Below are 52,733 nucleotides of genomic sequence, written 5' to 3'. Positions count from 1 at the left end.
CTCGTGGCGGTCGAGTTTGACACGGTTCAGGATATTGAGTTCCGCGACATCAACGAGAACCATGTCGGCGTCGATATCAACAGCTTGAACTCGAATGCCTCGGTTCCTGCAGGTTTCTACACGCATGGTTCAACGAAGCAAAATATTACCCTCATGATTGGAAAAGCAATCCAAGCTTGGGTCTTTTATGATTTGGATGAAAATATGCTCAATGTAACGACCGCACCAAATTCAACAAGACCGATATTCCCGATCTTGTCGTTTCATGTAGATCTTTCACCGTATTTTCATGAGTTTATGTACGTTGGTTTCTCCGCGTCGACCGGGTTACTTACTAGCTCTCATTATATCTTAGGTTGGAGCTTTAAAATCAACGGAGAAGCTCAGGGTCTTGATCTATCTTCTTTACCTCACTTCCTGGACCGCCAAATAAGCACACAGCTTTAATAGTCGGTGTCTCGGTTTCATCGGCCGTTCTAGTCATATTAGCGGTATCGGCTGCCATTTATTATTTCATTATCAAAAGTAAGAACGAAGATGTAATCGAAGATTGGGATCTGGAGATTGGACCAAAACGATACTCTTACCAAGAACACAAGCAAGCAACCAATGGGTTCAGTGCAAAAAACTTACTCGGCTACGGTGGTTCCGGCGGTGTTTACGAAGGGAAACTTCGAGATTCAAGGACTCAAGTGGCTGTCAAGCGAGTTTCTCAAGAATCTAAGGCTCTAAGCAGGGTTTACGGTAATTCCTATTAGAAATCGCTAGCATCGGACGACTCCATCATCGGAACTTGATTCAAGGACTCAAGTGGCTGTCAAGTAGTGAGATATCTTGATGGGGAAGCCGAGATACTTTGAGATTAGAGTTTGAAATCTATTAGATATTTTCTTTATTTGCGATCTAACATCTAATGTAGTGTTTTTTGGGGACCAAATCTAATGTGGTTTTTAGTGTGCGCATTAGAAATTTTGTAGTCGTGGAATCGAGTTTACAATAGACAATTCATAATTCTGACTGTTGGAAATCTTTCACGGAAACTGTTCTCAACCTGACGTTGGGGCATCCTACTACCTTACCTCCCTCTCACCCCATTACAATTTTTTTTAAATAAGGGTTTTTATACCACATATTACATAATATTTGAATAATTCAAACTTCCTTGTGGCTTTTGGACCATTCAATACTTCACGATGAGATTCTGAATAAATAAGATTATGGGAACCACATTTCATGGTTCCTTTCTTCAGACTTTTCTATGACAGTGGCATTGGAATGACATTTAATATATTTAAAATATGTTGTCTCAATATTTTCATTAATTTTCTAAAATTTTTAAATGTATCTGATTAAAAAGAAATAATGTTAAATATATTTTTAAATAAATAAATAATTAATTAAAATAATATGTAAATGAGGAAATAAATAATTTATCTAAATATAAATAAAGGAAAGGGGAAATGTAATAAGCCAATGAGTAACAACAACATGGGCAACAGCCTGGCCGCGGGGGGATTTGAATTTCCTACGACTTCCAGTGCTGCTTCTCTAACGCCGTTAACTTAATAACCCATTAAGTGAAGAGTAAACTATACGTTTAATACCTAAGTAATTAGTTTTGTTTTTTATTATATAAATTTTCATTTATTTCAAAATAACACTTAAAGTTTATTTTTTATTTTATTTTAGTACCATGTAACTTAGCGGAAGTGTTGCTGGTGGTATTTTTTATGGATAAATTATATCATTCATCACTTAATTACATTCTTTCTCCTATTTTGATAATTAAAGTTTAAAAAATTTCATTTTAACTATTTAACTTTCAAATTACTCATATTTTAATAACTATAATTTATTTTATTAATAATTTTTATGACATTTTTTATTATTATTTTATTAAAATATAATTAAAATAAAAAAAAAATAAATTTGAAAGTTAGAGTAATTAAATTAGGAGTAATTTGAAAGTTAAGTAATTAAATTAAATAAAATTAAACTTCAATGACCAAATTAAGAGTGAAAAAATATTTGAATGACGAATGATGAAATTTATTCATAAAAAGTGTCATGTTATAACAATTAGATATGATTTTTCCCAGATATATACCAAAATGAAACAAAAATAAACATTAGATATAATTTTGAAATACGTGAAACTTTAGGTACTAAAACGTGTACTTTATCCTTAAGTAAACAAAGTAAACTATATTCTGTTAATTAATCCATTTCCAGAAGTATTAAAAGCGCATAATCAATGCTTAATTAAACACCACCGCGCCTCCCTCCCATTCCCATTTTATCATTTCTCTCAAATTTCCACCCTTTTCTTTTCCTTTCTAAGCTCTCTCAAATCCTAGGGTTCAAAAATTTTCCGATTTATCCAAGTTTTGATTTATTCAGGTATTTCAGTCTTTTACCTTTCGATGGAATCGATAAGATTATCCTATTGGTGCTACAGATGCAACCGGTTCATCCAGATCCGGGTCCGATCCCCTCAATATTCGATCCATTGCCCCGATTGCGGAAGCGGATTCATCGAAGAATTCGAAATGCCCTCCCGTTCCCCAATTCACCACCGTTTCCTCGCCACCGCTATGTACTCGGAGACGCCCAGCCCAGCTCTCAGCCCCAGCCATACTGCTGCTCCTCGTTTCCGCCTAGCTCGAAGGAACGCTGTCGATCGATCCCCTTTCAATCCCGTCGTCGTTCTTCGTGGGCCTACCTCCGAATACGACAGCGTAGTTCCTGCAAGCGGAAATGCCAATTTTGAGCTTTATTATGATGATGGATCAGGGTCGGGTCTTCGCCCCTTACCTGCTAGCATGTCTGAGTTTTTAATGGGTTCGGGTTTTGATCGGCTTGTTGATCAGTTATCTCAATTAGAAGTAAACGGTGTTGGCCGTTTTGAGCAACCGCCTGCTTCCAAAGCGGCGATTGAATCAATGCCGGTGGTTAATATCACTGGCGGACATGTAAGCACGGAATCTCACTGTGCAGTTTGTAAAGAGCAGTTCGAACTAGATTGTGAAGCTCGGGAAATGCCTTGTAAGCATATTTACCATTCGGATTGTATTTTACCCTGGCTTTTGATTCGGAACTCTTGTCCAGTTTGCCGCCATGAGTTGCCAAGGGAAAATAATGGAAACAATTTAAGTGAAAATGAAGCAGTTAGAGATGAAGGAGCCGTGGGATTAACAATATGGAGGTTACCGAGAGGTGGGTTCGCTGTGGGGAGGTTTCCTGGTGGGAGGAGAGCTGCGGAGAGGGAGTTTCCACTAGTTTTCACTGAGATGGATGGTGGGTTTAATAATGCAGCAGGTGCACCTGGAAGGATTTCATGGGCGCCAAGTGGGAGGAGATCACAAGAAAGTGGAGGATTGGGGAGTGTTTTTCGTGGTTTTGTTTCCTTTTTTGGGAGGTTTAGGAGCTCCTCATCTCGTTCAGGTTCAGATTCTGGGTTTACGAGGAGAAGCAGAACAAGTTCAGTGTTTGGTAGGTCATCTAGGAGAGAGAACGATTGGGATTTCGAGGATTGAATGGTTGGGCAATGGATTCTTTGTTCATTTTTAGGCTAACCTGTTTTCTTTTTATCTGATATTATAATGTGACAATTTTCATCTAGGAAGGAAAGGAATGTGTGTAGATTGTATGATTTTACTCGATGTAAATACTGACACTTTTGGTGAAGGAATGAAGAACTGGTCGAGCTTAGATTCTGTTGAGAGAGAGAGAGGCTTTAATGAAATGATATGTACATCAACGAGGAAGAAGTAGAAAAAGAAGTTTTGTGGTTAGAATGGTCGTTCTGTGGTACTAATCCTCCCATATAAATTGACATTAGGACTAAATTTGTTCAATTTAGTAAGCTGCTGTGATAATTCATGCCTCGCTTCTTTCTTCTATGTAATTTGCTATAAGGGATTTTGTTGTTTATTTGCAATCCTTAATACAAATTATCGAGTTGTTGACATTGTTTCTTTTTGGTTTTACTTGAGTGGAAGCCAATCCGCACGCAACAACTGGTGTTCTTAGTTGTTTTTGGGTTTTTGTTTGAATTACCTAACCGTGTGATGAGTTCTGAAATTTTAATTTTCCATTCAATTATTCATTATTGAGCTTAAATGTCATTCCACCAGTAGGACCTTGATCATTATTGTAGTCGTGGATAGAGACGTGTACAAGTCCAATGGATTTGTTGGTCGGACCTTCTTAATGAACTGTCTTCAGTCACAGTGATGCAATTAGGGTTTCCTTCTGTCCTTTCTTTTCCCTTGTTACCTTCTTTTGACATTAATGTTTTAATTAGTGAAATTAATTGTTACTTTAAGAACACTCTGCCTTAGAAGTTGGTTTTTAGTTTCATTTTATGGATAGGGTTGCTTCTGTTAGTATAATCTCCTTTTTCCCTGTACGACTTTGTTCTTGTTGTGCAAGATTTTTTCTTTCTTCTCCCAATCAGACGTGGACTTCTTCAGTCAATGTGAGAGTTTTGAAAGGGTAAAACTCAGTATGCCTATGATGCATTATTTCTTTTTATCGTACAGAGTTTATGTAGGAGAAAGGTAACGGAAAACTGCAATCAAGAACTTCAGCATAGTACAAAATCGTACAAAGCAGATATTAAAGACAGAACATGGTGGAATGTTTTATGGAGCACATATATAATATACTATTGCCTATTGCATTTCCAGCATTTTTCAATCACAGTTGCCCCAATGTTAGACCATCATTTAGATTGCATCTACATTCCTTCTATATGCTTTGCATGCTATAAATGCACTGTCTTCTGTGTATTTTCATAGTATTTTCTTGAATTGTAGAAGGCTAGTTAAAGTGTCTCTATCATGCATGTGGTAATTGACATTGTTGAGCTTATTGTTGGTGTTGTTGACACACTGGTTTATTGCTTTGATATTCTTACCAAGATTTGTAATGGAAATGTGGCTCGTGATGTGAAGATCCAATTTTGAGCCATTAAATTGATTGGATTTTGCTGTGAATGGCATCATACTTACAATTTAGCCCATGTCGAGTTGCGGCATGTAGTGTCAATTGCAGAGATGATAGATACCTTAAGGAGGTTGAATTTGGTATTTGCATTAGGTCATGTGTTAGGGCTTCCAAGTTCAAGCATCCTCTTCGCTGTCATTATGACAATAGTTGATGATTCATAAATACAAAATACTTGATATCATTTCCATAAAATTATACAAATCAAAGGTTGAACTAGCAAACCCGAACACCCATTTTCTTAAAATTTTTATGGAGCTGTAAAATGTAGACGAATCGAATAAACCGAACTAAATCGAATAATTTTGTCATATCAATTCAATTTAATCGATTTGATTAAGAAGTTTGGTGTACACAGGTTTAATTGGTTTGTTGTTACTTCAAGCTTTTCAAATCAAATATACTGTGAATAAATCAAACATATCCTTGATACAAACTATCTTTTAAACCCAAGCTCCAATTCTATACCTCGCTTTAAATTTTAAACCCAATAAACCGACATATCCTTACATAAGAATTTGATTCTCTTGATCTTGACACATGTGGCGGGCGGACCGGTTAAACGACTCTATCGGTTTATGTTAAGAGTCAATGTATATGGTTTCTGACACATAAAACCGAACCGACCCAGTTGAACAAATGCTCACTCCTGAATCAAATGTCAAAAGTATAAAATCAAAAATTAGTAAGCTCAATCAAATAATAATAAGACCAAAAGGGGCATTGGGGGAAGAAAAACAACAACGGCACCGCACCATCTACAATTCTAGATATATAAAATTATAGACTTAATATACTAATTGAACTCTGAATTTGGTATTTTTTTTGTATTGACGTATGGTCTTGACAATTGTTTTCAAGGTGATACCTACGCACAATTTCTAAGTTTAGATATTAAAGTTTTTTTTTATAAAAAAAATAGGTAACACGTTGAAAATAATTGTCAAATTCAGATATCAAAATGGCCAACAAAATAAATGGCATTAGCCATAGGTATCATATTGAGAATAATTCTCAGGTTTAGGTATTAAAGTGGTAAAAAACTATGTACTAATTTGAGAAAAACTATAAAGTTTAGGTGCTATTGATATATTAAACCAAAATCATAATATAACAACTTTTCTCCGCAAAACAGAACATTTTTTTCAAAAAAAGAAAAGAAAAAAAGATCACCTATCAGCAGCACCGTAAACGCCGACGTTTTTCACGCCGGCGCATCCCCCACTTATCCTAATATTATATTGTAAACACATAACCATGAGGCTAGGCTCCAGCTTTTCCTTCCCCGTAGCCGTTGTCGTTTCCATCATCGCTTTTGTTTACTTTTGTGCGGTCTTCGTTTTCATTGACCGCTGGTTCGGTCTAATGACCTCCCCTCGTATGATTAACGCCCTCGTTTATTCCGCTGTTGCCGTGATGTGTGTGTTTAATTACACCGTTTCCATCTTGGCGGATCCGGGTCGGGTGCCTTCTACTTACATGCCCGACATCGAAGATTCCAAAGTTTCTATCCATGAGATCAAACGCAAGGTACGTTCAGCAAATTCCATGTTCTTCCTACGTCTTTTCAGGTTCCTTATGTTTCCTTTCTGAATTTGTTTCTGTGATTTTATTTTTCCCCTCTAAATAATGTCAAATTTCATGTTTTTTTAATGAAAACGATTCATGTTTGCCATTTGGGTTTGCAGGAAATGAACAGAACAATGTTGGGGTCATTGCATTTTTTGTGATTATTGCATGTAACTATCCAGAGATGGACAGGAGATGAACAAGCAACTCTCAAAATTTTAAATTATTATATATTTTAAATATTTTATTTGTATTGTTAACATGTTGTCATCCTTAGAATTTTATAAATTCGTCTAACATAAAATTCTACTTGAGTGCAACTATGTCTAGTGTCCCTGTTGTAATTTTGTTGTTTGTTTAACGTATAACTTTAAAGCATTTGTCTCTCTGGCTCATGTTTGATCTAACGTAGCCGATGAGTTGTTTAAACATTTGGGAGGTTAATAGACACATGTTTTCTGTAGGGAGGGGACTTGAGATATTGCCAAAACTGTTGTCATTTTAAGCCTCCTCGTGCACATCACTGCCGTATTTGCAAGAGGTGCATTTTGAGAATGGTATGTGGAATCTATGTTATTTCTTCATGCATGTCTGGAATGTCCCTGATAATGTGCTAAAGTGCTCTTCTTGATTTTAAGGATCAAGATTGTGTTTGGATTAATAATTGTGTTGGCCATGCCAACCACAAGACCTTCGTCTTTGTTGTATATGCCGTAATCGCTTGCTTCTATTCTCTGGTATGTCCTATCATGAATAACACATTTATTTTCACCCTGAGATCTTGAAACCATCGTCAGCGAGTTCTGATGAGGTGTTTTGGTCGTTTTCTCATTGTTTTTTCTATTCTCTAAACCGACAGGTTCTACTCTTCGGTAGCTTTAATAGTGATTTCCGAATAGACGAGCAGCAGAGAGATTCTTTCAGAATCATATATGTAATGTCAATGATTATCGACCTTCTAGAGCTACAACTCACCATAATAGTGCTATACTTACGATTTAGCATCTTCAGGTTATTTCTGGACTGCTGCTACTACCATTAAGTGTGGCCTTAAGTGTTTTGCTGGGTTGGCATATCTACCTCATTTTGCACAACAAGACGACAATCGAGGTAACGAGAATGTTAAACGCATTGTATTTTGTTTATTTCAATTATGATTTTAAATTTTACTTAATTTTTTGTTCGAATGCGGCAGTATCATGAAGGGGTGAGAGCTTTGTGCCTTGCAGAGAAAGGAGGAACCGTGTACAAGCATCCGTATGATCTTGGTGCCTATGAAAATCTATCATCGGTAACCACTTGTAATGGAACTGTTATCTTGTTGAATCGCAGGACTCATTCTTTTAATTGTTAGCTTTAGATGGTAGCTTCTGAGTGTTGAAATATCCCTAATCTTATATATCTTAAGTGGCCTCCATATGTCGAGTTTTAGTGATCTAGACTAAATTGAACATCATGAACTTGGCGCATTGCTTCCTTGTAAATATTTACAACGCTTATTTCATCTGTCGTGGTCTTATTGTTTCAGGTTCTGGGTCCAAGTATCTTCTGCTGGATGTGCCCCACCACGAGACACATAGGTGACGGTCTCCGCTTCCGAACATCCTAAGATACCATATCTGCCACATCAACATGAAAAATGAAGTCTCGGTTATACATATCGAAAGCTCTCGATGCTCGAGGGATTGACGAATGCTTACCTCGTGATCACGGCAAAGTTACCCTAACACATACGCTATCACCTTGCCGTTGTCCGGGAAAGGGAAACTAGGAACCACGGTTCACCGCTCTCTGGCAACAGTTAGAGAGGAGTGGCAATATGGAGTAGTATATGGAAAGGTCCACTGTCCATAACTAGGTAATGCAAGTCTCTCCAAAGCAATTAGAATTAGAAATATGATTCGTGGGGTTTTACTTTTACCCTTGTTTTTTTCACCCTGATTAGTTTTCTTTTTTACTTTTTACACATCGTCCATAAAAAAAGAAGAGGCATCAATGTAGAAACTTATATAAATCATGTACAAGTAAACTGTAAAATCCTTTTAACTCTAAAATACAAACAAAAGTTTTGGTAATAATTGGCAAATATAGATACTGTTCCTAAATTTAGGCCTTTTGTTTTTTGTTAAACAAATTCAACAATAATAAACAAATTTGATTGTACAAGTTCACATTTTTACATCTTAATTGTTTGTGTTCACGTTATATAATTAAATTGCCCGATGAATTGTTTTTCAGTTCAACTAATTAATCTGAATTGAATTTCACGTTCTTCATATTTAAAATTAGTTTGATCTTGCGACGATATCAGAAAATCTATCATTGGTATTTGCTAAAATATTTATTTTGGTCTATTTTTAAACAAAATAATTTAACCTTTATAATTTGAATTTTGATCAAAATAATTTATTTTATTTGATAAAAATAATTAGTTGACTAAGGATCAAAACTTATTATTGATATAATATAGTGAGATATACTCATTTAGCAACGTGATATTTTTATATTAAAACTAATATTATCAATTTAAAAAAATTATTTAATAAATTAATTTATCTAATAGGATCGTGTCAATATTTTTCTATTAAAAATTATTATCTTCCAATAAACTGATGACGTATAATATCATATTATTGATGAAAAGAAAAGCTAAAATATAAAATACACGAAGGAAGCTCAAGCCAAAGACCCTTAATAAAAAATTTTGTACCTAACCACCAAATTAAAAAAAATAATTAAATTATAATAAATTGATAACTTAAGTGATTGAAACATATTTTTTTAATTTTAATGATCCAATTTGGACAAAATTAAAAAATAAGTGACCAAACCGATAGTTTAAGTTAATAAGTAATATAATAGTAGTATTTGTGGATAGTGGTCAATTTGATGTACTGATCATCGCGCCACCTCCGAAAAACTCACGTGGCCTCAGCATGGTCCTTATCTGAGTTATCAGCTCACTCGCTCATTCGACAATGAAAATAACGATAACAACGTGTCAAGACATTATTAGATAATGTTTCTCACGCTCAACCACGTATGAGAAGTGAAAAGATGGCGAAAATTATTTAATATATCGGATATCAACGAACAAGGGAAAAAAAGTAGTCCCTTACTTGACTTTCCTCTTTATCCTCTCTCACCTGAGAGTTGAAGATTTCGCCGGCGATGCTGTCAGAAAATGGAAATAGATAATAAAAAACCAAACCCATCTCAGATTAAGAGGTTCGTTTTCTGGGTCTCTAATTTTCTTGCCTTATTTGGTTGACATGTACTTGTTAGTTAATTTTCTTTCGAATCATGGGGTCTTTGTTTTGATTTCACAGCATGTTTTTCAACTTGTTTTCTTTTTTGTTTGTGAAATAAGCTAACAACTTACTAAATCGAGAGGGTTTTGTGTATGGAAGTTATGATTTATGGGTGTCAGTTAACAGTTTGATCTTTTGTTGTTTATTTAGCTTTGCAACTGTCATTTATCAGCTATGGCTTCTCTTTGCTTGATGGGGTTTTACCCTTTTAGTTTATCGGTTAGGCGTGTCGGATTGGTTTTGGATTAGATTGGGTTTGTGCTAGTTTTTCCAGGTCAGGTCATCTCGAGTACGGTGATTTTAGGCTACTAATTCGGATCATTTCGGGTTTACTTTTGGACTCGGATTGTTTGGTTTTGCGATCGGATCAGAATTGAAAAGAACTGTTAACTCTTGGATGATATTATTTATTAGTTTATTATACTGGATTTATAAGTACTTTAACTTGTTGGTCTGGCTTGAATCCTTAATGAGGCAGAAAGCAATCGGTGGCTACGGTATCTTGGATATTTTTCTATTTTATAACTTTTGGTTAGCAAATGAGAAAGGAAATCGATATTCTATGTAGGCCACCTGCCGACTTCTTATTCCTATTTCTATTTTCATTTTCAGCTATCTTGAAAATTCCCTCATCGTTGTTGACATAAACAAGAAAAGGAAATTAGAGGCTGAGCAATTGGGCTTGCCGCTACCGAAGCATCAATGTTGGAAGCAAAGCTTGTCGTTGAAGCCTCCTTCCTTATGCAGTGTCACAGAAATAGAGGGGTTCGGTTCTTGCACTTTCAAAGGAAAGGGAGCAAATGACTATGATGTATCCAAAACTGAGTTGGCAAAAGATAGCAATAGCTTTGCTGAAGATTCGGACACCGCAATGTCTATGCATGCTGATGCCAAGTGTTTGCTAGACAACAGTGCTTCCTCCTCGTCACCCGATTGGGGATCCAGATCCCAATGTTCCCATTCCGATGGTACAACTGTTGCATCAAGCAGTGTCGGAAAAGATGTACTATCTTCACCTGGTGATGAGCTTGAAACTGCTGATGCGAGACTAGCTGAAAATCTTCAGGAGACGCTTGATGAGTATGGAGACAATATAGATTACATCTACTCGGGATACGGAAAATATACCATAGAGCAATACCAAGATAAGGAAATTGAAGAAATTCTTAACTCCGACGGGGCAAATCCAAATGTTTATGTTCTTTCATCTGGACGATGGAGCGTCAACCAAGGTAGTTCCTAAGACTGAAAATATAGATGCATTGCTTATACAAATCTGACCTTTTCTTTCATATGTACTTTACTGCAGAGGCTCCCGAAACAAAAAGGAAACCGACCATTGATCAAGAATTTGAGCAGTACTTTTCCACGCTTATGCTCTAGGGGTGAGTACTTAAATCTGAACATCTCATCTATTCATAGTAATGTGGCTTGAATGACATTAAAGTCGAAATGTAAAACTTGGCTTGCTTTCGGGATTATTTTGAGGTAACTCTACCTTTGCCTTTTCCCTTTGTATCTTCAAGTCAACTCAAGTTTCGTTGTATATATTATTTTATAGAAATAAGAAGTGGTATTATGCACCTATTCTCATTGCTCTTTTTCATAGTTTTTCATGCATTTTTTTTCTTTTTCATGTTGATTGTTTTATTGTGGTTTGTTTCGGAATATGTTCAGAATCATGTGAAGGGAAGGGATGAATATGTTTGATCGTTAAGCAAAGTTTTCAAATTTGCATGCAACATTATAGCATGCGATTTCATGCACAGTCCCATTTGATCGCATTTCTGTATGTTTTGTTCGATTATGCAGATTTTGTTTATTTGCCAAAGGTTTCATTAGTTTGATATTGTTGCATATGCTTGATTATCAAGTCATTTCGATTATTGATAAGGAGATCGAGTTCGGTTTATTTAGTGCCAAGTAGGGCCTAGGCCGGGGTTGGCGGAAACTTTTGCTTTGAAGCTGCAGTGCTGAATCATGTTATAAACCAAGACCGTGGAAAGTGTAGGTGTCTTTGGACTTCGGGGTATAGGTTCATTTATACTTTTGATATAACTTCCTTCATGATGGGATATATAGGGTAAGGCATGAATAATAATGCAAGTTTCTGAGTAGACCTGGACCATTTCAAAGTTTGAATTATTTTGGGTTCGGTTCATTTAGGCTTTGTTATTTATGTTTGACATTTGAATTCGGGTCATTTCAAGTTACTTATTCATATCATTTTAGGTTTGGATCATTCCATCCTCGAATCATTTTCGGGTTCGGTTGAAACTGATGGCTGCCGGGACTTGTGAAAGTGGACAACATTTTAGTGTTGCTTTGGAGCATCAAAGACTACTATAAAAAGCTTTACCATAAATCAACAAACTAATGGCTTCCTTGATGGAAAGCGAAATGGCATTGCCATCCAGCAAGACTAATAATACATCCCCCCAGTCAATTATAGAAAATTCCATCATAATCTAGCCAAATACCCCGAACAGTGCAAATTGATGTGTTCGAAATGAAACTACCTTTTCTTGCAAGTTTTGTTTCATCAAGGTAATTAACATTTTTAATAAACAAGACAGTTGAATACCAAATAGACAACATTGCTCAAAGAACCCAATTTGGTTAACGTAGCTGCACCGTCCAGCATGAAGTTTTTTATTTTATTTTTCCTGCTTTAAATTTGAAGCCGAAACCAGAACCATTTATGCCGAAATTAGCTATGTTATAATTAATTAAGTTGCAGTTCTAAGATTGTTTTGAAATATAAAATGGGAAAAAGTTGAGATTTCTGAGATGGATAAATCTCATGAGGTGTTTGATGCCAATATGCTGGCATGTAATTGATCGCATGACAGCAAATTGAATGAGAATCCTGCATGCTTGGGCTCCCCCCTCTCTCATCGGAATGAGAGTAATTACGTATTTAGCCGCTCACTTATTTTTGAAGTTATATTCTAATTATTTAATTATTTTTTTTGGAATTATACTTAATTTTATTTTTTAATTCCGTTTTGATCACATGTCGTTAAAAAATTAATTGCAATCACTTATACTGATGTGTCACCGTAAGATAATATCATGTTATCATTGAAAATAAATTGTCATACTAATATAGTTTTGTTTATTTTTTAACGATATTGTACTAATCAAATTGAATTGGAGTTAAATTTAAAAAATTTAGAGATGAGCTCAAAGCTTGGATCCAATGATTGAGAAAAAGATATTTCGGATTAATAAAAATTATTTAGTTTGACTGGTAGAATCGTATATTGATTGTAAATCAATCATTCAATAAAAAGATTTCTGAATAAAAACAAACAGTTTCGTTACATGAAGACCTAAATCATCCAATAACCACAAAGTTAGTAAGCAGTTGAAAACGAAAGCTAAATGTATACATGAACTTCAATTTCAAAGTCCAGCTTGGTTTAACTAAATTATTTGCTTGAAATATTTTAATATTTAATCTGATTTTATATGATTCTCTCCCTTTCCGAGTCAACCAAACTTCACCTAATCAAAGCTAACAACATTCCATTCAAATCCAATTTAAATATTAAAAGTACAATTAAAATCACATTTTAATTGATAATATCACTTGAACAAATTATCAATATGACAATATATTACTGAAGGGAGGAGTCTAACATAAAATAGTAATAGATTAATAAAATAAATCGAATTATTTTAAATTTTAAAAATTTAAAATCTAAAATTTAAAAAGTTTTGTTTACATTTTATTATCCTATCGGAATATATTAAGGTTTACATCGTAAAAGAAGAACAAATATTAAAATAAAATAAAGGTGAGAATGGGCAAAATAATTGAAGTGGGGATAGAGTTAGAAATGGCGGTGTCAAACCAACCAGTCCTCCACCACACAACAGTACTAATTTCAAATACGTAACCATCTTCCATATTATTTATGCATCTCCGAATGAGAAACAATCACTAATTTATTTCCTTGTATTTTCCCCATCATTTGAACATCTTAATCAGCTTATACTTTTATCATTTATGTCCTCGTATCATATATTTATTATGCTATACGTATTGGTGGTGGAAAATAATTATTATTATTGCTGAGTTTTGCAAAAGGAAATTGATAAAGTAAGTAAAAACTATAATAGCTTTTGATTTTTATAAACAAAAGTGAAATTACTTTTTTTAACTTTATTAATATACTACTTTCCTCTTATAATTTGTTTGAATGTTACATATTTTCACTCAGTACGTAATTAACTCGTAACAATTTATTCCAATTATATATCATCTACACACATGTTTTTAATTGTATTTTGTATGGGCTTCCTTTTTGCAATAAGCTCAACTAGGAAACTTGTCATGCATCGTTCATATTCCGTTTCGTGGAAGCATTTTTCCAATATAAATATGCAAGTTGCTGAATCATAAAACAAAATCTACTCGTTTTCTTTAACACTAATGGTGCGTATGATTTAATCAGTTTATCAAATACATTGACTTCACGATTTAACTTTAATGTGATGACCTTGAGTATTTTCTTGATTAATCGAATGGAATTTAATTACTTAGGTATTGTATCGATATATTATTTAAATGTAGATTTTATTTATCTAATTTAAATTTTAAAATAAAATTATAAAATCTAAAATCATAATCATAATCATTGGTGATATATTCACATGATATTTTAGTGGCTGACGTGGTTTGTTTTTCTATCTCCTCAATCATAGAGGCATTCTAGAAAGTGATGCCATAGTTTATGATTTTTAATTTATAGTTGATGCAATGATGGAAGCCAAGCAATGGTTAATGTAAATTTCACATGAATTGCATTCCTGTGTACCTCAATTAAACTAATTATGTACATCTATACAGGCCATCTATAAAATGTTCCGTTTTTTCAATTAAACATTGGAGGAAAAATTGTATTTAAATAACGCATTTTACATGAAAAATAATACTTTAATAAAAATCTTTAAAAAAAAGTACATTAGAAAAATTACACACACAAAATCATACCATGTTCACACCTGTGTAACAATAAAAATAATAATAAAACATTAGGATCATTATTACTCGGTTCAAACTTTTATAAAACCTATAATTATACGGAGAGGGTTTTAAGTTTCAGGTTTTTAAATTTTCACGTCAATTAATAAATTTAAATTCTGAATAAGTTAGTGATTTGGATTAAGATATAATATTAATGATGATATAAAAATTAAACCAAATATAATATAAAGATGGTAAGCCTAATTTAACCGAAAAGATATTAATATTATTCCTATATTTGTGTATATATGGATTGAATAAATTATTTTAGATGAATGAACAAATAATGGAAGCTATTGCTTATAATAATTCTTTAGATTGGATCAAAAACTGGCATCTTCCCTTTCTATGGAGAAAACTGGCCTAGCTTCCTTTTCTGGTCCTATCTTTTGTGTCAAACTCATTATAAAATTCCAAAGAACAGGTCTACAGCTCAGCGCATAAAATAATAATTAAAAAATAGTCTGATTATGATTTTAGTCTCTTTTATAGTATTAAAATTTGATTAGTCTATTTATTTTTATTTTATAATATTATTGGTAGATCAAAATTTGTAATTTTAATTATTTTTTTTTAAAAAAGATAATGAGATTATTTTTTAAAAATAAATTTAAGCATTGGATTAACATGTAAATAGATTAGATTGAATACAGTTGACTAAATTTTCATGTAATCTTCAGTGTGCAATAGAATAATAAAAGTGAAAAATTTAATTATATTGAACTAAAGTATAAAAAGATTAAATACCATTTTCAAGAATTAATTTAAGATGTTATAATAACAAATTTTATTTGTCCCATTACATTAAAATTTGCAGCAAATTAATGGGATTTTGCTGTAATAATAAGCAAATGAATAAATTTGGACCGTGGAAAACAAAACAACAAAATGTAAAGATTTAAGGAAATTCCTGTAGGACAGCTAACTCTGTTTTCTTTTATTTTGTCCAGTAGAAGGATTTGATTTTGTTGGCTTTGGGTTGCTTCCTAGTTCCTATTACTTTCTACACATTAAATATAGCAAGAAAAATAATGATTTTTTTCAAAACAAGTTAATTAAACGTGATTAACTTGAATAGCCAACCCTCTTTCTTTGCCTATAAAAGCCCATTTCAGCCTCTGTTCTCCTTCCCCCTCTCCCTTCGCTCTCTCTTCTTCGTTGAGAACAATATTACAATCTCTCTGCTTCCTCCGTTTCATAGCCTTTCGAAGACTCTTCCTATCATTAGCTTTCCTTGTTTTTTAAACCGGTATGGTAACTTATTCATTGCATGGCCTTAAGAATTTTCTTGCATTTTCATCCATTTCTTTGTCATGCTTTTGCTAAAAAGCTTTCTGGGTTTTTGTTCATGAAAACTGCTTTCCGTTTCTTATTTGTTTTTAACATTTTAAAGTTATTTTGCTTGCATTATTGAATACGTGTTCTAGAAATTCGGCATTCAAGTTGTGGTTGTGATGTATCCACTCGTGAACTCATCAATGTCTGTCGTTTCCATTGCTTAATTTAGGTCCTTTGATCAACGTCCAAAAAATGGAATACGAGGATAGATACAGTCTAACTCAGAGGCCTAAATACGATTGCCTTTTGTTTGGTAAGCTCCTTTACTTTAGAAACATCATGATTTTAGACTAATTCAACGAAAATGCAAATATATTTAACAATTTGGTTGAATTTGCAGATCTTGATGATACCCTTTATCCAAAAAGTTCCGGCCTTGCAAGAGAATGTGGGAAGAATATTAGAGGTAAAGGATTTGTGTTCTGATGCATGGGTACTACCATTTTTACTATCAAGAATTCATGGTAATCTGATTTTATTTTGTTGCAGATTACATGGTTGAAAAACTGGGTGTAGAAAGGGAGAAAGTTGTTGAATTGTCCAACCTCTTGTATGAGAATTATGGGACAACAATGGCTGGCCTTAGGGTATGATTTCCTTCCATTAAACCTTTCCTTTTTCAAGCATCCTTTTCAGTAGGGGAAAAATATAAATTTAATATGTATATTTTTTCTCTTATTTGCAGGCTGTTGGTTATGAATTTGACTATGATGAGTACCATAATTTTGTTCATGGAAGACTTCCATATGAGAACCTAAAACCTGATCCTTCATTGAAGAGTTTATTGCAGACTTTGCCTCTTCGAAAAATTGTTAGTTTGTTTACTTGATGCACAAGCAAGTATTGGTCATGTTTTTATTTATTTATTTAAAATGTCTCCTAACAGAACTTGATCTCTTGTTTTTAGATATTCACAAATGCAGACAGGGTCCATGCCGTTAAAGCCCTCGCTAAACTCGGGTTGGAAGACTGTTTCGAAGGGATTATCTGCTTCGAGACTCTCAATCCTACCCATAGGAACATGGTTTCGGATGACGAAGACGAAATCGAGTTCTTAGGATCCACCGCTGCTGCTACTACTACAGCCAATGCTCCTAGAAGTTGTCAAATTTTCGACATAATTAACCATTTCGCTCGCCCCAACAATGGTGCACCATTACCCAAGACCCCCGTCGTTTGCAAGCCGCAGGAATCTGCCATAGAGCGTGCTCTCAAGATTGCTGAAATCGACCCTCAGAGAACAGTAAGACGATGGATAATCCACCGTTGTGCATTTCGAAACTCGTTGCATTTTAACACTCTACTGATGTTTTCCTTCTTTGGATTTTTACTGTTTCAGTTGTTCTTTGAGGATAGCGTCCGCAACATCCAGGCCGGAAACCGCGTCAGTCTTCACACTGTGATGGCAAGTCCTTGAAAACTTTCTTGTCTTACTTAACACACATAGTCCCTTAAAAACAACCATGAAACTAACTCGAAGAATTAAAATTTTATGCAGATTGGCACTTCCCAGAAACCCAAAGGTGCAGATTTTGCATTAGAAAGCATTCACAACATCAAGCAGGCGATACCAGAGCTGTGGGAAACTGGTCGGATATCTGAAGTCAATTATCCCGGACAAGTTGCAGTTGAAACATTCGTGACAGCTTAGATCCCATGTTGTCTCCATTCCTTGTTACTGTTTAGAAGATGTATATTTATATAATCTAATAAAAAATAAAAGAAAATTTCCTTTTTTGAGTAAAAAGAGTTGTCCTTCCCCTGTTTCAGGTGACTTAATCAGTGTTGTCTTAATCGATCTTAAAGGCCGTATTTATGATATGAATAAAATATATGAGAAATAATTTAATAATTTTGCCTTCAAATAATGGAGGTATTGTACATAATATATTTGAAGATCACAAAGGTCAGCTTGATGCATGAAAGAACAATGAACTTGACTTATTATGATTAACGTATTAGTTCAGACAATGTATGTGTTTTAAGCTTATCGGGAGGGATAAGCTCAAAATTGTGTAAAGTTGCAGGAAAGCAATATTCAGCTGCATCTGGTTTAATAGAAATTACGAGTAAAATTGCATTCAGATGAGCATCCGCAAGGACCCTAACCGTGCTAGCCAAGTTACCTCAACTATGAGCTATGGGCCTCAAATTTTTCACCCATTTTAAACTGAAAACATGTTTAAGTATATTTAAATCTAAAACCTTACAAAAAACTTAATTATTCATGTTATTTGTTTTTTTTTAATTTTGATAAAAAAATCAAGTTAAACATTTTTACCAAATAATTTAGTGATAGCCCACAATGAAATGGGGATGGGTGAAGCAAATTATATTGGTTGGGTCCATGGTTGGAACCAACATTAATTAACCTTTTTCAGGTCAAATCAGAGCAAAGTAAAAATCAGGATTATAATAAATCGCAGCAAAGTCCTGATGTAGCACAAGTCTGCTTACAGATATTGCTCTTCTCATAAAGCATTTTCATTCTCACAGTCGATCTTTTTACAACTTGCAAGAAGTTACCGTTGTCATTTATCAACATTGGAAACTATCTTTATATTGACATCAAAATTGTTTGTTTTTTCTTGGGGGACCATGTAAGTTCTAATGGGAGCACCATAGCTTCATTTTATGATGGTTTTCTTCACAGAGAAGATTATTCTAATATCTTATCTGCAAAAGGGTATCTAAAAGTTCTTGTAGATCACAATACATATGCAAATACTGAAACTTTTGTGCCTTCTAGCTTGATGACAAGCTTTGAAGATTGTGAGCTTATGGGCCACAAGCAGAGAAAAAAAACATCAGTAGAAAGATTGATTCCAAGATGGAGTTAAAGGCAAGGGACACGGGCATCGTCTACTCTTTTAACTTGTTCTATGAATATTGCCAATGGAATATCCACATTCAAGATTCAGTAACCTGAAGCAGTTCCAGTTTAGAAAGCCACACCAAAGGTTAAGAATTTATATTTTGGGAAATTTATTATTAATAATTTCATAAGGAAACTGGTTTTCTGGGTTGTATAAATATCATAAATACTCGCTTGTAAAGATGCAGGAATGATCAGATAAATGTGGGGTTTCAGTGATCACTGTGACCTGAATAAGAAAAGCCCACTAGCCATGATGCCCTAATAAATAACCTGAAACTGAGTTTTAAAACTCGAATTAACCTAAACTAGACTCACTCAATCCAAAACTTAACATTGGCAGCAGAATAAAAGACGAGTTTTGGTCCCCACACGCCACCAGTTATGCAGTTTTACTTCCCTCACGCCACTCGTTTTTATCGTCTACTGTTTCTTTAGTCTCGTATCTTTCAGGCTCAGCTCACCCTCATTAAGTACCCCTATCTTCTTTCATTCGTTTAAATATCAACATTTCTCTCTGTTTCTCTTTTCATATTTTCCCTTCCATGAAAAACAAAAATGCCCGCTGCATTTTCTTCCTCGACTGTGCTCTGCGTTGCTTCATTGTTGCCCTTTCTTGTTGTGGTGGTGAATGCTAGAATCCCTGGAGTCTACTCCGGTGGTGCTTGGGAAACTGCTCATGCTACCTTCTACGGAGGCAGCGATGCTTCTGGAACAATGGGTAATTTGCTATCTAATGTTGTAATCTCTGAACTTCAACCAATGTTTCCTAAAACCATTAAAATTTGTTGGGTTTTTTTAGGAGGTGCATGTGGATATGGCGATCTCTACAGCCAAGGCTACGGCGTTAACACGGCGGCTTTAAGTACGGCGCTCTTTAAAAATGGGCTTAGCTGCGGAGCTTGCTTTGAGATTAAGTGTGCAAATGACCCAAAATGGTGTCACCCTGGGAGTCCTTCCATTATCGTCACTGCTACTAACTTTTGCCCTCCTAACTATGCTCTACCGACTGACAATGGCGGATGGTGCAACCCTCCACGCCCTCACTTTGACCTCTCCATGCCTGTGTTCCTCAAGATCGCCCAGTACCGTGCTGGTATTGTACCTGTCTCCTTCCGTAGGTGAGTTCAGTTTGGAATTAAAATATAGGCACTGAAGTTTAATGTTGAATATAATAAAGGGATTGAAATTAGAGTTTGACCTGTTATTTTTTACTGCCGTTAATTAACTGTTTTATTATCATCTTTAAGAGTGCCTTGCCGAAAGCAAGGTGGGATGAGATTCACCATCAACGGATTCCGTTACTTCAACTTGGTTATGGTCACCAACGTCGCTGGTGCAGGGGATATCGTGAAGGGGACCAAAACCGGTTGGTTGAGCATGAGCCGTAACTGGGGTCAGAACTGGCAGTCGAACGCCGTCTTGGTAGGTCAGGCACTCTCGTTTAGAGTCACGGGCAGTGACAGGCGAACCTCCACCTCTCGTAACGTGGCGCCAGCTGATTGGCAGTTCGGCCAAACCTTCACGGCCAAGAATTTCCGCGTTTAAAATCCCAGATCATCACCATTTCCGTTTTAATTTGAATTAACTTCTTTGTTTACCGCCCTTCCATTTTCCCGGAAAATTTGAAGTGCTGTGTCGGCGGGTAAAAAACGCAGAAGTAAGAACAACCAAAAAAAAATGAGGTTTTGGATTTACCGAAATGGTAAAAGGTTGCAATGGGGGCTGAAGTTGCTGCAAATCATAGAGGGGAGAGCCCGCAGCCCGCAGCCCGCAGCACTTGATCATATAGTGATTGCCTTTATATTAAAATGAATCGCTTGTTCCAACCTCTGTTTCTTTACTGAAGCTTTTAAAAGATGTCTTCGCCACTCAAATTAATGCTTGTAATGTAGTAGTTGCGATGTGTGTCATTCATTTTTATGAAGTATTAGTTTTTTTTAAATAATGTTGCTATGAATTTACAAATGTAGATTATATATAATTTTACCCATTAATTAGTATTGTTCATTCATTTATCCATATATATAAGAATTATTATTTTGTAAGATAAAAAGGCATAAGAGGCCTTTGTATTTTTTGGGGGGGAAAATCAACGTGGCTCTATAATTATTATTTTCATCTAATGTAGTTACTCATAAAACATATTTAATGTGACTCTTTGATTAACGTTTTTCGTCGTTGACCGTTACAATGTTTACTTGGCTATTCACGGTGTTGATGTGATGGTCCATGGTAGCTGATGATGTGGCAGGTGGCCTAAATTGATTTTTTGGCTTTGTTTGAGCGTCAAATTGATTTTTTAAAAAAGTTTAGAGGCTTGTATATATATTTTAAAATAAAATTTATTTTAAAAATTTAAATATAATAATATTTAAAAAATAAAAATACTAAAAATAAAAAATAATTTACTAAAACTTTAATTATATAATTTAAAAAATGGTAAAAATATAATTAAAATTAATATATATATATATATATATATATATATAAACTATAAAATTATAACTTATAAATTATTAAAAATTGTTTTTAAAAAAATAACATATACATGTAACATATAGTTATATTACCAACACTTATTATTCTTATTGGATTAGTCGAGAGTTATAGATTTTGTATTTAAATATAATTAGGAAAAATAATAAAAATCTTCTATCAATACACACATTTACTATTACTTCGAACAATTCTAATGACTACTCGTAAATCATTGTACATCATCTAATAAACTAGTATATAAAGTGATGCTTAAAATGTTTGAAATATAATTAAATTTGTGTATTTATACAAGTAGCTTACGATGTTTCGAAGTTATATTTATATACAAAATCTGTAAGTATCGACTAATCCAATCAAAATACTTTGTATAAGTGTTGATGACACGACCATATATTAGATGTATATTTTGTATAATATATGTTTTTAAAAATATTTTTGATTTTTTAATAATTTATATTTTATTATATATTTAATTTTTTTTAATTTTTAATATATATTTAATTTTTTAGTATTTTTATTTTTAGTATTTTTATATAATTTTTTGAATAATTTTAAATTTGAAATAATTTTAATTTTCTAAAAAAACAAATCGCGGGATTTTTTTAAAAGGAATTTGGGTGTTGAACAAAATAAAAAAATCAATTTAGCCTATCTATTATGTCATCTGTCACGTCATTGGGCACAATGAACCATCACGTCAGCACAAACTATCATTCAACGCCGTAACAATTAACGACGAAAAAGGTTAGTCAATAATCACATTAGATATATTTTATGAGTTGGAGGATCACATTAGATGAAAAAATAATTTGAAAGTCATATTAATATTTTTTTCAAAATTACAAAGTACTTGATATTTTTTTTGCCTTTTTTAAATTACTTTTTTAATGTTCTCGTAACTTATACGTTTAAATGGGCGATTTTCCCGATATATCATCGGTGACCAGTATATTTTTCGATCTAACACCGGTCAGATTATATTTTCTGATCTAACACCCTTAGCAGTAAAGCGCGCCCCTGCACCGCGTTATACGATGATGTGGTGTCACGTGGGGTATAGTGCGCCCCTTGCACCGCGCTATACGGTGATCTGGCATACACGTGGGTATAGCGCGACCCCTTCAGCGCGCTATACCTGGATATCTGACACGTGGGGTATTATTTATTATCTTTATTTTAATTTTTTTTACCGTGGCTTTATTTTAGCAAATTTATTTTGTTTCCTTTTCCCATATTGGTTCGATTTTTTTAAAGTGAACTTTAATTATTTCCCATATTTGATTTAATTTGCATGTTTGTCTCAATTTGACTTTAATGCTCTTAATTTAGTTTTTCCTTCCTTAGGATATACGTGATTCATGCCGTGATTCATCCTTTTATTAAAAATCGCCAAATTAATATAGATACAAAGATAAATAATTTTTAATAAAAGGAAATATAATTAAGAAATTAAAAGAAGCAAAATAGGATGGAAACCATGGCATGAATCACGTATATCCTAAGGAAGGAAAAACTAAATTAAGAGCATTTAAGTCAAATTGAGACAAACATGCAAATTAAATCAAATATAAAAAATAATTAAAGTTCACTTTTAAAAAATCGAACCAATATGGGAAAAGGAAACAAAATAAATTTGTTAAAATCAAGGCACGGTAAAAAAAATTAAAATAAAGATAATAAATAATACCCCACGTGTCAGATATTCAGGTATAGCGCATTGCAGGGGCCGCGCTATACCCACGTGTATGTCAGATCATCGTATAGCGCGGTGCAGGGGCGCGCTATACCCCACGTGGCACCACATCATCATAGAGTGCGGTGCAGGGGGCGCGCTATACCCCACGTGGCGCCACATCATCGTATAGTGCGGTACAGGGGGCGCGCTTTACTGCTAAGGGTGTTAGATCGAGAAATATAATATGATCGGTGTTAGATCAAAAAATATACTATTCACCGGTGATATATCGAGAAAATCGCCGTTTAAATGTGTACCAATTCATAACCTCAAAGATATTGGATTTTTAGAAGACTTCCTTAAATCATGGGTAAGTTGGTGGATGGTGTAGAATAAGACCGTGCGGAGTGTATGATGGAGGGGCCAAATTCGAATTTTAATATAAAAATATTTTAAATTGAAATTGTTATTTATTGGTTATGAATATATATTGTAGAAGAAACCAATTGTGGGTAGCGAGGCAGTAGTGTAAAAGGTAAACAGCAAGTGTACGAGCTGAATGTCGGTAGACGGCGCACAAAGCCCATGTGGTGCCTTGGACTCGCACTAACCCTCTTCTCTTTATTTATCTTTCGTCTCTCTGCATTTTCTTCTTCTTTTTACCTTATTTGCCTCAACTTTTCCTTCAATATATGTTATATTTACTTTTACCGTGGCTAACATGACACCTTCAAAAAATAGCAAACCCACACGTGAATTAGTTAGAGGAAGTGATACTTTTTTTAGAAATCTTATACGTAAATAATTGTATTTTCAATATGTGTGTTGCAATAATTAAAAAAATTATAAATAAATAATATCTTACTATTTAAATAAATAAATAAATCATAATTGTTGTAGTACATATCATTGTAAATGAGATTAAAATGAAAGTTGAGCTCCTCATGTGTATTAATCTTCATTTATTAATTTTTAGGCTGATAATTATTACACAAAATAATCACCACACTTGAATTTGCACTAATGTGAAGATTTCTTTACTTTGAATGATGTTTTCGATGATAATATTTTCTTATTATGCATGCTAATTTTTAAAATAAAAAATAATTAAAATAATTTACTGTAAAATTTATAGTAAAAACAACAGATGAATAAATTATATAAAAAAGAAATATTACTTTTCAAATGTCTATATTTCAGAAGTTTGTATATAGCCACTAAATCGTCGATGGTAAAAGATTAAAAGAAGAAAAAAGATGAAGGATTAAAGAAAATGAAATGTTGTTATAAAGGACATTCATTAAATAATATTTATAATAATTTTTTTGGTATAAAAAAATTTAGGTCAAGGGGTGGTTTTCTCAGTTTAAGGTCAGGGCATACCTAAGATCCAATTGTGATTTACATAAGAATTTATAAATTGCTCACCAAGAGTGATAATAGTAAGATTCAAATTTGACCTTATAAACTCAATTTTTTAAATCTCAACTACTTGTACTGACACTCGTTCGTTGACATATTTATAATACTCCTTTTAGGATGTCCATTGTAAACTGTGTTTCATGAAAATTCTTACTAAGAAAAACTTTATAAAAAATATTCAGTAACAAAAAAAAGACTACGTCATGTTTTAATACACCAAATGGTTATCTATATAATTTATCCTAATATTAAATATTTTTTTATGAACCAAACGACTTCGATGGTTAAGTGATTTATTGTTATTTCTTGAGGATTCATGTTTAACCACCGTGTACATAAAAAATATGAACGTTCGTTATCAAAAGATTAATAGTCTTTTAACCGATACTATCGTATAATCATCCCGATTTATATAAAAAAAAACGTTTTTATTTCTGAAAGGTCGAATATTCTAAATCCACCAAAGGAATCATAAAGCCCCTTTCAAGACTGGATTTCTTAGCCCACGTATATAGCAATTCAATCGATTGGTATTGGGAAAAATTTTAGTTTATTTCGCGAGTCCAAAAAAATCTGAAACCCAATACCTCAAAGAAGCATGAAAACGAAAAGAAACGTAATTTCTTTTTCTATTTTATAACTTTTACCATGTATGTGCTCAAAATTATTTTGAAACGGTTTTACATATTAAATAACTAAAGTAATAAAAAGTTATTTATAAATTTTAGATCATATTATTTAAAAATTATATAAAATATAAATAATAATATAATCATAATAATATTACCTTCTTTGTCTCATTAAATCTGTCAATTATTGATTTTTTATCAATTTTTTAACTTTGATTCATTATTATTTTAAAATTTGTCATTGATAAAAATATAAAAAATATTTAAAAATCTTAAATTAATCAATTTTAAATATATATTTATAAAATTTAATTGTTTAAAATATTTAAAATAATCATAATCAAAGCCTAAAAATGTTTACTTTTAAAAAATCAACAAGGGACACATTTAATGGAACATATGGAATAATATATTTTAGCTTAATTAACTTGTAATGGAAGTATAGATTTTTTGGATTTAATATTAAATTTATTTTTCAATATTTATATTTTTCGTCATTTTATTCTTATTTTTCTGTTTAATAAAATTTAACTCTTAGTATTTTTTAGAAAAAATATTAAATTTAACTTTTTAACTTTTAATATTTAATTGAATCGTTATTTTAAAATAGAAATATTAAAATGATAAACTTTTATTGAGATTGACATGGAATCTCATATGTATGTATATTTTATTTTATTTTATATTATAAATTATGTATTAATCTAACATTAAACAAATAATTTTATATTAATGTGAAATATATATAAATTATTATTTTAATTTTATTAAAAATTCAATATTTTTATTTGATTAAATTACTTTCTGATGAGTTAAAAATCAAATTTAAATTAAGAATAAATTTCATACAAATACAAATATTAACAACTGATTTTGTTGACGTGCCTAAATGCAATAACGAAGAAGCTTTTAGAGAAGTGAGAAAGGATATTAATATAATTATAATCCAAAGAGACGACAGCATGAACACGCTATCCCTCATACTATTCCAGACAACCTAGAACCACCGCCTTGAAGAAAAAGAAATTAAGGGAGAGTGAGATATAATTATTGATATAAAAGTTAATAATTATATAAAGTATGAGAGAAACCGAAGGCCTGTTTGGTTAATTGCTTTGCCCAGAGTGAACGACTAGATGAATGAGTGGGAATCAATCGTCAGCGATTCGGGGACTTGATAAATTTCCGGGTTTTCTTTGGATTATTTCAAATTATATAAAGATTTCATCGAAGAAGTAAACCTGGGGAGTGAAGGAGGCTCCAGATTAGGGCCGTGCTTGTCTTGCGCCGATTGGCTGCTTCGTTACTGCCATTTAATTTTCCGTAAGAAAATGGAATCGCCTGCCGGTTCTTTGCCGATTAAGCCCCGTGATCGAGTCCTACGGGTACGTTATTTATTTGTTTAATTTTCAAATCGTTCAATCAGGTGAAATGTGAAAATGTTGAAACTTAATTTTACTTTATTCTATTTTTTTAAAAAAAATTGTACGATGCGAACTTGTTATTGTTGAAATGAATTAGCTGAAAAGAACTATTGATTTTGTACCAGAGGTTAGCTGCTGTAGGGATTCCAGTTGAGTACCTCGCAAGGTCTTATGAGGGGATAGTTGATTTTGTTAATGGTAATGAATTATTGTTGCCGGAGGTAGTTTCTGCAATCTTACCTGCGGACGAAGATGTGGCAGAGTCTATACAAGATAGTACTGTAAGGTCTGAGGAATGGATGTGTTTGAATATGAAAAATCAGTTCCGAGAGAGTATGCTTTGGTTACAGTGGCTGATGTTTCAGGATGAACCCATGAATGCTTTGAAAAACCTAGCGAATTCGGGTGCTGGTTTACGTGGTGTTTGTGGTGCAGTTTGGGGATCAAATGACATTGCCTATAGGTGCCGGACATGTGAGCATGATCCGACTTGTGCTATTTGTGTTCCCTGCTTCCAGAATGGGAATCACAAGGATCATGACTATTCAACTATATATACGGGTGGTGGTTGCTGTGATTGTGGGGATGAAACAGCTTGGAAAGAGGAGGGGTTTTGCTCGAAGCATAAAGGTTCAGAACAGATTCAACCACTTGATGATAGCATAGCAATTTCTGTTGGTCCAGTGCTTGATGCACTCTTTATTTGTTGGAAAAACAAGCTATTTGCAGCAGAACGTGTATTTCATGAAAATATGAGAGCAACCGATCGTGGTGCTGAACTGAGGAAGGCTGCAAATGAACTTACTTATGTGGTCATTGAGATGCTTATAGAATTTTGCAAACATAGTGACAGTTTGCTCAGTTTTGTGGCTAGGAGGGTAATTTCTTTAGATGGTTTATTGGATTTTCTGGTCAGAGCAGAGAAGTTTGTTGGTGCTGGTGTTGCAAAGAAACTCCATGAATTGCTGCTGAAATTGCTGGCAGATCCTGTCTTCAAAAATGAATTTTCGAAAGCATTTTTAAGTTACTACCCAACCGTTATAAGTGAAGCCATAAAAAAGGGAAGTGACCGCATTTTCAATAAGAAGTACCCACTAATCTCAACTTTCTCTGTCCAAATATTCGCAGTGCCAACGCTAACTCCTTGTCTCGTGAAGGAGGTGAACCTATTGGACATGCTACTGAAATGCTTGGGAGACATTTTTCTTTCTTGTGCTAGAGAAGATGGACGTTTGCAGGTAATTTCTATTGGTCTTGTGTCCCTTTGTAAAATAGGTCATAATTGCACGAGGACATACAATTTTGGCATAAAAAAGAATAGAGCCAGAGATTTTTTCACATTCTATGTTATTTTGCTTATTGCAATAAAACATAACTCCTGAAAATGGTTATTGAAGAATTTATTTTACTAGTAGTGCGTTAGAATTTGACGGCCTATTTAAGTTTTTGTATTTTTGTTCTTTGCAGGCTGCTAAGTGGGGAAGCTTATATTACACCACAAACCGTGTAATTGAAGATATTCGGGTTGTCATGAGCCATGATGTAGTCTCCAGATACGCAATACATGAGCAGAAGGACATTTTAAGAACTTGGCTAAAGCTTTTGACTTTTGTACAAGGGATGAACCCTATAAAGAGGGAAACCGGCCTCCATATTGAGGAAGAAAATGAATCTATGCATTTGCTTTTTGTTTTAAGCTATTCTATTTCCAATATTCATTCTCTTCTGGTAGAGGGGGCATTTCTGTTGCCTCAAGTGAAGGGGAAAATATTCTTTCTTATGCTTATAAGCAAGATGTGGATGATGGAGATAGCATAAGGCATGCAAAAGTAGGAAGGCTCTCCCAAGAGAGTTCTGTTTGCAGTGGAACAGCAAGGAGTGTTTCAAAGACTACTGAAATTGGATCTGACTCTGTATCTCTTTTAATTCCCTCCTCTGCCATCTGGTTAATACAGGAGTGCTTAAGGGCTATGGAGACTTGGCTAGAAGTTGATGGTGGTACCTCTGCTGCTCTTCAGAGTTTATCTTCTTCAAATAGTAGCGGCAGTTCTGATAGCAATTTTTTGGCAATAAAGAAAACATTGTACAACATTAAGAAAGGAAAATATTTTGGGAAGCTAACTGGTTCAAGTGAGAATCATAGCTCACAATGTTCTCCTGTATATAGTGGAAATCAAGCAAGAGATGATATGGACATTGCTAAAAATAAAGGCTCAGACAGTAAAAGCATGCTAGCTGAAACTGATCCAGTTGCATGTGGTTATATGGGTGATGTCAGTGCCATGGAGACAGAATGTAGCATAGGACCACCTACTTTGCATATTTTGAGCTTGTGTGAATGGCCAGATATTGTTTATGATGTTAGTTCACAAGAGATATCTGTTCACATTTCATTATATCGATTGTTTTCCTTGCTTCTGCAGAAGGCATTGAGAATTTGTTACGGTGAATCTTTACTGCCAAATATAACAAATGCTTGTTCAGCAAGTTTGTTATCAGCACATGCAGATTTCTTTGGTCACATCCTCAGGGGCTGCAATCCTTTAGGGTTCTCTGCATCTGTTATGGAGCATCCCTTAAGGATTAGGGTATTTTGTGCTCAAGTTATTGCTGGAATGTGGCGGAAAAATGGGGATGCTGCCCTAGTATCTTGTGAGTGGTACCGCTCTGTTCGCTGGTAGGTTAAATTTGCTTTATTTTTTGTGCATAACTAGTGGGAAGAAGTCCCCTAAGTTTCTATTTCTTAGTTGTCAAGTTTTGATGTTCTTTACTTGCAGGCTGAACAAGGTTTGGAGCTTGATCTATTTTTGCTGCAGTGCTGTGCTGCACTTGCTCCTCCAGATCTCTACGTTAAGAGAATTGTAGTGTGTTTTGGGCTTTCAAACTACCTTTCTCTGACTCTCGAAAGGTCAAACGAGTATGTATTTATCCATTCTACTTTTACATCATTTAAATACTTTTAATTCATTTAGTTTCTTTGCTTTTCCCATTTGAATGAATAATTTTAAGGAATGCCCATTTTATTAGGAAACTTAGTACTAGACTAGGATGCTACTTTTGCTACTTGGTTGCCGCTCATATGGTAAATACCTTTTGTAATTTGGTCTAAGTTTCTTGCTTTGGCTTCCTTTTACATTCTCAAATCTAGATATTAAGTAAATTTAAATAGCAAAAAACAAAATTATATCCCTATTGTATAACTTAAACAGGAGCATGATGAATCCCTGTTGAAGTGAAAGCATTCTTTTGCATACATAAAATGTCAATTTTTTTGCTTTGGAAATGACATCAAGTAGCGAAGATGGCCCGGACATTCTCACTCCCTTGCACCCATAAGGACACTTATAAGATTCTGAATTTATGTTTGATATTATGAGACATATTTAGTATGCTAAACCGTACTGCCTTTCAGGTATGAGCCAGTTCTTGTTCAGGAAATGCTCACTTTAATCATGCAAATTTTACTAGAAAGGCGATTTTGTGGGCGCAACACAGCTGACAGTTTGAAAAGAGAACTGATTTATAAGTTAGCCATTGGAGATGCCACTCACAGTCAACTAGTGAAATCTCTACCTCGTGACCTTTCTAAATCTGACCAGCTTCAAGAAATTTTAGATAGGGTTGCTATATACTCTAATCCATCAGGCTTGAATCAGGTTGGAATATGTGGTCTTTATATATCCTTTCAATATCATGGGTTGCCATGTTAATATTTCATGATGTTGATGTTATGCCAGGGTATGTATTCATTGCGATGGGCCTATTGGAAGGAGCTGGATTTATACCACCCTCATTGGAACTCGAGGGATTTGCAAGTCGCAGAAGAAAGATACTTGCGTTTCTGTGGTGTTCCAGCAATGAGTACTCAACTGCCTAAGTGGACAAAAATATATCCTCCTCTTGAGGGAGTTGCTAGGATTGCAACATGCAGAGAGACCCTTAAGATTATTCGTGCAGTGTTGTTTTATTCTGTTTTCACTGATAAATTTATTGAATCACGTGCTCCTGATGGTATCCTTATGACAGCACTGCACTTGCTTTCATTAGCATTAGACATTTATTTGCAGCTGAATAGATCTGGTGGTGTAGAACGTCATATTGGAGATTCAAATTCTATTCTAGCTTTCGCTAGTGAAGAAATTACTGAATCAATGAACTATGGTGCTGGCAAACAGTGTCTGTTATCACTACTTGTTGCACTAATGAGAATGCATCGGAAAGACAATGTAAACAGCTATATGGAATCCAGTAACTGCAGTTTCTCTCCTCTGATTGAAGGTTTATTGAAAAAGTTTGCTGGAGTTGGTTCCCAATGCATGACCATACTGCAACAACTTGCGCCTGAAGTGGTCAGCCACCTATCAGAATCTACTTCTAACACTGAGAGAAGTACATCAAGTTCAGCCTCTGATAGTGAGATGCGCAAGGTGAAAGCTCGTGAAAGACAAGCTGCCATAATGGTGAGTGAAACAATCTTGAAAAATGTCTGATAGGATGCTCTGGTGAAAGATCTAAACAATCTTGATTTTAGCAATTTGCTCCTCTATTAACATAAACTTCAATGTACTTGGCCTGTATAAAAAAATCATCTGTGATTCCTTTAAAATGAGGATTGATTAAAACAGAGTCCAATATCTCTTTTCTGAATCTTGTATTTTTGTGGAAGTGATCTGGGTTTCACCTCATAATGGGGGATTGCTACTCATTGAATTATGCCATGTTCATTTATTTTCTGGCCTGGTGAAAAAGCTTGTATTAATGCTAAATCGACAGTTTCCTGCATTTTAAGTGTTAGGTGCATTGCCTGACTGTTGATTAACTAACTGAATAGATCCTTTAAATGTGCCAATTCCTCACTGATATCTTTGGGTAACAGTGAGTCAATCGGAATGTGGAAGTTGAAGTAAAATGGAACATAATCTCGGTGTTAGTTTGTGGGTTTGAATCATTTCTGTATTCTGTAATTCTTCCTGCAGGCAAAAATGAAAGCAGAGCAGTTTAAGTTTTTGTCAAGCATCGCTTCCACTGCGGCTGATGATACAAAATCTGAAGCAGAAGTCTCTGATTCTGATTCAAAAAATGAAGCAGAAGGTGCTGTGCAGCAGAGTTGCTCCCTTTGCCATGATCCTACTTCCAAAGATCCTGTTTCTTTATTGGTTCTTCTCCAAGTAAGTGTTTAGTCTTCAGGTTATCCATTACTTTGAGACAAACAGTTTCTTCTTCTTTCCTTAAAGAATTAATATTTACTATTTCTTGAAAAAAGAAATCTAGGCTTTTGAGCTTTGTTGATAGAGGACCTTCATCATGGGATCAACTTTCAGACAAACAGCAAGGTTATATTCCCACAAATAGGTCAACCAATCAGTCTGGGTCAAATGCCTCTGCCAGCAGTTCAGGATTGGCTTCTTTTTCAGCGCAGTTGACTGAAAATTCAATTGAGTCTAACAATAATGAGCAGGGGCAAGATAGGGAAGTAAATGCTATTCTTGAGTTTTTCAAGTCTCGATTTCCTTCAGTGAGGAGCATTCAAGCACCTTTCACGTCTACTGATGCGAGGGAAAGTAGTGGCTATAGTGTGGGGAAGGTTGAGGAAGATATGTACATATCTATTTGTAACGAAATGCGTGATATTTCATTAAGCTCAAGCTTTAGAACAGATGAAGCACCTTCTGCTGTTGGATGTTCCTCAGAAAACTGCAGGGATGCTGAATCTGACATACTTGGAAAATACATTGTTGCACTTTCAAGTGAGACAATTGAAAACTCTCTGGGTAATATAAACACTGATATTGATAGAGAGTTGACGGAATCCACTTCACAGCCTCTTGTTTATGATGGATTTGGCCCATTAGATTGTGATGGAATTTATCTGTCTACTTGTGGGCATGCTGTACATCAGAGTTGTCTTGATCGCTATTTATCATCACTGAAGGAACGGTAAGTCTTCTGAAAAAATATCATTTTCGTTCTTATAGATAGATTTGCTTATTTTTTTTAACATTATTCCGAATGTCAATAATAGAGTGAGAATTCAATGGCTCATGCAACCATATACCACTGATCTTTCTCAAAGCAATTATGAGGTGTTAACTTAAAGTTTAGTTCATTGTTTGTACTTCATATTGTCCTTTTGGTGAGCATGCTTTACTACTGAAAAGTATAGATTTGGAGCTTGAATCACGTAATTGTAATTTTCCATGCCTAAATTTGTTTCCATTGAAAGGCTACTAGCCTTGTAGTCTGGGTTGACTTCAATCTCATCGTGGCTTTTATTATTGTGCCTTTAAAGGGTTAGTTTTGACCTTATAATGCCTTTTATAATTGTGATTCTGTTAGTTGAGACCTGAGGACGCCTTGTGGAATCTTGAGTTTATGATTTGGATAGGTTTTGAAATTTATTTGTAATTTCATTTATCAAGGAACCAGAAGTTGCAGAAATGCCTTTAGCTTGGAGACTTTAAATGATGCTTGCCTAGAAGTGATCTGGCATAAAAGTGCATAAGATATCTTCTTGCTCTGTGGTTGCAGATTTGCACGGAGGAGTTTCTTTGAGGGAGCACATATTGTGGATCCTAATCAGGTACTAGCTTCACAAAAAATTATTCTTATGCAAAACCGTATCTGACATTTGATGTTGACCTTGTACGTTTGTTTTTGTCAGGGAGAGTTTTTGTGTCCTGTGTGTCGTAGGCTAGCAAATTCTGTCTTGCCTGTAGTGAATGGTACTCTCCAAAAGATGGAAGGAAGCCTACGACTTCAACTGTTGATCAAATGCCTTCTTTTGGTTCTCAATCTTCAGTAAGCAAAGAAACTGGTTCACTTCTCCTTCAGCCGGGTTTATGTCTTCTAAATACCGCTGCCAAGATGGTTGGGAGACCTCATTTCTTTGAAGCTCCTTCTCTTCAAAGAAAAGAAAGTTTAAGTCAGGATCTCGAGCCTATATCTCGTGTGCTGTCTAAAATATATTTTTCGAAAAAGCGGGATAGATTCTTAGGATCTCCGAGGTTAAGCCTGCCAATAATTTTATGGGATACTCTTAAGTATTCCCTTATGTCAACAGAAATTGCTGCTCGCAGTGGAAAGACGTCTATGGCCACAAATTATACTCTTACTTCTTTGTATAAGGAGTTCAAATCTTCTAGTGAATTTATATTTTCCTTGTTGCAAAGAGTTGTCCAGAACCTGAGCAGTACAAATTCTCTTCTTGCTCTTCAAAGATATAGAGGTCTCCAACTGTTTTCAGTCTCTATTTGCTCTGGGGTTGTCCTGGATAACCACAGCACCATAAATAAACAAGAAGGTATGGTTTTAACTAATTATTGCTTTAAGATTCACTTGAAATTTGGCACATTTATGAAGAATTTTTATACTACGTTCTTGATGCTGTAGATATATTTAACAAATAGAAATCATGGTTTATCCAAGTTTGATGCTGCTTATGTGTTTTGAAGCATCTGTAGTCTTTTGATGGTTTGTGGGTTACAAAAAATTGAAATAGGTCATTGCCAAAACTGAAGCACGATGATAAAACTTCCACTCATTCTAAGGAGATGGCCTTTGGCTACTTAACCAATAGCAGGGATAAAGGGGCGTAAGAGGGAAGAATGTTCTTAAGAAAGTGAAGGAGGGGACCACAATTGTCATATGTGTGTGTTTGGTGTGTTGGTGGATGTTTGTCATATTTTGCATTAAATGTACATACAACTATAAATTGTCTTCCTTTTGGATTCTTGTGCTATAAATTGGACTCTTGATTGTATGTTGACAGACAATCTTCTTCGTATCTTGAAACAAGATGATAAGGAAGCGTTATATCCTGATATTCAATTATGGAATCGGGCATCTGATCCTGTTCTTGCTCGTGACCCTTTCTCGTCATTGATTTGGGTTCTCTTCTGTCTTCCCTGCCCCTTTTTCTCATGTGAGGAGTCCTTGTTATCCCTTGTGCATCTCTTCTATGTTGTCTCTGTGATTCAGGTTTGCTACTATCACCCTTCATGTAGGTTCCTTTACTCTATTAGTATGATTTTCTTTCTGAACTTTCTGATGTCCAACATGAACAAGAATTTTGATTACAGACAATGTTTCTGGTCAATGAAACAATATGAAGAAACATTGACACTTCTAAACTTCTTGGGAAATATTTGTATGATTTTGTCTAAGAAACATGTTACGCATCTTACCTAAACCAATTGGCAGTAGGCGAAGAGACCCAATTTGAATATAACGACCACTGGAAATTGAAAACTTAACCTTTTTGAAACAGACCACTTTAATGGGCACCAGCACATGTAAGTGAAGATGGAGAACCTACCATGTGACATTCGGAAGGGGTATTAGGCAGAACTACATGCAATAACAACATAACATAACCTAGGGTTTGATATGATAAGAATCCAAGCTAAAACCAATTGGCAGGTGGAGAGGCCCAACTTGAATATAAATATCATAGGCAATCCAAGACTTCACTTCAGTGTGATATTTTTTCCTTCAGGATTTGTTTCAAAGGACAGCATTAACCGTTTGAAATTTTCCTTAAAGCAGTCATGTTCTATGAATGAAAGTATTAGTCAATATAATTTGGCACTGCAATAAAATTTCTGAATGTGATTTTGCTTATTTCAGGCTTTAATTATATGCTGTCGGAGACCTGGTTGTAAGATCAATGGATTAGATTCTCATCATCGTCTAATTACTGATATCTGTGGCGTTCTTGGAGAATCTGACTGTGCTCACTGGTATTTTGTGTCAAATGATGTTGATCATTCTTGTGATATTAGAGAAATGATTCGAAGTTTGAGTTTCCCATACTTGCGGAGATGTGCTTTGTTGTGGAAATTGCTCAACTCCTCTGCCCGGCACCATTCTGTGATAGGGATAATGTGTGGGAGTTGTCTCATGTGACAACTGATATGATGGATGCAGTTGAAAGTACTTCAGTGGAGCTTGGTGAAATACAAGAACTAGAGAAGATGTTTAGATTCATCCTATAGATGTTGTTCTTGAGGATGAAGTCTTGCAATCATTTGCACTAAAATGGTTTCATCACTTCAAAAGGTATATGGAACCTGCAGTTTCCAAAATGTTTTCTACTGCAATCCGGCAGTTCCATTTAAGTTGATGAACCTGCCTCATGTTTATCAAGACCTATTACAGAGGTTTGTTCCAATATCCGTTCTTAGACATGCCAGATATTGTTACTCTTTCAAGAATATGAAGTTCATGAGAATATATCCGTTTCAACAGGTACATAAAGCAGTATTGCCCTGATTGCAAATCTACACTTGTTGAACCTGCATTATGCCTTTTGTGTGGTAGATTATGCTCTCCAAGTCGGAAATCATGCTGCAGGTTAATTTTCAACTTCCTTTCTTTTGCTGATTCTGTGCTTAACGTGTGCATTTATCCATGATTCTATGGTATTTTGTTTTTTTAGATTCTTTAGTAAATCTATAGTACAGTCAGTACTGATATCTTTCTTTAATATTTGCCTTATTAGGGAAAGTGGATGCATGGCTCATGCAATGAACTGTGGTGCTGGTATCGGTGTATTTCTGTTGATAAGGGTATTGATCACCTAGTTTTTGCTTGGAACTTTAACCTATTTGCTTTAAGTGGCTAATAGTTTTTTACTGTTGTAACAGAGAACAACGATCCTGCTGCAAAGATGTGCACGTCAAGCTCCTTGGCCTTCTCCATATTGGATGCTTTTGGTGAAGAGGTAAAGCACATACTTTTTATCAGCAAAGTTTGTAGCAATCATGTATTTGGTAACTTGAGGTTGAAGCAGATAAAATATTGGTTAGTATTAAGTGTAATAGAAACAGACATATTGCACTTTCAGCGTCTTTTACTGTAACCTATGAAGGGTGGCTAGGATTTTGTTATCGCCTTATTAGTATCGGCCACACTAGGTTAGTAATTCATGAGCCTTGGGGAATTTAGCACCAAGGATCTACTTCGTTTGCAATTCAATGTGAAGGGACTTGGGAAATTTTGAAGGGTTGTTAATAAAGGTTAATCTTTTGATTGAACCTTAAAATTTTGAGATTCTGGAGCTGGTATATTTTCGTTGCTGTAAAATCATATGTAGAAGGTGAAAGTGTCCCTTGGAAATTATTCATTTTGTTGGAACTTATATGAGATACCAGAATTCTTAATGGTGTCATGGCCCTGAATCTTAAACTTTAAATTTGTACATGTTTGGGTTTCTTATGATCTATTTGTGATATTCTACGTCACTTCCATATTTTAGGATATTGAAATGCATAGAGGAAAACCACTGTACTTGAACGAGGAACGTTATGCTGCTCTAACTTACATGGTAATTTCTGAATCCTCTGTTTCCCTTTTATGTTTGTTGTCCATGACACTAGAGGTGGTTTTATATTTTCCGATGTCCATGCTTGTAATAATATGTTATCTCATTAATAGGTTGCTTCTCACGGTCTTGATCGGAGTTCCAAGGTTCTAGGTCAAACAACCATTGGTACCTTCTTCATGGTTTAGCTTGGTTTCATGATCAAGGTGTTGGTTAATATTTGGCTTCTTTTTTATTCCTCTATTCTATAGCAAGACATCAAATTGCTTAGAAAATGGTTCTACAAAACTGAAGGTTGCCGGTATCTGTAAATGACTGCACAAACTAAGGGTCTCGGACAACGATGATGGCATGTGCCCGTTTTAGCTGGACAACCCGGTAATCAGATCAGTTAAGTAGATCGAGTGCTTTTCTTTTTTCTTTGCCATTTGTGTATTTTTTACTCTTTGTTAATGAAAATGATTATTGAATCACTGGATTTTATGGGAGACGGTCTCCATCGGAGTTTTTAATCTTGTTTTTATTCAGCACTTCCTCATTATATTTTCTATTATTTTGATGGGTTTGTAATATGCTGTGTACATAGTTGTACATTTTCAAGAGATCTCAGCTATTCCCGTATGTTTCTGGTTAATTCAACATGTATTCCATTGGATTTAAATGTGAGAGGTATGGAGATTTAAAGAAACCATCTTATAATTACCTTAAATTATTAAGAGATATATAAATATTTGCATTTTAAGTTGTGACATGATTGATGGGGCCGAAGTTGTTAATGTTCTACATGGTCTGTCACAGCAGTTAAAATTCTCTAAAATCACATCATTAGTGTAGTACATATATTATTGTACCGAAAGCTAAGCTAACACTCAAAGAAAGGCGAAGGCAGTACAATCGTCCGAATCTGCAACAAATTTACATGACCCACTAGATTCTATTTGTTACACTGTTCGTAGCCATTCTCACCGTAGGACTATCAAATTGAATGATCGTAGTGGTTACGGAATAGGGAATGGGATTATTTTTTATTTAAATTGTTGAATTTATTTTAAAATACATATTTGTCTTGATTAAAATTCTGTATATAAGATATATTATTCAGGTGAATTATTTTTTATGTAGATATTTTACGTATATTCTAGTGAAATAGATATTTATAGGTGTATGATACCAACAATCGTCGAAAGGTTTTTCATGATTCATTTTAGTTAAGGTGTTTGTGATACTATTTTACTCTCTTATAATCAATATAATTTGTATTTCCAAATCTTCATAGATGAGCCTATGAATCATCTTCATAATAGCATGACTTGAAACTTTTATTAACAATTTTTATTATCCCACCATTGTCCACCTTAACTTCAAGTCTTCGGATATTGAATCTCCGAGTGTGATAGATAACTTCATATATGGCCCATAGTTTAGCTAGGAGAACCGAACAGCTTATATATAAAATAAGGTTATATTTTTTATAAATAATGTATCATAAAATAAATTTAAAAATACCGTTTATCTCCTTGTGTTACTTGCTTATCCTTAGGGTGCGTTTAATTCACGGAATGTAAGATTACAAGTGGGAATAACAGATTATCAGGGAATAGGATTACTGGGAATGTTGTATTTTGTGTTTGGTTGGTTTAGCATGAATGTAAGATTACCGTGCTTGTTTAAAAGAATAAAAGATTATTGGAATGTATATTTAACCAATTTGTATTTATTATATATTTATTTTTTTAACAAGTTGAATTCTACTATAATATTACTATAATTAATTTATATATTTTCTTTAAAAAATTTAAATTCATAAAATTTATATTAATGAAAGGGTAAAATTTTATTTAAACCCCTGAACTTCATATAAAATTTTAATTATAGATTTTTTTGTAAATCTAAAATAGTTTAAGGATAAATTTGTAATTTAACATTCGTAGAATTTTTATTATTCAATGACAGAATAAGAATATTTTTTTAAAAAAAATAAGGGCATCTTAGTCCAAAACGCCGGTAAGCCAACAATACCTAAGGGAAGGGAAGTAATGACATCCCCGATAATATACCAAAAAAATCCACTGTTGGTAATAAAACATTACCGGAAATGAGATTACCGGCCAACCAAACGGAGGAATATGGATTCTATTCTGCCAGTAATCCCCGAACCAAACACGCCCTTATGATTTTATTTATCTTTATAGTTTATCTCGTGATACATACATGTTCAGTCTTTTTCAGTGCCTAATCAAATTGCACATTTCATGGCTCGCTGTCAAAGTCGTATTCTTTTTTATTATTTTCCACCCTTTAAAATTAGAAAAAGGAGGAGTAAACTCTCTATATAGTTGATGGAGTTAATTTTAAAAAAATGTTGATCTGAATTGGATTTTAATTTATTTGTGAGATTAAATTAATTTTAGATTTAAGTCCAACAGCTTTCCATGGAAATCAAGTGTCATAGAACCCAACTACTATCTACATAAGATATATAAAATATCTCCTGAGATAGCAGAGACGGTACATCACTTTAGCATTTGCACACACAGAGCAACCATGGCCGTTACAAGCAAATCCCTAACGAGAATTTGCTAATAAAACAAGCAACCAATGGCCACTTTATTCTAAAAACTCAGAAAACGCACAACTCCAAAGAAGAAAAGAGAAACGCCTGACGCCTCTCTTTTGTACTCTCATTTACAGTTGCAAGGGTTGCAGGTGCAGTTGTCTCCACACTTGCAGCCGTTCTCAGCCCCAACTCCATCTCAGATCCCTCAAATTGCCTGCATCAATCAAACAAAAAACAGTGGAAAAAATTATTTTTAAAATCAGAATTTTGCTTTTCTTTTTTGCTTGTTTTCATCTTTGTTATACGTACGGTTTCTGGGTGCCACGCCAAGAACAAGAGTCTCAGTTGTGGATTTCTCCACAAAGCTCATTTCCGTCATGTTGGGTACATCTTGCATCTGTATAAGACAAACGATAAACAAAAGGGTAAACTAATTGAATTACCCTCCGCAGCCAGAGCCGCACTTGCAACCGGATCCGCACCCACAGTTTCCTCCACAGCAAGACATTTTCACTGATTTGAAAGAGAAGAGATTTCAATAAGATGTACGAAGAAGAAGCAAACACTTGAGTGAATTGCTGAGGAATTAAGGCCTTTGAATTTATAGAGCGAAGGGACGACAGAACTTGAATAACAACCGTACACGCGTCATGATATTACGTCTTGCTTATCCGACGAGTACCGTTTCAATTCAACGCTTACCTGCTCTTTTTCAAAGTTATCTTTATCTGTCTATATCATTTACTATGTTTAAGATTCTGTGCCAATAATTTTTTTTCAATAAAGTGTGTAAATTTTAAAATTTTATCCCAAAAAAAAATCAGTAAAATTACTTTTAATTTTTTATTTATTTATCATTATCTAACAATAAGTATATTACGTACCAAAATTCTATTAATATACTAAATGATTTTATAATATAAACTCAATAATTATAAAATACAATAATGAAAATTCAGTATTTGTTTTTTTAAAAATTTATCAAATAATCATTTAATTAGCCAGAAGAAGTTACTTTACAAAATTTAATTAAGAATTTTGTCTGTGCAAAGTATATTATCAATAATAAATATTAAAACTTATAAATTAATTTTAGTTTTAATATGACACATTAGTTTAATTTATGTAACTATATATATATAAATTTTAATTTAATTGTCTAAAAATCATATATATATATATGTCATGTTTATTTATGCTTAGCCCGTTTGATTTATTTATAATGAGAGTAATTATATATTTGTTAACTGAATTTTACTCTCACTCTTATTTTACTTATTGTACTTTAAATCTTTTCCATTTCTAAATAAACTTAATATTGAGTTTTTTGATCACTCGGTTGTTAAATAATTAACGACGTTAAAATGAACTGTTATATAGATGTTAAAACGATGTCGTTTTGATAAAAAATGTTTGTTTAAAAACATCATTTTAATACCATTAACTATTTAATAGTAAAGTGACCAGATATGAGAGTAAAAATCAGTGACAAAAAATTAATATATTAAATTAGTGAAAAATTTGAATTTTTTAAAGTTTAATGAGCGAAATAGAAGAGAGTATATTCAGTGATTAAATTTGTAATTTACTCATTATTATTTTCTCTACTGTTATCTAAATTTTCGGTGAACTACCCTAGAAGTCTAGCTTGTCGTTTTCTTAATTCTCTGTGCGTCTTTTCGGTCCAGTAATGGGTCGATTCAACGGTTATGATATGGGCGGTGGACTTTCCTGAGTGCTTTTGATTTCCAAATTCCAATCATGATTATACTCTAATTTATTTTATCAATCAAATATTTTTAATAATTAAAAGTAATTATAAAAATATTAGATTAATTTTTTTAATTTTTTAATAAATACAATCTACAAACTTAATTACGCGAATTTAAAATTTCTATATAAAAAATATCATCTTTTATCATTGAAGTCACTCGATATATCCTCAATCAAACATATTTACATATTTTAAATTTTAAAATTCTTTATATATTTTTTCTAATTACTCCAATTGTGCAACACCATTTATATATTTTAAATTTTGATTAATTTAGTTCAATTAACGGTTAAAAAAATTGGTTAATAAATTTAAGTAGATCAGTTTGGTCGGTTAATTGAAACAATCGATTAAACACCTTTACCAATTTTATTAAGAGTAATATTTTGGTACCGTATCCAATCTATATTAATATTTAATGTTGTTAAATTAAAAGAAATAAAAAATGAAAAGAAAATTCATTTTTGATGCTTTATGCAAAGTTTAGCTAAAAGGGTGGCTGAGGGCCGAGGGCTGTTCTCTCTCTTACCTTAGAGCTTCAATCCCTCGGCTGCATTACAACCTTTACTTCTACTAAGAAGACCGGATTCATGTGCGGTAATAATATTATATTTAATTGTTTAATTTCGATTTTCGGAGCTGTTAATATTAAATTTCATTTAAATTTATAAACAATTATTCAAGCATGTTTAGACCTATTTACATTTTATTAATTTCTTTTGACATATTTTTTATTAAAATTTTAAATAAGGATCTTAACATAAAAATTATAGTGTCATCATAATAAATAAAGATTTAGTTTTTCATATGATATAAAACTACACAGTACATATGAATAAGTAATTAAGAAATTGAATAAACATTGGACCGGATTAAACCTTGAATATTAAAGTCCAATCCTACTTATATTTTAAAAGAAATGATCTTCTGTCTACAACTACTATATCTTTGTTTGATCAATACTGCTATCACTTAATTCGCGAAGATACTCTTACCTTTAAAAAGATGTACAAAATGAAATCCTCATATAGCAGCAGTTTGGTGGGGGTGGGGGAGGACTAAAACTTGGATTGATCAGGTCCTTTCAGCTGTAAAGGATATCGGCCCTTGATAACCACTTATAATACCAATAACTTATATTCCCCCATCGATAGCTGGATGTTTCAACTTTTATGAAACTATAATCCCATAACTCTATAACAACACCAGTTGAGTTGCAGATATGTATAACAATCTGATATAGAAAAGGCTTTGTTTGCAAGAAACCCACTGCCATTAGGGATGAAGTCTCAACTGAGAAGCAGAGCATGCAATCTCTTCATCGGTGGTAAAAAATACACCAGACATACATTAACCCATTATGTCCCTGGTAATATCCTCACTCACCAACCATTATTTTCTACCAAGATATTAACAATGTGGTTGATTCCTCAACCAGCAATCATAGCCATTGATTCCATGATGATTTAGCCGCACATATGTTAATTTACTCTATTGGTCCTCTACATAATTATGCTGCAACTTGTTTTTTGGTTTTGTTGTCTTTCTGCCTACTTTGTTGCATAAATAAGAAAGTGTGATGGTCGGCAAATCCCATCGAGTATCGGCTGTGTGGTGGGATCTCGTTACTGGAAACTATGTATACCAGGGGCCGAGTTTCATCTTCTTCCACCCGGTTCTTGTACTAAACTTTGTAAGGAGTGTCGTAATAGTATAGATAATAATAATTATAAACTTACTTTAAAATATTCATGTAGTAATTCTGACTGAATTATTTGAGTATATAATTATAATTGTATAATATCCACTTACATAATATAATTTTTTTATAATTTTACACTCACTTATGACCGTTGGATGAGTGAAAATAGATAACTGAAATTAATTAATTATTTTTTTAGTGAATATATTCTCATTTTCTACTTAGTCGTCTATTTTCACTCATCTAATGATCTTAATGTATAAAAAAAAAAAAAGATTATATTTTGTAATTGGATCCTCTTTCTCTAAATATTATTAGCACTTTTAATTTGTTGGGCATAAAAATCAATTTTGTGTTAATGGGAAGTCATGCAACAAAATGATAAAATAAATAATAATAAAAATATATAGTTATAATGATTTAAATGCTATTGATTAGATAGTTTAACATCCAAAGTTCTGTGTGTAAGATTAAATTTGTTTTATATATATATAAAAAAAGGATTATTTGATTGATACTATACTAGAAGTGCCGTGTAAAAAAGCAGTGTCATCTAGCAATTCTTAGGTTTTTTTGGGCCAAAGTTTCGGCCTAATTTAAATTATTTTACTTTACATTTGGGCTGAGAATATAAAGAGGGGAAGGTGGAAATGCCAAAACTGCAATATTTTCCAACTTCCGGACTATCACTTCAAAATTTTATGCAATATATTTACATAAAATTAATTTAATATATGTAACTTTTTTTTTTGAAAAATATCTATTTAAATTCACGTATATGTGTAAAATTATTTTATTTAAATTCAAATTATTAAGAAAGATAAATTCTTTTTAACTACTGCCTTCACTTCAAAAATTTAGTATATATATAGAATTCTAAATAATTAAAATATAAGATTATTTTAAAAATATTATTAATTATTATAAACTCGGCTGACTATTCTCTTTAACAACAATAACTAATATTACTATAAAAAAGGAATAATTAATATTATTAATAATTTAAACAAAATAATAATAGAATTAAAATAGAATAGCTAAAATATATTACATTAAAACATAATAATTAAATTATATATAATCAAATTTAATTAACTAAAAATAGTATGTCTAAACATTAAACAGATAAATACAAAGTTTAAACTTAAATTATTATTATTATACTTTAATTAACTTATATACAATTTTTTTGTTGACTTATATTGAGCGATCTATTAATCATTCAGGAGAAGTTTATGAAACGTCATATACCGAATAATCAGTCATAAAATTGTGTGAACCATCGGTGGTGTCCCTAACAACCTCTCAAGAGTTAGAAGATAAAATTTCATGACCAAAATCACAGCTAAACGTTTCACAAACATAATATTTAATTGCCAAAATTTCAATGGTCTACCCAATATTAATAAATAACACTTCCGTAAACTTTCAAGCTCTTGGGAAGTTCAAAGGTTATTTCGCCACCAAAAATCAGAAAAGCGCCATTACCCTGACTTTGAGGTTTCTCCGACTCCCATATATACATTGGTGGCTGAAAATATGAAATATGGATGCATCCCATCAAACAAAAGTGAAACATACCTCAACAAAAAGCCAAAAGAAAAAGTCGGTCAAATTACATTACGGAGTAGTGCTAATCAACATCAGTAATATACATGTTTTGGCCACTAAAGAGTGTGAGGATTTGTGGCTGAAATGATGCATGAAAATTCCAACGTGATATGAAGATGGAGTGGTTTGGTAAAAATCAATTTGTTTTGGAATTTTCTTTCTTTTGGACGTTGTATTCCTTAATGCACATATTTTGGAGGGCTTACTTCACAGCAAAGGCAACAAACAAAAGGAGGAAGTAACATTATAATATCATGGGTGGGTCTTCGCAATTTATCCTTTGTGTGTTGATGGCAGGCAACACAAAATCTTTTTAAGGTTAATTTAAATTACATCTGTTTATGGATCAAATCAACTTATACTTTGGATTTAAAAGAAATTTTCAATTCAAATTTGAGTTTAGAGTTACAATTAAATTCATTTTGCACATATATGCATAAAGTATAAAAATATAATTATATATATTTATATTTTATAAAAAAATAATTACAAATATTTTTATTATTTAACTTGAATTCAGGTTGGATCAATCTAAATTAAATGGGTTACCAAACTCATGATCCGGTTCGGTTTAATTGAGGTGGGGAGAGATTTCACATATTTTTCTTCCTTTTTCAAATATTTTCTAATTATTAAATGTGTATATTTTTATCATATCATAAACTACTAAGATCATATTTGATATATATATATATATATATATATATATATATTATATATATATATATATATATTGATTGATTGAAGATGAGATCAACGGTCGTTACAAGGAGGCTATAGCCTTAAATAGAAATACAATTAAGCCAATTTCTTATAAAATAAAATCATATTTTAATGATTTCTATTAGCATCACTGTTGCTTTCAAGTAAGGATCCGACAACATAATGTTTTCAAGCACTGTTTCGATAGCATAATGTAAAAATAGGAGAAATTGAATGAAAAGTTGTACGAGTCAAAATGAATTTAACATTATATTAATTTAAAAAATTATAATTTCAATGAGAATAAATTGTAAATGTATCACTTTAAAGGGAAAAATATACAATTTTATCATTTTATATATTTATAATTTAAATTTAGTATTTAATTTTTTATTAATCAAATAACACATTTTTTTTTATAAATTTGGAATGAATACAATGTATTATTTGTTCAAAAACTCTCAACCGTTTGACAATGAATCACTTAAAGGGAAAAATATACAATTTATCATTTTATATATTTATAATTAAATTTAGTATTTAATTTTTTATTAATCAAATAACACATTTTTTTTTATAAATTTGGAATGATACAATGTATTATTTGTTCAAAAACTCTCAACCGTTGACAATGACGCTTGTATTCATGTATATGTGATGTTCAAACCCGAAAACCACAGAAATAACAGTAAATCTCTTAATCGTTGAATTGCTTAGTTCTTGCCCACATAAAATTTTAGGTGTATTGTTTATTGCATCTCAACAAATGATAAGGGATTACGCTATAATTTCTTCCTCGTTAAGTTTCTTAATATATGATTATATTTTGATCAAATTAATTTAATATTGATGATCTTAATTTTTGTTCCATGGGCTCATGGTAATGATGGGCATACTAGAATCTTTGTTACCCTCACCAATTTTGTATGTGGAGTCTATTTTTATAAAAAAATAATAATAATAATAATATTGCTACCAATTGTTTTTCGGGTATTTCCATGACTCTCAACTCTGGGTCTACTCCTCATTCAAGCAGCTCTAGCTACAGTTGCAGTTCCAGGTTAAAGGATGTCATCATAACTTCGGATTCAGGACAAAACAACATTGGCTAGAAGAACTAGCCCAATATTGATAAACCTTTTGTATTTGTGTACGGCTCCACAATCGCATAGGTATCAAAAACAGTTTCTCCATCTGGGGTTGTGTCTACAAATTCTTGCAAATATATATATATTGATATTTCGACGAGTCTACATATTCACTATAGAGGACTAGGATACCCACTAATACTATACCAACTCTTTGACGTTGGTTAGCCTTTATTTAAATTCTTAGTGCATAATATTTAAGCGGCAGGACTAAACATATTATTCAAGCAGTAGAATTACTATATATTTTCAGTAGTAAAGTTTACTATATACAAACTCAAGTACACTAAAAAAAAACATCTAAGCCTTAACTAGAAAATTTAAGATAATAGAACACTTTTATTAATAGAAAACACAATTACAATATTACAACCTAATTCCAATACTTTTCTCTTCTCTTCTCTACCTCCAAACTCTCTTTCTTCAACTCACACTTTTGACACTCATTTCTATATTTTTCATTCTTGCTATAATAATAAAAGTCACTCATATTTATAGATTTTAGTGAACATTAGATTGTTGACACTGCCATATTTGGACACAATGATTACGTATGATTCTGCCATTGATCAAATAACAAAAATAACCTTCTCTTTGTATGTAAGGAATGAATGTGTGCTTCTGTCAAAAACAAGGAAAGGTTGTGTTTTGTAGTGTGTTTTACGGCTAAAATTGGTGAAGGGTTGATTGAATAGAGATAGTGAAGCGGAAAAAATGACCGCGAAGATATCATGGGATTTTGTTTAGTATATTGTTAGAGGAGTTGGTGCGATGTTATTTACTTTTTTTTTTTCCCTTTTAATCTTTATTGAAGAAGAAGAAGGAGGAGGAGGCAGGTAACACGTACATGGTTTTTTTTATTTTTTTAATTGTCACGTAATAATTTTATTAAGGTGTTACGACGGTTAACTGTTGATAGATTAAAATCAAACAAATCAATAATGTAGAGATCAAACACACTTATTTTTTGTACTGGTAATCAATTCGGTTAAATCAAAAATAAGAGAGTTATTCATAATTTACCCCTGAAATATGAAATATTGATCTGTCCCATCAAACACCAGTGAAACGTAATTACGTACTGAAAAAAAGAAGAAGAAGAATTGGTCAAATTACATTATAGATAGTTCTAATCAACATCAACTATGTCTATTTATATATATGTTTGGCCACTAAAGAGTGTGGGATTTGTGGCTGAAATGATGCATGAAAATTCCAACGTTATATGAAGATGGAGTAGTTTGGTAAAATCAACTTGTTATAGATTTTCTTTCTTTTGACGTTGTATTCCTTAATGCACATATTTTGGAGGGCTTACTTCACAGCAAAGGCAACTCTTTGGAATATAAATTCCATATGTCATCTTAGCCATGGCTGGTTATGAAATTTCATGGTGGACCATAAAGTAGGAAATAAAATTATAATATCATGGGGGTCTTCACATTTTCCTTGTGTTTTGGCAGGCAACAATAATTAATTTTAAGGTTGGTTCAAACTATTCTAGTTTTAAAAAATAATTAAATGTGAATTCAGTTTGATCTTACAATTAGTTTCATTGTAAGAATATGTACATAAAATAAAAAAGAATAAATTTCATACATATTTTCAGGGGCAGGCCTATGAGTAGCCCGAGCAACCCCTCAAATTTCTTCGAATAGTGTTAATTTTGCTTCTCCTAAAGTTTTGTCCTGACAAAGGGGCAACCCCTAGTTCATTTTGCAACCCTAGTTCTCTAAATACAATCTGGTTCTATATTTCAATTAAGTTCTCATGGAATTTTTTTGTGTGCAACCCTGGGTCCGCCCCTGCATATTTTTATATTTCATAATTAATTAAAATAAATTTTATTATTTAATTAAAAATTTAGATTAGTCTGATCCAAATTAAATGGGCTACCCAACTCATGGTCCGGTTTGGTTCAATTGAGGTGGGAAGAGATTTCATATTTGTCTTCCTTTTCATGCATTTCTAATTATTAAATGAGTATTCTTCTTCATATAAATTACTAATATCATTTTGATAATTTGTTTAAAACATTCAATTAATTAAAACCTAAATAAATTATTGTGAAACAATAATTTGTGTGCTCTTGCTTGTAACAATATTATTGTGTAGCAGAATTCTTGTGGGATATTTTTTGTAGCAGAATTCTGCATCTTGGGTAATAAAAATTAAAATTATCCAAAAAATATTATTTTGTAACTTTAAAATTTAATTGATGTCTAATATACAATAACATTATATTCTTATTATAAACTAAATAAATTGTGTGTTATGAAATTTTCTTATCCTTTTATTGTTTTATATTTGCATATTCACGTGCTAATTAATGTAATGAATTTTTTTAATAATTATATTTTAATTTAATTTTTAATAACTATTTTCATTTCTGTTTTTAAAAATTAGATACCAAATATATTTTTACTATTTTATTTTTGGGTTCAAGTTTTCATTTATTAACCAAACATGTTTTCTAATTTTCATAAAATTAAAAATGAAAATTATTTTCTGAAAACAAAACAGAAAATAAAAATAGAAAATAGAAAATATTTTCTGGAACTAAATGAGCCCTCCTAACTTTCTCAGTGATTAAATTTTTAAATATATATGATAATCTAAAGGAAAATTAATTTCATATTTTTCTAAAGTATAAAAAATTAAAAAAATTGATATAAAAACTCATGTTCCTTGGCATCATCCTAATAACATATAATATAAAATTATAACTTAAATAAAATATTAATTTTTAAATTAATCAAATAACACAAAACCGAGTATTGGTTATTGCATCTCAACAAATTGATTAGGTATTATGCTATAATTGCTTCCTCATTAATTCTTCTTAATCTATGAATTATATTTTAATTAAATTAATTTAATAATGATAGTCTTAATTACTTTGTTCCATGGACTCATGATAATGATGGGTCAGACTAGAAATCTTTGCTACCCCACCAATTTGGTACGTGGGCTCTGTTTTTATAAGAAGTAAAAGAAATAAAAATAATAATTTAAATAATAGAAAAGATGAACACAGTGTAATAAATGGAAAAGATGGAGGAATGGTTCTGTAGGTCATGTTTCAAGAAACAATAAAATATGTTATGCGATCAACAGAAAAATCTGTACTGCATGAACAACAAGACAGCCCACTTCGCCATTAAAATATTAAAAGTGTATGCATATATATTGTAGTGTTGTAATTAAAAATACATGTCTTTTTATCATCTTTTCTTTTGAAAAATACCATTTGCTTTTAAGTTATTAATATATAATTAACCGACACAGACATAGTGCTATAGCCCCCGAATTTTGATGTGTTTGTATGTTTAAATTGTTTTTTTTTTCAGTTTTCTATTTATACTATCAATTAATTTATGACTGAGTTGAATCATAAATTAATCAAGTATCACTTCAATAAAAACTCAACAAATAAAACTAAACAAAATAAAGTAAAATTCAACCGGAGATACTTATGTAATTTACTTAAAATGTGTTTTTTATACTATAACTTTTCATTATTCTCAAACCCTTATATCGAAAATAATTTTCGTTAAAAATATTAATCAAATTAAAACAGAATTAGTAAAATAATGATTTATCATCAATATGTAACTTCCATAGCTTCTTAAATAAAACTACTCGTATTCGACAAAGGATTTTTTTTATAAGTCGGTTATATTCTATTATACAAACTAGTAGCAACTGCCACAACAAATACAAGCAGAGGGAGACCACCAAGTTAAAGGATTAACACACAATTCCTATTCACACTATCATTTTGATCTGTACATGCATGAGATTCTACCAACTATATCCTTTATACAATTAACATATTATCCATAGTTCGGGAACTCCCCTTAAACAACCTATTGCGCTCCTCCCAAATGCTATACAAAAATCCAGACCAAGCAATCTTAAGGATACAAACCGTGAGAGATTTTCCCCTCAAGTTCTCCCCAGCCCAAAGCAAAAATCCTCCCCAGCATACGGTCATATGCTCCATATTGCAAACCTGAAAGATACTACCCCAAAACACAGCAAGAATAAGAGTCAGAGAATAAATTATTTCCAGACTCACTACCATCCCCACATAATATGCAAATCTCATCAGTATCCATCTTAAAACCTCTCGAGCCTCTTAGTAGGCATCTATCGAATGGTCATCTAGACGATTATGTTTCTCTCTTACTTTATCCCAAATCCAGGCACTGCTAACCAAAGACCGTTAGCACTCCTCGCAAAAAATTCTCAATCTCATCTCTCAACTTCATTAGCTTCCTCAAGATCCAACTGAAGTTGGATTTGCACTATGCAAACTTAAAATCAGCGCTCTCAACACATACTCTTTGATCCAAGTCACCCAAAGAGATCATTCGTTCGTCAAGATATTATTCACAAAAAGCAAACAATAAGTCGTGTTTCAACATCCAAAACTCTTCAAACCTAGCCCCCCCCCCCCCCTTCAGACTTAACCAAGCAAATATGATTCCAGCTAACATGAGCTCATTGGCCACGCTCTCACTCCCTTCCGGAAGAATCACATGCAAAGATGTTTAACTTTCTGAATGACAGCTTTAGCAAGACTAATTGCCTACTCCGGTAATTGAAATTGTTGTGGAGGACAGCTTTAATCAACTACAATCGCCACCATAACTAAGGCTCTTCTTAGACTAATGGCCCAACTTACCCTTAATCTTGTCCATTAAAGTCGAACAATCCTTTTCAGAGAGTTTCCTCGTCACTAAGGGGATACCCAACATCTTACAGGCAAATTCCACATCCTGAAATCTGTAGCATCCGTATTCAACAAAGTTATTGTACACTTTATGAAAGATTTCTTAAAAATATTTTTAATCATGTTTTATTTTCATTTGCACCCATAGTGGACATATCTAATAATTTTAACAATATTTGTGAATAATCTTTTATTCAAAAATTTATAAGAAATGTCACAACTGCTCACGTTCTATTTTTTTTTCCTTTTCCTCTTTAAAGGGCAGATATACGGGGAAAATTATGTAAAAGAACTATGCTTAATGCAACGTGGAAAATTGAATATTAAGCTTGATTTCTGATAAAAGTCTAATCATAAGGATCATGCACCTAAGTTGGTAAGACATTCCACATTCTCTAAATCTTCATTGATAAGTAACTTGATAAATTTAAATAAACCCATATGATAATTTTAATATTAATACACGTGCCAATAGCGAGTGATGACCTTGCAGCCAAACCCCAGAGAAAAATATATATAATGTCATTTACATGATTTCTTAAGAACTAATTAAAGCCCTAATAATCATCTTTTCTTTTTAATAAAAAAAACACTATTGTTGGGTAGCCATATGGAATTTAATCATGCACGGGATGCCACCTAGATTTAGCATCTAATCAAAGTGGTATTTTAGAGAGAAAAAAATTAAGACATGAGGATGTTGGGGTCAAGTCCATGCATGGTGGTGCTGGTCTTTGGACAGCTTAAAAGTACATCTTAGGATGCTATTTAACCTAAAAGGAAATCTATCACCTAATTTGATTGGTTTATAATTCAATAGGCCAAAGGCAGCCACATAAAATATTGATATATGGGAATAATATTTGACATCAAATGAAGACAGCCCTAGTTGATTTTCCTCTTTAAACGTTGTCATGTTATTGTTTTGTGTTCATTGTATTCTTATCGTTTCAATTATTTTTAAATTAATTAGTTTTGAATGAAAAGCTTGATGTAATTGTTATTTGACTTTTAATCAATAGCAAAGTATATTTATGATACCAAATTCATATTGCAAACACATTTTTATTACTCAAATCTAGTTTAGGACATTGTATTATTAATGGGTACTTATAAAGGTACTCGAATAAACACGAAAGACGTATAAACACAGCATAGACACACAAAGTACAATCATGAGCACAGATTAAAGGCACGTTACAGAAATAGACAAACATTAAGGGCAAAAGGATGGGATTATGCCACGAAGATAACCAAAGCTCCTTCTAGGCAAAAGAATACCTATTTCAATGATAGATACAGCAGCAAAGATATAATTAATATTCCTTTTTCTAGATAAGCAAATGATTTTATTTGTAAAAAAATATTAAGCAATGCTTGGTTATATTTT

The 52,733-nt window shown here is 32.8% G+C and overlaps 5 protein-coding genes, 2 long non-coding RNA genes and 1 pseudogene across 7 annotated transcripts; 6 read left to right on the top strand and 2 right to left on the bottom strand.

The window, feature by feature from the left end:
* Nucleotides 1-2,279: 2,279 nt before the first annotated feature.
* Nucleotides 2,280-3,968, top strand: LOC120113815 (probable E3 ubiquitin-protein ligase RHC2A). Its single transcript, XM_039134864.1, has one exon. It carries the CDS (start codon nucleotides 2,424-2,426, stop codon nucleotides 3,534-3,536), a length of 1,113 nt encoding a protein of 370 aa, XP_038990795.1. The 5' UTR covers nucleotides 2,280-2,423; the 3' UTR covers nucleotides 3,537-3,968.
* A 2,222-nt stretch (nucleotides 3,969-6,190) lies between these two features.
* LOC120113673 lies at nucleotides 6,191-8,215 on the top strand (annotated as a pseudogene).
* Nucleotides 8,216-9,680: 1,465 nt separating this feature from the next.
* Nucleotides 9,681-12,545, top strand: LOC120113814 (protein FAR-RED-ELONGATED HYPOCOTYL 1-LIKE-like). The gene is made up of 4 exons (XM_039134863.1): nucleotides 9,681-9,807; nucleotides 10,503-11,122; nucleotides 11,200-11,275; nucleotides 12,123-12,545. Exons 1-3 carry the CDS (start codon nucleotides 9,764-9,766, stop codon nucleotides 11,271-11,273), a joined length of 738 nt encoding a protein of 245 aa, XP_038990794.1. The 5' UTR covers nucleotides 9,681-9,763; the 3' UTR covers nucleotides 11,274-11,275; nucleotides 12,123-12,545.
* Nucleotides 12,546-16,059: 3,514 nt separating this feature from the next.
* Nucleotides 16,060-18,004, top strand: LOC120113810. The gene is made up of 8 exons (XM_039134861.1): nucleotides 16,060-16,174; nucleotides 16,433-16,516; nucleotides 16,604-16,669; nucleotides 16,753-16,850; nucleotides 16,949-17,074; nucleotides 17,171-17,506; nucleotides 17,603-17,668; nucleotides 17,762-18,004. The coding sequence occupies exons 2-8, from the start codon at nucleotides 16,456-16,458 to the stop codon at nucleotides 17,912-17,914; spliced, it is 906 nt and encodes a 301-aa protein (XP_038990792.1). The 5' UTR covers nucleotides 16,060-16,174; nucleotides 16,433-16,455; the 3' UTR covers nucleotides 17,915-18,004.
* Nucleotides 16,329-35,069, bottom strand: LOC120113813. Its single transcript, XR_005515342.1, has 3 exons — nucleotides 35,059-35,069; nucleotides 19,362-19,367; nucleotides 16,329-16,407 (listed from the first exon to the last, which is right to left on the bottom strand). It is a non-coding gene; the product is annotated as an uncharacterized LOC120113813 (long non-coding RNA).
* On the top strand, nucleotides 19,631-20,850 carry LOC120113812 (expansin-A6-like). Its single transcript, XM_039134862.1, has 3 exons — nucleotides 19,631-19,859; nucleotides 19,941-20,259; nucleotides 20,389-20,850. Exons 1-3 carry the CDS (start codon nucleotides 19,697-19,699, stop codon nucleotides 20,684-20,686), a joined length of 780 nt encoding a protein of 259 aa, XP_038990793.1. The 5' UTR covers nucleotides 19,631-19,696; the 3' UTR covers nucleotides 20,687-20,850.
* LOC120113809 (E3 ubiquitin-protein ligase PRT6-like) lies at nucleotides 26,400-37,744 on the top strand. Its single transcript, XM_039134860.1, is given in 25 exon segments — nucleotides 26,400-26,751; nucleotides 26,916-28,028; nucleotides 28,258-28,531; nucleotides 28,534-29,010; nucleotides 29,041-29,469; nucleotides 29,569-29,707; nucleotides 30,203-30,446; nucleotides 30,528-31,250; nucleotides 31,767-31,958; nucleotides 32,054-32,727; nucleotides 33,319-33,370; nucleotides 33,452-33,527; nucleotides 33,530-34,090; nucleotides 34,559-34,767; nucleotides 35,416-35,644; nucleotides 35,647-35,766; nucleotides 35,769-35,846; nucleotides 35,849-35,948; nucleotides 36,037-36,141; nucleotides 36,290-36,356; nucleotides 36,435-36,489; nucleotides 36,492-36,511; nucleotides 37,046-37,114; nucleotides 37,225-37,279; nucleotides 37,363-37,744. Coding segments are annotated over 25 exon segments (6,135 nt in total). The 5' UTR covers nucleotides 26,400-26,697; the 3' UTR covers nucleotides 37,383-37,744.
* A 1,845-nt stretch (nucleotides 37,745-39,589) lies between these two features.
* Nucleotides 39,590-40,209, bottom strand: LOC120113627. The gene is made up of 3 exons (XR_005515330.1): nucleotides 40,112-40,209; nucleotides 39,978-40,065; nucleotides 39,590-39,882 (listed from the first exon to the last, which is right to left on the bottom strand). It is a non-coding gene; the product is annotated as an uncharacterized LOC120113627 (long non-coding RNA).
* Nucleotides 40,210-52,733: the final 12,524 nt, after the last annotated feature.

This window comes from Hibiscus syriacus, unplaced genomic scaffold (genome assembly GCF_006381635.1).
Source record: "Hibiscus syriacus cultivar Baekdansim isolate YM2019G1 unplaced genomic scaffold, ASM638163v2 tig00110213_pilon, whole genome shotgun sequence".
Taxonomy (NCBI): Eukaryota; Viridiplantae; Streptophyta; class Magnoliopsida; order Malvales; family Malvaceae; genus Hibiscus; species Hibiscus syriacus.
Note: the sequence above shows the minus strand (reverse complement) of the source record. Positions and strands in the feature narration are given on the sequence as shown.

Excerpts from the sequence above, each read along its gene's own strand:
- LOC120113815 (XM_039134864.1), top strand. The coding sequence starts at position 2,424 with ATGGAATCGATAAGATTATCCTATTGGTGCTACAGATGCAACCGGTTC.
- LOC120113814 (XM_039134863.1), top strand. The coding sequence starts at position 9,764 with ATGGAAATAGATAATAAAAAACCAAACCCATCTCAGATTAAGAG. Across the intron at positions 9,808-10,502 it reads AACCCATCTCAGATTAAGAG|CTATCTTGAAAATTCCCTCA; the intron begins GTTCGTTTTCTG and ends TTTCATTTTCAG. Across the intron at positions 11,123-11,199 it reads ACGATGGAGCGTCAACCAAG|AGGCTCCCGAAACAAAAAGG; the intron begins GTAGTTCCTAAG and ends ACTTTACTGCAG.
- LOC120113810 (XM_039134861.1), top strand. The coding sequence starts at position 16,456 with ATGGAATACGAGGATAGATACAGTCTAACTCAGAGGCCTAAATACGAT. Across the intron at positions 17,507-17,602 it reads AAATCGACCCTCAGAGAACA|TTGTTCTTTGAGGATAGCGT; the intron begins GTAAGACGATGG and ends TTACTGTTTCAG. Across the intron at positions 17,669-17,761 it reads TCAGTCTTCACACTGTGATG|ATTGGCACTTCCCAGAAACC; the intron begins GCAAGTCCTTGA and ends AATTTTATGCAG.
- LOC120113812 (XM_039134862.1), top strand. The coding sequence starts at position 19,697 with ATGCCCGCTGCATTTTCTTCCTCGACTGTGCTCTGCGTTGCTTCATTG. Across the intron at positions 19,860-19,940 it reads CGATGCTTCTGGAACAATGG|GAGGTGCATGTGGATATGGC; the intron begins GTAATTTGCTAT and ends GGGTTTTTTTAG. Across the intron at positions 20,260-20,388 it reads GTACCTGTCTCCTTCCGTAG|AGTGCCTTGCCGAAAGCAAG; the intron begins GTGAGTTCAGTT and ends ATCATCTTTAAG.